The sequence below is a fragment of the Cibotium barometz genome, chromosome 25 (assembly GCF_041138505.1).
Source record: "Cibotium barometz isolate CiBa-2024 chromosome 25, ASM4113850v1, whole genome shotgun sequence".
Taxonomy (NCBI): domain Eukaryota; kingdom Viridiplantae; phylum Streptophyta; class Polypodiopsida; order Cyatheales; family Cibotiaceae; genus Cibotium; species Cibotium barometz.
In genome coordinates this window covers 43,993,110-44,065,198 of record NC_141070.1, presented here as the reverse complement: position 1 = coordinate 44,065,198, position 72,089 = coordinate 43,993,110, and the positions used below count along the sequence as shown (strand labels likewise).

Here is a 72,089-nt window from a genome sequence, read left to right as displayed (position 1 = left end):
TCCTTTATTTTAACCTTGGTTTTGATAGTTTATTGTCCCTTGTTCTTTTTTGGATTTAGAAGGTTTTTCTTTTTCTTTTGGGTTCTGCTTTAAAGCATGTTCTTCTACCCATGTTGAGGTATTATCTTTTGCATTCATTTTGACTGTTTCTTGTACCTTGGCTTGTAAGTGTGTAACAACATTCAAGCGTACCGTGGACAATTTCCCATTTTGTATACTTAAGATGTTAAGAGTTGTATTTTGTGAGACGAGTTGCATTGAAGCAACTCGTCCATTTTAGGAATTTTTTGGACCCAAAAAGAGCCTCCTAAAAAGGATTCTTATTTTAAGGGATTACACTACAAGACAATGCTGCCATACACGCGTTTCATACACATGATAAATTACGAGCGCGTGTATGGTCGCGCATGTATTTGAATAGAATCGGGCGCGTGTATTTTTGCATTTAAATTCGCATGTATATTTGCATTTATCAACGCGTGTATAAACGCGTTTATATACACACAGTAATACACGCATCTATACACGCTGCCATACACGGATTAATACACGCATGGTAAAGAAAAACTGAAGAAAAACTGAATTCCTTTACAAAATTAAGAACTATTTTCTTTAAACCATCTCATAGTACATTACAGTATACATCATTACACAATCCCACTACATGCATTTACAACAATGAAATATATTCAAAAATAAATCATGCATATGAGATGATAGAAATGTCATCAATTTAGAACGTACAGTGAGACGGATTGGTTAGGGTTCGATCTCATCTTCAATAAGATCCATCCTTGCCAAACGATCAACATCAATATCCATTTGATCAATTTGTAAGACTACGATTAAATTTATTCCACTATCGATATTATGTACTCCATTGATAATGGTATCGATGTCCTGATCATCCTCATCAACATCACCATCATCCTCAATGGTAGGGTCATTCTCATGATCATGAGAAATGGCACGCTCATCCTCATTATCATGATCATCTCTTATTTCTTGATCATCGATCACAACATCTTCATTGGCATGTTCGACATCATCTTCATTGCGGCTTGTTACATCCTCCATATGCTCCATATCAGTGAATGTATTATACATCACTTTGGAACGTGGTGCAATAGGGATGACGTACCACCATTTAATGTCATGCACCATTGGTAGATAGATAACCTACTCAAATACACATAGTACAGTAATTAATTAGCATATCAAAAGTCAAGGGGTACGCGAGCTTAGATATATATGTACATGAAACACATTAGTAAAAAAATGCATACCTGCTCACATTGTTGTGGCAATACGAGCCTATCTTTCTTTGTTTGCCAAAACTTTGTAGAGTCAATAGTTACATAGCCACTTGCATGGCGTTTTATCGTTGCATCAGGCCCTTTTTCCACCACGTTCATTTGCCATTTGACATCCAAAACATACACAAAGAAGCGACAAAAGTCAAGCCTAAATATGTCTTGGATTATGTCACAATAATCATCCATTTTTCCATTAGCTCCCTCAAAGCTACTAATGACACCACAATCTGTATTTCTCTTTTCATCAATTCTTTGTGTTCGAAAATGCTTGCCTTCACACCATATAGCATTGAACATAGTGCACTGGACCAAAATAGAAGCAATATTTGTGTAAGCAATGTGAATAAATCTTAAAAGGAAATCACTTACAACTAATGCAAAACATTAGTTCTATGTACCTTTAACATGCATCCTCGTGCATACTCCCATTCTTCCGCTGTGATATGCAGCCCCTCGTCGCTCTCTGCTCTCTCCATTTCCTCATCCAACCAATCAACATGGATATCATTCGGAAGTGTTGCTAGATGCTTAGGGTACGCCTTCCGAGAGCCATGTTGCCTCCGAAAGAGAGCTCTTTCTGCTTGCCTTTTTGTCTTTGCATCCTCATATCTTGTAACCCATCTGCTCATTCATCACATCACTATTAAGGATACAAGTGAAATTGAGATCATCAATCAATGTTCTGTCAATTACTTTACTCTGTCCTTTTCCTTGAGGCACAATAGAGTCATCCTCAAGTCCTCTTCATTGCTCCATAGTCATAGCAAAGAGCTGTCCACCTGACCAAGAAATTCTGAAATATATACAAGAGACTCTTGTATCAACCAACCCTCGGCCATGCTTCCTTCAGGCCTTGCACTTTGCCTCGGAAAGTCTTTTAAGGTCTTCATGAAGCGCTCTAGGAAGAACATCCAACGTGCATGCACAGTACCACATAAAGCAATTTCGTCCACTAAATGCACAATGAGATGTAGTTGACTTGTGAGAATGGTTCGCGGAAAAGTCTCCTCTACCAAACAAACCACCTCCACTCCGATAACACGCGCATCATCCAACGTGGCTGGATCAATTGCTTTGGAACTAACATATCTGAAAAATAAATAAATAGTATGTTATACCTCATGCACGTTCATTTTGCAAGGTATAATGAAGGGTGATCTGACATGGGTTTTACATACCTCACAAGCTCGCCCATCTTATAAATACATTTTTTCAAACTCTTATTTGCACAATGGTCGATGCTAGTAGGTAGTATGAACTGCGCACATAAGAGCACATGTATGTATGGTTTATGGCATTACAAAATTTAATTTCAACGTACAAGACTTGGAAAACACTTACTTGAAGCATCTTGTGCCAATCGTGGGACTTCAACCCGTATAGTTGCTCAACGCCTCTTTTCTTAGTGGTTGTAAAGGCTCCCTTCAATGATCTCATGCATCCAGTGGGAGTACGCAAAGTGGTGATGGCCTGCTTTACCTGCTTCTCCTCTTTCTTTGATATAATCCATGGTGCAGGCAGAAGACGAACGTGCCCACCCACCTCTCGTGGCCAAGCTTGATGCATACGTCCTGCGACCCGCAAGTCCTCATGTACGCTAACATTGTCTCGTTTACCAATAATATGTTCCCAAATACCAGATCCCACATTCTTGAAGATGTGCATGGGATCAAGAAGATGGTTGATCTTAAGATGGGTCCAATATGGCAGCCGAAAAAAATGGAGTACCTACACAAGGGATTGCTCTATGTGACCTTTAATCCAATTAGAGACTACACAAAACAAGATTGAAAAAACATTACTATACCTGTTCATGCCATCTGGAGGAAGAATAGTTGTAGACTCCCAAATACGCTTCCAATCTTTTGCACGAAGTGTTTGTGGAGGAATGTTACTCTTACTAGCAACATATTTAGGATCTGAGGGGAGAAATCGATGATGATTATCGAATATGGTCTTACACAAACCGTCAGCATACTCATGTACTAACAAAGGGCCACAAACAGGACATGCATGTTTACCCGATGTTTTCAAACCTGTTAAAATATAAATAAAAGTTAGAATAATAAAGTCAATATGTATAATTAATATATAGTATTAGAGTAGGGAGGTAATTAGAATTCTTACCAGAACAATCGCTGTATCCTGGAAAGTCATGCATTGTCCACATCAACACTGCTTTTAAGTCGAAGTGTCGAGAGGAGGGAGGCCTACTAATGTCCACCACTGCAACACCTCCCCATAGTTCCTCCAACTCATCAATCAACGGTTCAAGATAAACATCCATATGCTTGACTTTATGTTTCCCTGGAATTAGAAGAGATAACATAAGATGTCCCTTCTTGATCGCCATTGATGGTGGAAGGTTGTAATTCACCAACACAACTGGCCACACGCTGTATGCGGTGCTTTTGAAACCAAATGGATTCACTCCATCCATACCTAGGCCAAGTCTCAAGTTTCTGGGCTCTGTTTTAAAGCTGGGCCACTCATCTTCAGTATGCTTGCAGGAGTGTCTGCGGGAATTCTCCACATGCCATCATCCGATCGATGTGAGGAATGCCATGACATGAGCTCTGCTATGGATTTGCACTTGAACATGTGTTTGATGTGAGGAATTATAGGAAAGTGTCGCAAGACTTTACGAGGTACATCAAAACTCTATGAGGTACATCAAAACTCTTCATATCTGTTCTGTACCTTGCTTCACCACAAGTGGGACAATGTCGAGCCTCTTTATGCGTCCCACAAAAGAGAATGCAATCATTGACGCATGCATGTATGCGATCATAATCCAATCCTCCAAGAGATGTCACATAGCGCCTCGCTATGTCTCTTGAGGTGGGTAGTCTATTTCCCTTTGGAAGCATGTTTGATAATAGCCTGCATTCAATATCATCAATTATAATTAGTCTTAAATCCTAAACCTTAAACCACTAGTTCAAATTTGTAAGTTAGAATGCTTACTTCAATAATGCGTCAAGACTTGCATTGCTCCATCCATAAACTGTTTGTATATTGAGTAGTTTAAGTGAAGCACGTAAAACAGAGAATGTGCACCCTTCAAACACCGGTGTCGATGAAGCCTTGTAAAGATGCTCTTGTTCCATATCATCGTCGTCCATACCTTTGGGATCATCCTTAAAAAGATTCCGCACCATATCATCAAGCACTTCCTCTTCCACAACTTCGTGGGGTGCAAGGCTATTGTCATCCCTTTTCCACTCATCTCTGACAATAGATCCCGAAGCTCCAGCATCATCTCGTCGACGCTTTGCGTGCTCTCGTCGCGCGTAGGGCACCATGTTAGGGTGTGGTACTGCATCCTGCTTCAATTAGAGTTTATATATTACAACTCTATTAATTTAATTTGGATACCATGAGTCATTTGAATACCATCAATTTACATCTACTCACCTCTAAACCTGTTTGATTCCATTCTCCATACATGGAGATGTGATTCAAGGTAATTCGACGTGCTCGTACAATGCATCCTTGACATCGATTACACATACATTTGATCCGTTGTCCCAACCACACATCGCGATTATGATGACGCATTGTCTCATCTTCCCCAGAACTGCTTGAAGAGGTTGATGACATCCTATGTACAAACCAGAAAACACAAAATCATAATATGTTTTAATGAAAGTATAAAAATCGCGTGTATTGATGCGGCTATTTCTTAAAAATTGCGTGTATTAACGCGGCTATTTCCTAAAAATCGTGTGTATTAACGCGAGTAATTCCTGCAAAACGCGTGTATAAACGCAGCTAAATTCTCATACACGCGTTTATAAACGCGACGGTCTATTTAAACTAAAAATAGCCAGCCTTCCCCAAATAAAGATTTTGAACTAACATATCAACACTGCTTTCGTTTTCGCCTCTTCCAACAGAAACGAAACCTAAGTGCAAGGAGGGAGCAGAGAAGGAGCACACACGGGAGGAAACCGAGCAAGAAAGAAGACTCACTTTTTCAGAGGTGAGTCAGTTTGTCCTTTGCCTTGTCTCCTTCCTCAGATTTGTTTATGCTATTTTCTCTTTGCTTTTTGGGTTTGTCTCCGTCCTTTTGCTTCTGTGCACACGATTTTGGGTGAACGATTCTGACAAGGGCGACAGTGGTCCTTTTATAAGGACATTTTGTCGGAGGTCGGTCCCTTTCAAAAAAAAATTTGCGCAGGTCGCGTGTAGAAACGCGTGTAAAAGCGCGTGTATCCTGTCTGCAGAGTCTGTTCACACGGATATACACGCGTTTTTGGACGGGTGTATGCACGCATTTTTTGACGAGTGTATACACGCGTTTCTAGACGGGTGTATGCACAAGACTGTGTTTCCTGTTTCCATGGTTTGCAGGCTGATAGGTGACTTGAATGATGATATTTGTGTGAGTCAAGAGACAGCCCATGATGTACATGAAGATTATTTTTGCAGGTTCTTTATGGATATTCTAGGTTCTTCATCCGATCCATTTGCGTACACTGATGGAGATGCTAAATCATTTTGGGCACCATCCTGGTCCAGTTGAGCTTACAGAGTATATGTATGCCCATCCCCCTCCTTCCATGCCTGGTGTCTATACCCCTACCGCGAGTATCCAGGGCACTCTAGTGCCGTCTATGCCTACGAGTCCGACGAGACGGCATGTAGCTTCTTCTCTTCCACGTCCACCGAGGAGACATACCTCGTCCCAGACACACTCACGCACACCCTCACAGCCACCATCACGTGCTCCCTCACAGAGCCACCGTCACGTCAGGGCTCACAGCCACCGTCACGTAGACAATCCCCCAGTCGTGACTCCACCCGCAGCAGTAGGAAGAGTGGGAGTGGAGGATGCGGCGGGTGCTTTGGTGGGGGAGGTGGGGGAGGTGGGGGAGGTAGTAGGGCACGTGGTGAGAGAGGAGATAGAGGGAGAAGAGTTAGAGGAGACAGTTCGGAAGAGGAGGAGATGAGAGAGGTGGAGAGAGTGATCTGCTATGATGTGACGGATAGGGGCGGGATAGTGATGGATGCGAGGGGGAGGGAGGTAATGGAGTACATGCGTGGGGTAGTATCAAACTCGTATAGAAATTGTTTTATTAAATTTAAAGACCAAAATAGCCGATTAGTTGGGGAGGTGATAGAGGCTGTACATAGTCAGTACCCCAATCCCCCACATGCTACATTCTCGGATGTATGGAGAAGGACACGAATAAGGGAGATCTTAAGTAATAAAAGATCTCACCTTAAAAAACTCGCGTACGATGATCGACTAAATGTAGCTGCGCCGGGTGGCTATCCTGCCGAGAAACCTGCCACCACTGCGCACAAACGCGAGTGGAAGGAGGCAAAGAAACGAGCAGAGGGTGGCGTGAAGAGCAGGCAGCATGTGGAGGCACGACGGATCCAGATGGAGACCATTGGATCTTCGCATTTCAGATCTGGCGGCGTCGAGTCATGGGAGGCAGAGTTCGTAAGTATCTTGCCACTTTATTTGATTGTTTACTTAATTCATTGATTCTATGATTGTTTTAATCTTACAAATTGTGTTGATTATGATACAGCGACGGGTTACGGGGAGGAAGCCCACAACCCACGATACTGCGTATGCTCGCCGGCATAGCAGACGTGACACGTGGGCCATCTTCAGAGCCGAGGGATGTATTATGGACGCGCAGTTTGAGATGGCCATGAGACCATACGATCGACAGGTACTTGAAAATTCTAAACAAATGATTTTGGTTTATTGAATTACATATATATATACTTATATACTATATATTACTTGAACAGGCACAAGCTGCTGATGATCCACCCGTTGCCACTGCAGAGGGTGGACGTGAGCACTACTCATCGGACATTCCGACCGATGTGAGCTCATCTGAGCATGTAGGGAGCACCGAGTCATCATCTGGGTATGAGTAGTACTCAGACTTATAGTATCACAATCCATATTGAGGATGTGGTTGTATATATTTTTTTGTAAACTGAAGCCATGGGCTACTTCGAGATATGGACTCCCTTGTATATATGTGTGAAATTTTGATAGTAATATTGAATCGTGAATCGATAGTATTACATTCATGTCTGTCTTGAATCGTGTATTGACTATGTATGCATTCATGTCGTTCTTGTCTTAATCTCTCTCGTGCATATGTTCTTCGTGGATGGTCTAATGCACAAAAAAAAAATCCAGAGAGTGTTATTGGGTGCTGGAATGCTGGAACAGTATTCAGGCACCAAATAGCACTCTCTGGATTTTTTTTTTGCTCTCTGTTCGCGTGTATAAACGCGTCAGAACTGCTAAAAATCGCGTGTATATACGCGGATAATCTGCAATACACGCGTGTATAAATGCATCAAAACTGAGAAATACGCGTGTATAAGCGCATCTAAATTAACAAAACGCGTGTATAGACGCATGTATCAACGCATCTAAATGCATCTGAGCTGAACAGAACGCGTGTATACACCCGTGTACGAGCACGTCTCAGAAGTCCTATACACGCGCTTTTACACGCATGTCTCTGGCTGCGATGATACACGCGCTGATACACGGGCCTGCTACTTTTTTTCACAAGTCATTTTTAGCGACTAGGAGCGCGGGTATGAGCCCGATCCCTTGTAGTGTTAGAGCTTAAAAAGCTGGGCTTAAGGGAGACAAAGGCTATGATGACCCCTATTTCTTGCCTTGCCACATCAGCCATACCCCCCTAGTTTCACTTTTTAAAGGAAATATTCTCATACTCTCTCTCTCTCTTACTTTTTGACTTTTCTCATACTCTCTCTTACCTTTTGATTTTTTTATCTTCACTCTCTACAAATTGAATCTTTCTTGTCAGTTTGAAATCTCCTTTCTCATTAACTCCCACCATATCTCCCTTCCACATCAGCAAAACATTCTCGTATTTAGGTGGGTCCCAAAAAGTGAAAATTTTTATTTTTTTATTTTTTTACATTTTGAGGTGGAAAAAACACCACCCAACCAATATGTATGAATTTTTTATCTTCACTCTCTACAGATTGAATCTTTCTTGTCGGTTTGAAATCTCCTTTCTCATTAACTCCCACCATATCTCCCTTCCACATCAGCAAAACATTCTCGTATTTAGGTGGGTCCCAAAAAGTAAACATTTTTTAATTTTTATTTTTTTACATTTTGAGGTGGAAAAACACCACCCAACCAATATGTATGATGAAAATAAAATTTTCCCTCCAAAAAGCTTATAATTCAAGGGTCACGTCAGAAGCCTTCGCATTGTTCTGGCACTTCTCTCCTAGCCACTCAGGATCAATTGTGAATGCATCATTTCTGATGCATTTATAATGAAGTTGAGCACACTAATTGTGAATGCATTTATAATGAAGTTGAGCACACTAATTGTGAGAGAAACAGTAGTTTACAAGATAAAAACACCTTTAATCATGTGTAAAAATACAGTGTTTATCATCCAATGCATCAGAATTGCACTGCTCCCCTAGCCACTCAGGATCATTTCTGATGCATTTATAATGAAGTTGAGTACACTAATTATGAGAAACAATAGTTTATAAGATAAAAATAGCTTTAATCATGTGTAAAATTACATTGTTTGTCATCTAATGCAGAATTGCTCGTGGAGGACTGGGGAAGCTATGCCAGAATAGTGCAAATTTAGACTCTGCAACGGTGGTGTAGGCTCAAAATTTGCATTGTTCAGGCACTATCTCCCAACCACTCATGATCATTTTTGATGCATTTATAATGAAGTTGAGTACATTAATTATAAAAAATAGTAATTTACAAGATAAAAATACCTTTAATCATGTGTAAAAATACATTATTTGTCATCCAATACATCAAAATTGCTCCTGGAGGGCTGGGGAAGCTATGCCAAAATAATGCGAATTTGGGCTCTACAGCAGAGCGGTGCAAGCTCAAAATTTGCACTGTTCTGGCACTGCTCCCCCAGAACTCAGAATCATTTCTGCTGCATTTATAATGAAGTTGAGTACATTGATTATAAAAAATAGTAATTTACAAGATAAAAATACCTTTAATCATGTGTAAAAATATATTATTTGTCATCCAATAATGGATCAGAATTGCTCCTGAAGGGCTGAGGAAGTTGTGCCAAAACAGTGCAAATTTGGGCTCTATAGCAGCGGTACAGGCTCAAAATTCGCACTGTTCTGGCACTGCTCCCCCCCAAGCTCCCAGGGTCATTTCTAATGCATTCACAAAAACATTTATGGTACAAACTAGAAAAAACAATGATATACTTGTTGATGAAAATAAGTTCGCAAAAATTGTATTGTATTCATAATAAGAAGTGATACATCATCTTTACAAAAGCTTTCTTACAATATTGAGCTTCCTTCTCTTGTTATTGGGCAGAGTGTGCTCAAGGAGTGATTGGGCTGAGGATCCTCTATGCCTATGCTTTTGGCTATACCTATACGAGCAAGAAGCTTACCCCTAAATCCAGAACCAAAAACATCGAAGGCAAGGGATTTTTTAATCAGAACTATACATTTGGTGCTCTATGCCATAGAGGCTACATAGAGCACCTTAGAGAGGGCTTTCAAAAAGAAGAGAGTGAAGGCAGATTGAGGGGTGTAGTCCCTGTGGATAATGGCAATGCCATCCACAGGAAGCCGACCAAGATAGTGCGCCAACACAGCATCATGTCCATGGACCTTGGCCTGGTCTCTGCTGCCGCTGCCTCTCCCAGCAAATGTGTCAATTTCAACCACCCTCTGCAATCAAAGAAAAAATCAAAATATTTTCCTATACATAATTCCCATGGTTTTCCCCTCCTTATGCTTCCCAATCTGTAAAAATATAGAAAGTGGCACAATAACCAGAAAGTGTAAGGGTTAATTCTAGACATGTAGTGGAATCAGATATACCTTTCTTCTCATCAACTTGAAAATTGACTCTTCCACATTGTCAAAGCCCATGATGCTAAAGTGTTGACGCAGGTCTGCTAGGCTCCAATGCTTGCTTGCTGCCACTCGCTCAATCCATCCATTTTGCATCATCACAACTACCTCAATAGGCATAATTTCTTCTTCTGAGGCTTGAAGTGGGATCCATGTCCCGTGCTTTTGCATCTATCTTTGGTAGTGCAGACGCATGTACAAAATAGAGCGTGCATTCAAGAACCTAAAAGACACTGTAGAATCTACTACATTGCACTTGTACACGTCACCTTGATGTGACCCCTCATTAACCTCCCAACCCTCTCTTAGTAATCCTTGAATGAGGTTAAACCGTACCTCCTTATACAAATATACATTATTTTTGTTTGGTGCATTGGCATGGAATTGAACATGTGCACAAAAACATGTAAAGGACAAAACCAATTTAGCCCTACTGACCTAGATGCCTTTGAAAACTTGGGTGATGTCTTGATATCATGTACCATCTTAAACTTTAAGCATAAGATGGTCCAAGCATCTGGTTTGGGCCATTCGGGATTGTTAAGAGTGGGGTTGGGGATCTCTTCTAGCTTGCCAAAATAAACCTGGTTTTTCTACAAAATATGAGTGGGGATCTCTTCTAGCGTAAGATGGTCCAAGCATCTGGTTTGGGCCATTCGGGATTGTTAAGAGGGGGGTTGGGGATCTCTTCTAGCTTGCCAAAATAAACCTGGTTTTTTATCTACAAAATATGAGTGAGAAAAGAAAAAGATATTGTTCTATACAATATCACTTGGGCGTTGAGATACAAACATTGCCTCTCCAATGGATGCATGCATAGCATAGAAAACTCCAGTGAGGCTTTGGAGTGGTTGTTCCTCAACATAATTAGAGGGGAAAATATCTGCAGAGAGACATAAGAAAATGGAGGATCATAAGAAAATTTGAAACAAAAAATCCAATATTAGCATGTTGTTAAATTTGTGTTTATGTTACACCGACAATTTGAAGGAAACCTTGGTCGTTGGCCTTGAATGTACAGGTCTCCAAGGGTATACACATGTTGCACTATGGCAACCAATCCTTCTTTCTTAGTATGCTTGAAGCCTTGTAGTAGCCGCCCCTTCCAATGATGTAGCATATTCCCCACTTGACGCACTCGATGTGGTCCCTTAGACCTTGCCTGCATGTAGACCCAAGCCCCAACCTTGAATCTTGTTGGAGCCCAAACTCCATTCTCATCTCTTGTGTTATGAAGCACAAGCTCTTCCACCTTCTCCCTAGGTCTTCTCACATTACTGGAAGAGGCCATAGAGATAAGAAAAGAGAAGAAGGGAAAAGAAAAGCTTGTTTTACAACAAAGGAGTGGAGAGGAGAGAAAGTTCAGGGTTTTCAGTGCAGCAATGGAAAGCTTAAAAGAGGGTTAGAGTTTGAGAATAGGCTTCCTGAACCTAGAGTAAACCAAAGAGGGATAGAGTTTCTACAGCAATGGAGAGGGAGAGAGCTTGAGAGAGAGAGAGAGAGAGAGAGAGAGAGAGAGAGAGAGAGGGAGATTGAGAGGGAGGGAGATTGAGAGGGAGGGAGCTTTTTGAGAAGGAGGGAGAGCTTGAGAGGGATGGAGTTTCTGTAGCGATGGAGAGCTTAGAAAAGGAAGAAAGATGGGGAGGGAGCTTGAGACTGAGGGAGAGGGAGCTTGAGACTGAGGGAGCTTGACAAGGAGGGAGAGCTTGAGAGTTATGGAGTTTCTACAGCAATGGAGAGCTTAGAAGAGGAAGAAAGAGGTTCAAAATGAGCTTTCCAAACTAGAGTATGTTGGGGGGAAGTTTGAGAGGAAAAACACACTTTTGGAAAAAAAAATTAAAAATTTTTGATTTTTAGGGTTTTTAATCTGCGCGATTCTAGGTGGGGGGACCTCGAAGTTTGGGCCCAGGAGGTAGGGGGACAAGAGTAGTAATTATGCCCCATTAGCAAACCAAAGCCTAGGCCCCCTAGGGTCAAAGAAGTCAAAAATGTGCACCCAGCCCTCTTCCTATTGGTCCATTCCTAATCAAAAGTTAATCCAAGAGACCCTCTTTGGGTCCAAAAAATTCCTAATGCTTGGGCAATCTTGGAACATGTGATCAATGCCACATCATTCACACATGGGTCGCAAAGTGTCAGTGACTATGGGCATGGAAGTATTCCAAACTGTGTAGTCTGCCACCTTGTGAGGTCCATATGATAATAGAAACACTGAAGTGTTTGATTAACTACTTCTTGAGTAGTTTCTACCCTTTGGACTGTTTCTGTTTGGTGCACGGGAGATGGAGGTTTTAAGTCAATTGTGGATGAAGTGGGACACTTTTTGGTATCATGATCAAAGGTTTTACAATATATGCAGTATAGAAAAATAGGTGCCTTGTATGCACAATCGGGATTGGGATGGTCGTAGTGATTGCACAACACAAGACATTTCGTTCCTCACTTGTAGAGGTATTAAGGATGTTTGGTTTTGAAGGATCTCATCCTCTCTTAGAGATGACCATTGAAAGCTTTCAATCGTCATCCTCTCTTAGAGATGACAATTGAAAGCTTTTAAGCAAGGTTGCATAGAATTCTAGGAATGACAATTCTGAGATCAATCTTTCTTTTTCCATTGCTTCACTTCATTTAGATGAGAAACATCTCGTGATCATCTTCTAGCATGTTGTCATGTAAACGTACTGCTTCTTTACAACATTGATCGAATGTTTTTGGGTTGGATATAATGATCAAGTTGTGTAAGCTGTTTTTCTTTAAGCCCATCATGAAACATCTCTTCAATTAAGAATCAATTAATTTTTTCCATGACCCACATCGTGAGTCCAAGAGTTTTATCCAAAGAATAAAGTCTCTAATGGTTTCATTTGGGCTGTTACGCTTAATTGAATAGAGTTCTTTTGTTGCACCCCACCAATCACCTTATCTTGAAAAGCCATGGATAAAAGCCAACTTTAAGGTTCTAAAGTTGGTCTTGATTGCCAGCATCAATGTGATGAACCATCGACTAGCCTTTCCCTCTAAGCATAGGTTCAACGCATGTACCTTGGTGGGACAGTTGGGAGTTCCAAAGGCTTCACATCTCTGTTCAAACATTTGAATGAATTAAACAGGGTCTGTTGTTTCTCGTAATTGCCCATGGTTTTAGAAATTTGTACGGCCATATTTTTGTATGAGTTGCTAAGGCCGTATGTGAGTGCTCTTGTTGGGAGAGACTCACTCGGTCCTTGCGCCACCCCCCTTCCTAGACTAGTCAGTATATCCAAGGTGTGGGCATCCAGGAAAGGGTTAGTACCTATAGGATTTGTAGAGATGTTAGGTAAAGAACCAAAGCCCGGTGGGAGTGAAGTGATAGGGGGTGTAAAACCCGATAACACACTTGTTATAGGCATGGCCAATGGTATTGGGAGGTGCATTTGCGGCATAGATCTCAATGGCTCGAAGATGTCAACCATTGGGTGCAGTCTTTGTGTGATCCTTGTTGGCAATCCCTTTATCGTTCTCATGTTTGATTGCGTAATTTCTTCTTAATGAGCAAGCACACGTGCTTTTTTTTTTTGCTTTTTATATTTTCTCACAGCCAGAGACCTGGCGTTCTCTTCGTTGGGTCAAACGAGTGTCCTTCGCCCTAATTAGCTTAGGTACTATACACACGTGAACGACCTCTTAGAGATATTTTTCGGAAAAAGTGCATGCTAGTAACTTCCCAGATGGAAGAGGAGATCCTAAAAACTACTTTTTATCAGTATCTCAAGATGAAAAATTTTCTTGGGAATTTTTTCCTAGTTTCACCACATTTTTAAGGATGTTCCAAAAGAAAATTTGAAAAACTATTTTTTTTTTTGCCAACGGACCCCCTTTCATGTCGTGAACTAGCAGGGTGCAGCTCACCGCATAAAGCGGACTTCATGAATTTTATCAATTTTTATTTTATTTATTTATTTATTTTTATCCGTGTGAATGAAGGGTTTCATGCCATGAAACCTTCGCGTTTCACGCCATGAAGTTAACATCACGAAAAAATTAAATTTATTTTTTTTTGTGGGGGCGTGAACGAAATGCCGTGAAACCTTAGCGTTTCACGCCGTGAAGCAGACTTCATGGAAAAGTTAAATTCTTTTTTTTTAAACGACGGCGGCGACGGCATAAACGAAGTGTTTCACGCCGTGAAGTACGGTCGGAGAAGTTAAATTTAATTTTTTTTTTGCAAGGGCATGAACAAAGTGTTTCACGCCGTGAAGCGGATTTCATGAAGAAATTAAATTCATTTTTTTACGAGGGTATGAACGAAGTGTTTTACGTCATGAAACCTTAGGGTTTCACGTCGTAAAGTGAACAAAGTGTTTCACAGGAAAATTAAATTCTTTTTTTTTGTGGGGACGTGAATAAAGTGTTTTATGCCGTGAAACCTTAGGGTTTCACGCCGTGAAGCGAACTTCACGAAAAAATTAAATTTGATTTTTTTTCGGGAGTCTAGTGGAAAATATGAATTTACTTTTTTGGGGGGGGGATATTTTTTGAATTTAAAATTAAGGAGATATGGGCATTTTCCAAAAAAGGTAAGTGAGAATCAAAAAAGTGAACTTTTTTATAATACCCCTTACACTCTCATAAATGACCCCCAAAATGGACAATTTGACAACTCATGAGCATCTACTCATTGAATGCTCATTAGACTTAATGAGTTATATAAAAAAAGTGATTAAGAATTAATTAAAGATTAATTCTTTCACTAATCTCTCTCTTTTACACTAATCAAGGACTCTAATTAACCACTAATCTTTAATTAATTCACACAATTGAGCACTTTATTGGATAGAGCAAGGCAATGCTAATCTATATGCATCAACAAATGTATAAATTAATCTAAAATAGGATATTAATTAGACTCTTAATTTTGGTCTCCTCTTTTAAGGCAAAATTAAGCAAAGAGAGTCAATTTCCTCCAATTAATGAAGAAATTGATGTAATTAGGTGTTTTGATGCGTCTAGATGCTCTCAAAACACTAAAAACACTAATTTCGACTACTCATAAGATCAATTTAGACCCCAATTAACACATTTTCTAAAAAAAATTACCTCTTGAATAAGATTAATCACCCTTAATGACAAAAACTAGTCCATTAAGAGAAATTAGTCAAATTTAACGATTTTTTGATGGTTTTAAGAAATTTTTTGAAACATTAAGCTCCTCTTAATGCTTGCTAACACTCTAATGCAAACAATTTCAACAAAAAACACACAATTAAACTAAAATTAATGATCTTAGTTCTATGTTTAACACTAAAGAGAGCTAACATTCACTAAAAATGCATTCTATTGCATTGTTTGATGCAATGGATGCAAACTAAGCCTAATAAAAACTATGTACAAGCCCTAAGAACATGAAAAACCACAATAACAACTACAAAAACAATAAATTAAGCAAAAAGTATTCTTTACAAAAACAAGAAAGAGAGCTATTCTACACCAAATCACACACAAATCACCATGAAATCCATATCTTTTTCATGGAAAACCATTAGTCAAGACAATGGGCAATGGGTAATGTGTAGATTAGAGGAAAAATGATGGAAAAAGCCAAGGGATGGCTCCCTAGCACCAGCGCCAAAAATGTTGTGGCTCATCCTAACCCTCCTTAAAACACATCCAAAAAGAGATTACCTGGTGAACTGCAACTGTCATGAGGATCTTTCCAATGGTGGCCGAGCTCGTAACCCTTGAGGTCTCCAAGCTCTACAACTCCTTGAGAAGTAATTCCACCGTGCCTACTGCGAGCATTGTCACACCGCCACATTGCACTATGGGTACTCGTCCCTCCTCTCATCTCACTTCACTCACACACACTCACTAGCATGCATTAGGGGGGAGAGATATTAGCAAGAGGATTATCAAGAGCAAGACTCAATTGTATAATGGGAGAGTATATTGTATTATGAGAGATATTCACTTATATACATGGCCATAAGTGTCCACACTCACTTAAACTGTGGCCGACCGGGCACTTTAGGCTCATAAGAGGCCTAATGCTATTACAATGACTACTCTCATAATATGTCCATGAAGTACATCACTTAGGACTTCATCCTAACTTGCTACCATATGCTCTTGAAGTGAGAATCGCCATAAATACTATGTCACACCATTACGGGCATCCATCCAAGCTGTAGCTTTGGACACTATTGCTGCATATCTTGAATGTATGACCCTTTGGTGTATCTATCATGACTCCTTGATGTAAGATAATGGTGGTGATCTTGTTAACCCTAGAAATGGGTTAATAATAAGAGACTATTTGTTGGGATATGGTTGGGTGGAGAATCAAGGTTCTAGTCTTACAAGTCATCAAGCTTATGATGCAACGAGCATTACACCCTCATTGTTAACCTCCCTGAAAATATATTAAGGGATACAGTGTTGGACTACCAGAGCAGGGCAGTCACATAGGACAGGTGTTTGGCCCTAGACCCCCCTGTAGAGTTCTTAAAGCCTGGTTTCCTAGAGAACGGACCCCAAGAGGTCTTGAGCTGGCCACCACTTCTAACAATTTCTTCATCTCCTCTTTAACGATGCAAAGATGGCTTTAGAATCCCTTAGCGTAGGACATTGGATGATTAGAAACTCACCCCTCATTCTTTTCAAGTGGTTTCCTAAAATTTCCCCCATGGACTCAAAACCTAGAAAGATGCATGTGTGGGTGGAACTCCCTAATCTTCCCTTCCACCCTTTACCCCCTCATGCAAAGATTGGTCGCCCCTCCTGGCAAAGTTTTAGGGTAAAGGCCCTCCCTGGAGCTCAACTCCTTGTGGCATCCTCAAATTCTAGTCAAAATTGACCTAAATATGGAGCTCCCTAAAACCCTAAGCATAAAGGTAGGTGACAGGGTATACATCACCCAAATGGTTTTATACAAAACCTTCCCAATGCTTGCTTTCACTGTGGCACCAAGGGCCACTACTGCCCCATCCCATTTTCCCCCATGCCTGACTCCTTGCCTAAAGAGGATGATGGTTTTACTATAGCAAGAAAGAGAGGTAAACCCCAACCTAAGACAAAGCCTAAGACACTAATGCAATCCCTTAACAAATTTGTAGCCCTGCTTTTAAATGCCACAGACCCTCTCCAAGATGTTACCCTTAGCTCATTAGAGGGAGACTCAAGTAACTCAAAGGATGATGAAGCAGTGCATGAATCTCAAGACAAGCCTTCTCTTGAAGATGAAGTAGCCCAAATTAATGATATGGAAGACCTCCAAAAGAAAAACTCTCCCCCTCCTAATGGAATCCTCTCTTCCTCTGTTAACCCGAGCTTTAACCCTCCTTTAACCCTTCCCCCTCTCGCCCTCCGGAGGGAAGCCATTCTAAAGAACAACAAAGAGTAAGTTTGAAAAAAATGGCGAGAGCTCAAGGCTCTCCCATGACTCCTGGTAACTAGGGGAAAAAGAAAATCAAAGGTTTTATATGAAGCTCTTGACCTTGAATGTCAAAGAGGGCTTATTGACCCCTCTAGGTCAGACATCGTCAAAAGTTATATGTATGAATCTCAAGCATCTCCAGATTTGATCTTCTTGCAAAAATTCAAAGTGGTTGGGAATGAGCTCTCTACTAGGCTCTCCAAAAATTCAAAGTGGTTGGGAATGAGCTCTCTACTAGGCTCTCCAAAATTTCAAACAAGTACAAGTGGCACTTCACTATTTATCAGGCTGCTGGAAGTGGGGGATGCTCCCTAGGCATACATGAAAAATGGTCTTGCTGCATGGTTCAAGATCTGCAAGTAAGCACATTCCATAGATGGGTGGCTATCACAATTGGAGGGGACTCCCCTATGATAGTGGTGTCTTTGTATTCTTCTAGCCCTGCATCCCCAGACCAGCTCTATGGGAATCACTTACAAGGTTACAAGGCCCCCTCCTAATTGTAGGTGATTTCAATATGGTGGAAAACATTTCAAACAGGTTTAAAGGCCTAGGGCACTGCCTTCAAGGTAGGGAAAGAAGATGTTTGGAGGATTTAATAATGGCTTAAGACCTATTTAACCCAGATATAAATAAAGAGTACACATGGTCTAATGGTAGAACAGGTAAAGACCTCAAGAAAGCAAGGACAAAGTGTATGTATCTAATCACATTTGTAATACCTTCCTCAACATCAAAAGTAAAGTCATCGGGTCCCTAGCTCTCTTAGACCACTACCTGGTTGTCATTAACTTTGACAAAGGGAGTCCAAAGGTAAAGGCCTCCCGGTTTCATACTGACCCTCAACTCTTTGATCTGCCTTCAAGAGGGTATCACTTGGATTTGGGAATCCAACTTTAGAGAGGCTGGATTTCTAGCAAAACAATGGTCAAGAAACAAGTCACAAAAATTAGATAGAATAGGAGAGAATGTGCCATGTCTCAGCTAGAGAAGGATGTTGATGCAGGGAATACTGAATCTGACTTCTTTCTCTCAAAGAGAGTCTAAGGAGGGAAGAACAAATCAGCTGCTCCCATCTCAAACTCTTTATGAGGGACTAGTGGGCTAGCAAGATAGATAGCCCACAAAAGAGATGTGCCAAATCCTTAAAACGAAAGTTGCAAAAGGAATTCATCCCCATGCTAAAGAACCCTCAAGGTACCCAAGCCCAATCTCAAAAAGAAAATCTCCAAATTACTAAAGAGCATTTTGTTCAAATCTTCTCTCCAATATCAAGTTCGTCTTAGTACAGAAGGGAATGTATGCAACAGGTTGCAGATGCTAGAGAAAAGGTGCCCCCCCCCCACACTCCATCTATATGCAACTAGAAAAAGAGCTTGCTGAACATGAGCTTAAGGATGCTATAGACGATCTCAAGCCCAGGAAGAGCCCAGGTCTTGATGGTCTCCCCTTTGATTTTTTTCAGAAATTTAAAGATCTTCTCCTAGTCCCACTGATGAAAGTTTGGAATGAGGCCATCCTTTATAAATCCCTCCCAAATTCTATTAATGAAGGAGTGAGAACAAAGCCACCAAGATTTCCTTTTCTTCAAGATAGACTTTGATAAAGCCTATGAGACAGGTTGGAGTGGGATTTTACCTTAGACTCTTTGAAGAGTATGGGTTTAGGTCCCAATTTTCTTCATGTTGTTTAAACTCTTTTTGGGAATTCCAGAGAAAGGGTTAGCATTAATGGGGATCTCTCTCCTTCATTTACACTGAATAGGTCTATTAAACAAGGGTCCTCTTTGGCCCCCTTTCTCTTTTCTTCATGTTGTTTAAACTCTTTTTGGGAATTCCAGAGAAAGGGTTAGCATTAATGAGGATCTCTCTCCTTCATTTACACTGAATAGGTCTATTAAACAAGGGTCCTCTTTGGCCCCCTTGCTCTTTTCTATTGCAGTAGATGAGTTAGGTTGGTTGGTGCAATAGAGGATGGACAAGGGTGAACTGCAAGTAATTTCCATCCCCAATGGAAGGAGTCAAAGGTGTTTACAACAATTTTTTGATGACACTAATGACGTAATAAATAATGAAGAAGGATCCATAAAGGCCTTCTGGGAATGTCTCAGTATTTTCTGCACTGCTTCAGGCTCTTTGATTAACCATACCAAGATAGGGATTAGAACTCTTCTAGCTCCCCTCCCAATTGGCTCATTCAAGAAGGATGTCAAGAGATTCCCAATGGGAGAGTGTTCAGGTTACTGGGCATCCCAATGGGCTTTGGAGTCTCCATCCATCAGAGGTGGCACTAGGTTAAAGAAATACTAGAGAGAAAATTTAACAAATGGAGAAACTGTTAGTTATCTCTGGCAGGAAGGGTTATGGTGCTCCAACACATTTCTAATTCCAACCACACTGTGTACTTTCTCTCTTGTTGGAGACCTTCACAAAAAGGCATAAATGAAATAAACTCCTTGTGTATGAACTTTCTGTGGGCAAGAGATCCTAGGCAGTATATGATTCCTAAGGTCAAGTGGGACATCTGTATACTGCCTAAAAGTAAGGAAGGGCTTGGAATCATCAACTTGAATGACATAGCTAACAGACTTGCTTCCAAATGGATAATAAGAAGCTTGTCCTGTCTTGATGGGGACTGGTCTTAGTTACTACTTAGAAATTTGAAGGACTTTGCCTTGCAAAGTCTCCCTAGATGGAAAAGACTCCCAGCCCACAACCCTCTTCTTCAACAAGAACCAAATCAAGCCTTCTGGCTCCCCCTTGGCCAAAAGCTTGTGGGAAGCATGGAATGCAATTAAAGGCAAGCTCTCTCCAAACCCTAACCTCAGAGACTCAGTAGGTATCAATAGAGCAGACTTAATTTGGTGGCCTTTACTTCATCTTGAAATAGAACCAACACAGTACAGGATGGATTTAGCCCTGCCCAAGAAAGGTATCAACACCTGGGATGATATATGGAACTCTCAAATGAATAGATGGTATGACCCCAGGAACTTTAGACCCACTGCTCATTCAACAAAGAGGCCATCACACTTCTCCACCTCAGAAATTCTCTATGGGATCCTGGACTTTCCATTCTCCTCCAGCATGGATCTCCCAGCAGCGGCGGCGACTGGGTGGAAAAAAAAGCTTCCCCTATTCCCCATTTAGAAATAGAGCCCCCCCCCTCTTCATGTTAAGTTAAATCAAAGGTGGGGCATCCAATTGGATAGGAAACAATGATACTTTAAATTTAAAAATCTGTGGGCTCCAAACATTGAACCAAAAAAAACCTTTTTTAATGTGGTTGATCCTTCATAAAGCTGTTTGGTCTCATCAAAAGGTTGTTTCTCTGGGTGTTGGTTCAGCAATATGATCAAGGTGCCATAGGGAGGAGGAAACAATTCCTCACATTTTCGCCTCATGCTTTGCTAATAAGGAAGCATTTTACTTGGTGTGCTCTGTAATCTTCCCAGTTGTTAAAAAAAAACCCATCATTCTTGGTGAGTCCAGGATGCTCCACTCCCAGATGGAATAAGCTCAGGGCTGAGTACCTATGGGTTGTTTGGCTGCAGAGGAACAAGAAGGTGTTCAATAACCTACTCCAATCTGCCTACCCTTCTTTGAGATTTTGCCTGATTGTGCAGGTAAGGAACATGATCAAGTCCAAGAAAGAGGAAGCAAAAAAACCATGGGATACAGAACATCAGAAAAAGCATCCAATAAACTACTCCAATTTGCCTACCCTTCTCTGAGATTTTGCCTCACTGTGCAGCTAAGGAACATGATCAGGTTCAAGAAAGAGGAAGCACAAAAATGATGGGATACAGAACACATTAGAAAAAGCATCCAATGGAAAGTGCTACCAATATTCTAATGAAGAAGATTAAGGCTACAGAAAAGAAATATCTCAAAGAAACCTCTAAAGCTACTTTCAAATATGAAGAAGTAGCATGGGCCACCCACCAATCTCTCACAGAGATCAAGAAAGTTGATGAAGCTATGCATGACCACTTAATGGACATCTTTATTCTCTAGTTCTCAATGTAATGTTCTATGGTTGTAAGGTATGTAAAGTGAAGAGTCTCCACTATCCCAAGTATCTAGTATTCCCATTTTGTGATTGCTCCTTCTATCTCATTTGCTAATATAAAATTCTCTGCCTTTGTTTCAAAAAGAGAATTTGATCGTTAAGAGATTTGTCACGTGTAGGGTTGACGTAAGATACATAAAGTTCACCATGACCCCCTCTTTTTTAGAAATGGGATGATATGGCTCTTCTTAGAGGGCCCTTTTTTTAGTCCAAATTTTCATTATTTATTGTGGTGTTGCACAAGGGTGATTCGTATGACCCATTTGTTTTCGCTATGACTATGGGCATGGTGCCTACACCAGACAAGTTGATCTTCTTACCAATGCAAGCGTGTGAATAGTGTATAGGTATAAGACACATCTCTTGCTCGTTAGAATCTTACATGTGGTTTAGTCCCCTTTGGTCCAGATCTTCACCACATGTCTCTTGCCCACCACATGTCTCTTGCCCACAGTCATTTATGTGTTCTCCTTAATAGGGATTAGGAATAGATATGATGTGAATTTGGCAGAAGAATTTTTGTAAATGACTGTTGTAGTTTTGTAAATATAAATGTACAATGCTTTGTGGTTAAATTATGTTTGTTGCATAGTTCGCCAGCCCCATTTGTGTGTTCTTTAGCGAGAATGTAGGTATCTTTAGTTCTTAGTTGAGAGCAAGAAGATGGATCCCATGCTGACTATTCTTAGTTCCATTACTCTTACGAATTGGGAAAGGAAACACTGCCCTTAGGAGAAATAAATATATGAGAGACATCTTAAGAGTGAGTGCAGGTCCAAATCTGAATCCTCTGCCGACTTTGATGAGGAGTAGTGTAAGAAGATGGAAGAGGAGAAACGGTAGGTCATCGCTGAGCGTCATGGCTGAGGTATTGAATCTAGTTTTCCTATGACTGATGCGTAAGCTTGCTGTTAGTTGTCTCTAATTTCATGTAAACTTGAGTGTCTGATTATAAACGCCCTCCCTTAAGCATCAATGCTTTCTATTCTTGCTTAGGGACCAGTTGCTTTGCTTTTCCTACACCTGATTTCTCTTAGGCAATGAATCTCTACCATAGCCAAGCTTCAATTGTTGTTTACAAGGTGAAGAAGCAAACATCAAATTAAAATTAAATGATCAGGAAAATATGTACAAACTTGTAGATTGCTGAGAATTAAAGCACTCTTAAAACAATAAGGTGACCAAGTGCACTCAAGGCCCTGCCACTCCACGTGTTTCTCCCTTTGAATAGATCCATACGCAAACAAGACATTATTTATCATGCAGCACTCTAATAAGACTTGCCGACTAGGCGAGGGCAATATGCTGCCCGCTGCTGCTTCCTTGCAACGAGAAATCCAAGCTTCTATGTAGAAGCTGACCCTCCGCTAGATAGCGTCGTGGAGCTGCTCCTGCTTCTCCTGGGCGTCGGAGAGGAGGAGCTTGCTCCAAAGCCAGTGCTGCCTCCACACCTTGCCCATGTCTTCAATGGGAACGCCCATCGTCTCCGGCAGCAAGAAGTAGGTGGCCACGCCCATGATAGCCACCCAGCTGGCAAAGAAGAGGAAGATGCCGAACTTGAAGGTGCAGAGCATGGAGAGGAAGGCCTGCGCCACCACAAACGTGAAGGCCATGTTGCTGAACACGGCCACGCTCTGTCCGAGTGACCTTGTCTCCAGCGGGAAGATCTCACTCGGGATGAGCCAGCCCAGCGGGCCCCACGACCATGCGAAGGCGGCCACGAAGATGCACACGAGTGCGATGATGACGCCGGCCTCCGCCTGCGACGGTTGGTGCAACCCGTCGGCTTTCAGAGATACGCCCAGAAGGATCCCGACGGCCACCTGGGCCACCAGCATGAGCAGACTGCCCACCAGCAGCAGCGGCCGGCGCCCCTTCCTGTCCACCGCCCAGATGGCCACCAGCGTGGCGGCCACGTTGATCCCGCCGGTGATGCCGGCGGACAACAGCGCGCCTTCGCTCTTGAAGCCCATGGTTTGGAAGAGCACGGGAGCGTAGAACATGATGGCGTTGATACCCGTGAACTGTTGGAACAACTGAAGGGCCAAGGTCACAGCCAACTGCGGCCTGTTCCGGCGTAACATGGCGAGCAGAGGGTTCCGCACGGTGCGGGCAACGCGGCTGGCCTCCTGGATGTCCTCCAGCTCTTCCTGCACGTCCTCGGTGCCGCGGATCTTGCACAGAATGCGCTTGGCCTCGTCGGGCTGGCCCCTCTCTAGAAGGCTGTTAGGGGTGTCGGAGAGGCAGAGACCAGCGGCCGTGATGATGATGGCCGGCACACCAGCGAGCGCCAGTGAAAGGCGCCAGCCCCACGGATGGAGTTTCTGGGTGACGAAGTTGACCATGTTGGCCGCCACGATGCCCAAGGTGATGAACAGCTGGAAGCTGTTGTTGATGGCGCCTCGCCACCTCGCGGGCGCCACTTCAGACAGGTAGAGCGGCACGGCCTGGTTGGCGAAGCCCACCCCGAAGCCCAGCAGCAGTCGACCGGCAATAAGCATGCCCAAGTTGATCGCGGTAGCGTTGAGAAGCACGCCCGCGTCGAAGAAGACGCCCGCGAACAAGAGCGTGACTCGCCGCCCCAACCGTTGGGTGCTAAGGGCGGCAGGGTACGACGCCAGCATCGCCGCCAGGTAGAGAGAGGACGTGAACAGCTGTAGCGAAAAGTCGTTGTACTTGCAGTAGGGGCCCTGGGCCACATGGCCGTTCATCATATTCAGCTTCCGCCGCGCGACGCCAGGAAAGAATGCGCCCAAAAAATCGTCCATGGAGGTCACGCCGCCGCTGATGCCGATGTCGTAGCCGAACATCAGACCGCCGAACGCCGCCAGGGCGCACGTCACCGCCACGTACCAAGTCAGGCGGCCCTTCTGATCCTGCTGGGAAGTGGTGGTCGTCGCCGCCGCCACTGAGAACGTCATATCGATCAGCTAATAGTTAGTAGTAGTAGAAGTGCTTGGTCTCTGCAGATCGTTTTGAAGTCTCACGAGCTGTTGTACTGGTTCGTGCTCCCTTTTATACACAACGACGAGCTTTTCTTGCTTTTCGCCGCGTGGCCAAAAGCGCAAAGCGCTTTCCGCGAAAGCACAGGAAACTTGCGCATGTGGCAATTCAACGCGCGCGCAAAATTCTATATATACGATCTAGAATTTATGAAAAGGAAAACAAAATAACTTATACACTACTTTGGTATTTGATTTTTTTTTCCTTCTTCCCCCAATAATATCTTATGCAAGAGAGTATTTCTCGGGAAAGGATTTCTTTGAAAAAGAAAAATGGATTCTTTACAAAAAAAAGTCTCTTAAAGCCACAAAAGTAAATGAGTTCTCATAAACAAGACCAATGGATGACAAGGCTTCGAGGTGCAATTCTTAGTGCAAAATGCTCTTATAGTCAAAAGAGAGATGGATTCTTTACAAAAAGTCTCTTAAAGCCGTAAAATTAAATGAACATATTTCCATGGTACACATGAACTTATATGCATCCAAAAGATCTCACTCGTCTAATGTTATTCAACTCATACTTTAACCTAAATGTTTAGTAAAGTTTCTTCCAATATTGAATTATATACTAACTTAGAATAGTATATGCATTTGTTTGTATTTGAAGTGTGTGTGTGTGTGTGTGTGTGTGTGTGTGTGTGTGTGTGTGTGTGAGAGAGAGAGAGAGAGAGAGAGAGAGAGAAAGAGATGATAGCTACATGCGCCACACGCACATATTCATATGCATATATGTAAATGCTATTTTCCTTATATAGTTCTAAAGATAAGCTAAACATATAGCAAAGCAGATGCTAATATTTAAAGAATTGATCTAGAATAGTATATTTGTTTATTTGTATATGAGCACACACACACATACAAACAAAACTATTGTAACCATGTAGTCTAGTAAAATATTTTGGTATACATGTGTGTGGGAGGGGATATGGGTGTTTGTGTGTGTGTGTGTGTGAGTGAGAGAGAGAGAGAGAGAGATCCACATACACACACTCACTCATGTGTGTGGGAGGGGATATGGGTGTTTGTGTGTGTGTGTGTGTGTGTGTGTGTGTGTGTGTGTGAGAGAGAGAGAGAGAGAGAGAGAGAGAGAGATCCACATACACACACTGGTAGCCTCTCAAGGTAACAAAGCCTAGTTTAAAGCCATGTAAGTTATTTTTCCTTTTTTCTTTGTCAGATGCTCTAGGCAGATTCTCCGAGCAAGCTCTAAGCAAGTGGTTTGGATGCACTAGGAGGCTAGTAAAATTTTAGGTTCAAAATAAATCATTTTAATATTTACATGTGATATACAAAAAAATTATAAAGTATGAAAGATTCTAAATATCTTATTATATCCCCAAAGGGTAACTTTGAATCAAGCAAGACATAAAATACATATCACGCCAATTGAGTGCTCAAAATATTTCTTTTGTTGTCACTCAGTTTATCAATTGTTCATGAAAGCTCCATCTATTTCTACTTGTCAATTGAGTTCCTTCATAAAAATGTATCGTGATTACAACAAGATGAACACCTTGAATATATTGGTGAAAGATGAGCGGTTACAATGATCTCTCTCTTCTCTCTCCATCTGCCTTGGGCTCATGCCCTTCAATTGGTGGATGAGCTCCTTATCAAAAAATTTCAGGGATGAAATTTGTATATTTTAGCTATAAATCCCGGTATTTGTATGATTTCTAGTGATTTTCAAGGCTAAATCTCGATTAAGCCTAAGCATTGCCTTTACATTTAAGGGTTGAAAAAATTTTGAGCATTGTTATCTCCAATGATCTCACATCTTTCGTTCCCTTTATAATTGTTTGCTCCACTTTATAATTGTTTGCTCCACTTTGTAATTGTTCACAGCCTTCTTTGTAAGCTTTAGATACTAGGGTAGGTCAACTACTCTTGATCTTGCCTTTTCCCTCGATTGCTCAAGCTCTCATCCGCCTCAAAGTACCCTCAACATTGCTCAATACCTTGATAGACCTATTATTCCTATTCCTTTATTGAAATACTTCAATAAAATGCAAGATAAGCAAATAAGTAGAAACTTTGTGAGCAATAATAATAATATTACCTTTCCACTTATTTGGTAACTCTTCTTCTTCCATCTCCTCTGTCCTAGAAGTACTATTTTTGTCACTTCCTCTCCATATTACATTTCTACTTATTGGTAACTCTTCTTCTTCCATCTCCTCTTAATATTACCTTTCCACTTATTGGTAACTCTTCTTCTTCCATCTCCTCTATCCTAGAAGTACTATTTTTGTCACTTCCTCTCTCCGTATTTTTGTCCCTACAACCATTTCTCTTGGTAGATATGTTTGTGCAGCCTTCTTTCTTGTGGTAGCTCGTCCCTTGCTAACTTCTCTCAATCCTTAGTAGCTTCATTTTTTTCACTCTTGGTAGCTTTGTTTTCTTGCTACCTCTATTGGAATCTCTAATCTTAATACCATATTCTCGGGAAGTCGCTACCTCTCTTGGAAGCTCTGATCTTACTACCATTTTCTTGGAAAGTTCTACTATTTTCTCAAGAAAAGCTTGTTGAGAATTTGTTGAGAATCTAAGGTGCTAGGATTAGGCTTGGTAGATTGGGAGTCTCCAAATAATCAAGATAATCCATGATTCAAAGATGTGGACACACCAATGAGCACACCCCAACCAAATGTATTGAAATATGTTATCAACCATACAATAAGAGGCTTCTAATATAGATAGGCTCCAAATAATCAAGATAATCCATGATTCAAAGATGTGGATACACCAAAGAGCACACCCCAACCAAATGTATTGAAATATGTTATCAAGCATACAATAAGAGGCTTCTAATATAGATAGGCTCCAAATAATCAAGATAATCCATGATTCAAAGATGTGGATACACCAAAGAGCACACTCCAACCAAACATATTGCAATATGTTATCAACCATACAATAAGAGGCTTCTAATTTAGAATCGTTTAATTTTTCCCATGACTCACATCGTGTGTCCAAGAGTTTTATCCAAAGGATAAAGTCTCTAATGGTTTCATTTGGGTTACGCTTAATTGAATAGAGTTCTTTTGCTGCACTCCATCGATCACCTTATCTATGGATAAAGGTTGACTTTTAAGGTTCTAAAGTTGGTCTTAATCGCTCGCCAGCATAAATGTGATGAACCATGGACTAGCCTTTTCCTCTAGGCATAGGTTCAATGCATGTACCTTGGTGGGACAGTTGGGATTTCCAAAGGCTTCACATCTCTGTTCAAACATTTGAATGAATTGAACAGGGTCTGTTGTTCCATCATATTTGCCCATGGTTTTGAAAATGTGTACGGCCGTATTTATGTATGAGTCACTAAGGCCGTATGTGAGTGCTCTTGTTGGGAGAGACTCACTTAGTCCTTTGACTAGTCAGTATGTCCAAGGTGTGGGCATCCAGGAAAGGGTTAGTACCTATAGGATTTGTGGAGGTGTTAGGTAAAGAACCAAAGCCTGGTGGTGAGAGTGAAGTGATAGGAGGGGGTGTAAAACCCAATGACACGCTTGTTATAGGCATGGCCAATGGTATTGGGAGATACATTTGTGGCATAGATCTCAATGGCTCGAAGATGTCAGCCATTGGGTGCAGTCCTTGTGTGATCCCTAGCAATCCCTCTATCGTTGTCATGTTTGATTCTGTAATTTCTCCTTAATGAGCAAGCCATTGGGTGCAGTCCTTGTTTGATCCCTAGCAATCCCTCTATCGTTGTCATGTTTGATTCTGTAATTTCTCCTTAATGAGCAAGTACACGTGTGTTTTTTTTTTTGCTTTTTATATTCTCACAACCCGTTATAGCCTTAAAAGGCCTGGCATTCTGTTCGTTGGGTTAAACGGGTGTCCGTTCGCCCTAATTACCTTAGGTGCTATGCGCAGGTGAACGAGAATTTGTTGAGAATCTAAGGTTCTAGGAATAGGCTTGGTAGAGTGTTGCACATAATGAGAGAGACTAGATTGGGAGGCTCCAAATAATCAAGATAATCCATGATTCAAAGATGTGGACACACCAATGAGCACACTCCAACCAAATGTATTGAAATATATTATCAACCATACAAGAAGAGGCTTCTAATACAGATAAGCTCCAAATAATCAAGATAATCCATGATTCAAAGATGTGGATACACCAATGAGCACACTCCAACCAAACGTATTGCAATATGTTATCAACCATACAATAAGAGGCTTCTAATATAGATAGCATCTAGCCAAGACTCTTTGGGCATTCTTATCCATGAGTTTGCATCTTTCCAAGATAGCACCTACCCATGTGCTTATCTTTTACATAGTTGATACTACCCAAATTATGCTTCCAACACTCCCTCTCAATTACGTAAATATGTGATAACACTCCCCCCTAATTACATAAATATATGACATATGATTGAGTCTAAATGCCACTAAACCTCTTACTCGTATAGTAGAGTGATAGAGATGGACAATGGTTGTACACATATGCATAGATGCATCTCCTAGCCATAGCCAAGAAGAGGATCCATGTGAAACTCATACTACAAGAATTCACCGCACTTGTTTATTGTCAAGATTAGCCACCATCACAAGAGATGATATTAGCAATTCTAATGGGTAAGAGACTTCTAGTGCAAACACTGATGGCAGTGGATATATATGTGTTGCTTTTGTGAACAGGGTCTTATAAAGCATTAAACCAAGCTCAACTAGTGTTGTAAACATTGATGACGTCTAGATGACAGCATCCACACTTACAGCATTAGCTAGATTGGTGAGATTATGGGTGATATGTCATCATCACAGTGGTTTATAGGTTATGTGACAACAACCTATAAACCACATTGGTGTACTAGTTATGGTATAGTTCTAGCACCAATCATGTAGTTAGGTTCACACCTGCCGTAGCCCTGTAAGAGAAGGCTATTTTGCCATAGACCTTAGAAAGAGAGAAGAGTCACAGTACAAGTAAGAGGAGATAAAGCTTAGGGATGATTGGATGATTTCAATCGTAAGACAAGGTATTAGACGACTCTATTCTCATATGTCAAGTTCTAAAGCTCTTGTTAACGAGCAAAGGCAACGATAAACGACAAATTTCTATAAGGTATATACATATTTTGTTTTTCAATTATATATCATTCTTAGGGGTTGAGGTATGGCCCCGGCTTCTCTATTAATTGTTAATAGTTATCTATTTGATTGATTGACTATTTAAAGTTTGTATTCTTTTAAACAACAGCATATGCCTTAATAAAGAATGTCTTATCATAGCAATCTCAAGTTGAAATGCTAAAATCTTTGTGAGAAAGATTGTTTTCTTAAGAAGGTAACATGGATTCTAGTCCTATGATTTAGTGAGTAAATGGAATGTTATCTTGAGAGGGCATGAGGTAATCTACTCATAAAAAACTTGATGTGCCTACTTGAGGTGCATTACTATGGCCATAAGCTGGGACTAGTCGCCTAAGCGCTATTTATGGATCTAGCAAGAAAGACAAAAACTATAGTGTTGGATATTCTAGCAATGACTTGGGAGACAACCCCTAGCATCCAAATTGGCACTCTCCTTGCTCATGATTTTTGTCATTTGATGAGGTGTCCTAAGATCCTAGCCCCTAAGGTACAAGGTACTAATTTAAGTTTTGTTTGAAGGACAAGATTCTATGTTTGGTTACTATGCAACTCTCAAGTCGTTTGATGTGCCACAATCGCACTTAGCATGTGAATTTGTCCAATTACATCCATAAATAGGTGAACATTCTTGCCATATAATGTGAATGGTTGAACTCTTTGAGTAGTAATACTCTTTGAGTAGTAGTACTTTGTGAGTGTCATGAGTAATCATGACTCAAATCCATGAATGGTTTCAATAGCGAGAACTCATGAATGAATAGTTGGATTAGTGAATCATAGTTTATTGCCAATTGTGATCACATGAGAAAAAATAAACGAATCCGTGAATGGTTTGAAAATATTCACATTAGTGAATGCTGAACTTAGTTTGTGAATAAGGATACAGCACTAGCATATGTGAATGAATGTTTGCTTATATCCATAGGCAATCAGATCGTGATTGAAAGTACAAGCGTGAATTTTCAAGAGTCATGCATGTGAGCATGGTCACTTTGAAGAGTCAAAACACATCCGTGAAGAAAGGGATAGTCAAGGCCATGAATGAAAGAAGTCATGTCTTTAAACAATCATGTTTGTGAGTAAAAGAACAATTACATCTAGGAAGAATGAATTAGATTAATGTCTTTGGGATGGTCACAAGTGTGAATGAAAGATCAATCACGACGTGAATGAAATTGCTCACGTCTTCTTTTTAATTCACGTTCTCGTTCTCACAAATTTCGATTCACATTTCTCAATTTTGTCTCTTGTCCGTGAATCAAATGATCATGTTTGGATATTTGCGCGTCTGTGAATGGTGATCACTCACGTTCGTGAGTCAACGTGAATTTTAAGAAGACGTGTGAGCATGTAATTTGGTCGTTTTTGGTGCATATAGCTCATCTATTTCTTTACTCTGGACGCTCGGCATATGAATTCACAAACAGAATAATCATACATAGGCTTGCAACAATAGATGAGGAACCTGAAATCCTTCACAAACAAGGACCAAAATCATCATTCTTTCAAGCCTGTGGCAAAATGTCTAGCGCCACCTCTTTTAAGGATGGCATTGTTTCTCGTTCAAGTATACAAATGTACCCATTCTTACTCTTTCGTAGTACTTGCCAAGGACCAGGATAAGCTCTGCACATGACAACACAACAAGAAAAGGACTTCAGGCACTATGAATGAACACTGAACGTGCTCATCTTAAATGTGTGTGTGTGTGTGTGTGTGTGTGAGACAGAGAGTGAGAGTGAGAGAGAGAGAGAGAGAGAGGGGAGTGTTGGGAAGTTTAGGTGACAAAATGACCCACGAGACTTATGATGATACAAATATGAGAATACTGTTGGAAGAAGATGGATAGGGTATCTCCTAACCCTTTAAATAAATATAAATTAAAGGATAAACTAATAAGTCTACCAAGTAAGCAGTGATGCTCATTGTAGGGGTGTGTGTCGAAGCCAGATGGGACCACACAGCCATCTCACTTTGTTGCATGCGTGTGGGTGGGCCGGACCACACGCATGCATGTCTCTGGAGAGAGAGAGAGAGTGAGAGTGAGAGAGAGAGAGAGAGATTCAATCAGCAAAGATGCTGTTTGAGAAACCATGTGCTACCTGAATAGTGTGCCGCCACGGCTTCCTTTGAAGTTGTGGATGTAGTACACAGTCTCAAATTTTGGAAGAAAACTCTTGGAAAGTGCAGCAAGCTTTGGGTAAAAAAATGAGGGATAATCTAAAAGCAGGTCAAAGGAGAACACTCCCTTATCAAACTGGCTGGGGCAATCTCACATCTTTAATAATGATTCCCTACTATATGATGATGATTTTTGTTAGAAGCATATGAATGAACAAACAAGGTTTATGTGATAAACTTGGGCATGAGAAATTTGTCCCACACACACATGGTAATCATATGGCAGCATTCTATGGTGTGCATCCAAGTGCAAAGAGCTAGTAAGAAACCTTTTATATATGAAGAGAAGGCAAAGAGTCCTAAGGGTCATTACTGACACAGCGCCAGCCAATAGAAAATCAGCCCACTGTTCCTCGTGGATAGGCACCTCCCCTGTCCAGCCCATCTAATGGGCAGGGGATCTGTGTATAAAGACCTTCAAGACTACCCAAGGGTTATTTCGTGTACAAGCACATTGGTATTCAAAGGATACATCCGCTTCTTATCCTATCAAGCTCTCCATTGAAGACGAGTAATGGTATTTTGGATTGTGCTGTGGCAGTTGTGTAAAGCTCTTCCACAGCTAGCATTTCTGCAACCAAACAGACAAGGTAGACATTTATAGAGTCCAGCACTTGCACACAAGAGGAGGAGAGATTAAACCATTGAGCTTGCCTTTGATTTAAGGCTTACCATTGACATTGAAATAAGGGTATGCAACTACAATCATCTCATCAGTTGGCTTTACACGGTCCGCCATTCTCACTTTCTTGCTGACACCAATATCTTCTAGCCCAGACGGATTTGTCAAGTAGTCCAGCTTAAAATAGGTTCCCTCAAAAACACCTGCCTTAGCTGCCCCTACCTCACTGATATCCGGGAAAAACTGCAAGACGTAACATTACAAAGCTGCCCCTCTTGCCAAGGGTAAAACACAAAAGTGAAAAAAATTGAATACATAAAAAGAAGCCTTAAAAGCTTATTTCACTCTGTGAGTGAACTTTGAAATATATACTATCTTTACATGAAGAGCAGTAAGTGTGTTCGTATAGCTTAGTTGCAACCACTCACAATTCTAGTGCGGGCATACTGCTCACTTGTTAAAAAGTTGGTACAGAAATCCCGGACCAAAACCATACTGCTAGTCATCTCGATTCCTCCTTCAGCATCGCCTGTAACATAGCAAAAATGGTTATACTAATTTGCACCTCTCAATGGAAGCCATAAACTAAATCGAAGTCAGTCCTTATAATTTGCACTCTAATTAGAGCTTTGTAAAATCATGGAAAATAATCATTATCAAGTTAGCATGAAAGATCATTAATGGGCAAAAGGCTAGGATGACCTACAAGACAAAACAGGTAGAATATGGTCTACGGTACACCTGAAACCCCCCATCCTCTCTCTCTCTCTCTCTCTCTCTCTCTCTCTCATAAACATAGCTATCTCATTGGGGTGATACAAAACTGTCCATGGACATCATTGTATCACTTTGGTCTCGTAGGCCCATTGGGTCTTTAGTAGACGCTTAATATCTCTCTCTCTCTCTCTCTCTCTCTCTCTCTCTCTCTATATATATATATATATATATATATATATATCTATCTATCTATCTATCTATCTATATATATATATATCTATATCTATATAGATATAGATATATATATATATATATATCTAGATATATATAGATATATATATATCTATCTATATATATATAGATATATATATATATATCTATATATATCTATAGATATATATATATATATCTATATATATCTATAGATATATATATATATATCTATATATATCTATATATATCTATATATATATAGATATATATATATATATATCTATCTATATATATATCTATCTATATATATATATATCTGCACAGGCACGGACACGGACACACACATAGACACATGCCTACACATCAATTGCAACATGAACTTTGGGCCTGAAAAAACAATCCCCCAAGTATGTGTGTACTGGTAGAATCTCCATCAATGTTCCATCAAAGATAGAGAAGTTCATACCAGTATCCTTGGCTATGTGAACAATTATCACCTTGGTTTCCCCAAAGTTATTATAAGATGATGTGTCTAGGCAAAAGCATGAAATGCATCTAATTGGTCTTGCAATACCTTCTTGCAGAAACTCCGTTTCTCTGGAGGAACCATTTCCATCTCCATTTCTTGTTTTTTGATCTCATCTAAGGATTTTTCCCACACTTTTCCCTTGCTAAGTTTTGATTTTTCCCAATTTTCCTTCTCTCTTAAATTATGATCTATCCCAACTTCTCTCCTTTTTTCCTTAGCTTTTTCATCATTTCTATGTTAAAGATCTAGCTGTTTTCGTTTCCTAGTTTTAGACCATTTCCGATGTGGAAACATCATTCGTTTCTATTGCATGCAACTCTGATATAAGACCACCATCTCTCCTAGTGCAGATTTGGCCCCTTCAAAGGAGTTAGCAAAACCAGCCAGCTCATCTATGTGAAGCCAAAAAAGGATTGGGGACAATCATGCATCTCCTCTGAGACTCCCTCAATCATGTGAACACTGCATGCCCACCTCCTCCACCTCAAGCCATAGTTACGGGAAAAGCCCCAAAACAAAGGTCTCCAGGCTGAAACACCCACCGAAACACGTTTTCGCTGTTTCAACCATTTCCGTTTTCATGGATCTATACGTCTACAACTTTGTAAATGGGGAAAATCGTGTTGCTGGTCCATAATTTAGCAAAGCCATTGTAGGCACCTTACCTGTATGGCTTATCTGAGATGATTGTTGGAGTTTCAGAGTCATGTGGAAGAGACTTTCTTCATGGTCTTTGGCTCAACCAATTCGGGTATGGTTAAGTATGTGAAAGAGGGCCTCATTGTAGTAAGTCGTGGTTGAAGTAGCAGTGATAGTAGGTAAACGTTCACTAGGGTTGGAGGTGATGAAGTATGATGACAGCAGCATATGTGAATTAATAGATACCCCTGTCATGGGTGCTACACATCAAATTACAGTAGTACAGACTTCACAGGTTCCCCGACAAAATGGAATTTTTCTATGCCTGTGGAGAATTTGCATGTTAAGGTAATCTTGGTTGTTGCCATGCTCTTTTTGCAGAACGGAGGTCACTCAAGAGGAAAGTAACGTAGTGCATTGTATAGGGCAGGAGAAATCTCTCATTAATATGGACACCCAAAAATGATCATTTCACTTGATAACACTAACCATGCTTCCAAGCTCTGTTCTCTCAAATCAACGATGTCAGTGAAGCTGTATGGGGCTTACCAAACTGTTCATCGCAATTTGATAAACACAACCTTGTGGTGCACCTCAACTTAAGCTGCTTGAATTGCAGTCATATATACTACAAAGTAGCTCCTCTAGTTGAAAATTCTATTTCAACACAATACAAAATATCTATTACATAGTTCTTGGTGCTGATAAAAAGTGAACTCTACCTTGCAACCATCAATCATTAATTTACTGAAGCATCCTCCCCACCATCTAAAAATATTTAAGGCAGCATAGACCATGAGAGACATGCCGAAATGTCACATGATTGAATCTACCTGAGACAGACTCGAGGCCTGCTGTTGGAAACTCCACTTCCTGGTCAAGCCAAGACAGTTATAGCATTTAAAGAAGCCATAACATGAAGAAATGCTTTCATATTCCAGTCGGGCAGAGAAAGACTTGCCAGCAATTTTTTTCCATCATTAAGAGCTGCTTCTGTTGCATCTTTTGCCTGAATCACAACATGGATCAGTGTGTGACAGAAATATATGTGCAATATAGTTGCGAAAGTTGCACCCGTTAAGGATGTAAATAAAACAATCCATTATCTTCCCTTGTCTATTATGTTCACTCTCATGCTTCACAAAGACATGTCATATACACAACGGGATGCATGGATGTATTCAAGTTTGTAATTTGCACTATCTAAATGTCTATGGACGAAAGACAAGTGCATGCATGAATGCATGTTCACCAGAGATATATGGACGTGTTTGTGTCACAGAGACGAGAAACAGCTGTTTCCTTTCTATATTCAAGATATCCCCCACTTTTTATTTCCACACTGATTTTTTATCCTCACCATCTCATCCAAGATAATCAACCCTAAATTCACCTATACTTTTCTCAACTTTTTATCTCATTTCCATTGTTTCTTTCCAATTCGACTTTTTATTATAAAATATAATGACCACACAAGAAAGCTTCAATAGCAAACCAAAGTTGTATCTAAACAGTCTTCCTTTATTACTACATCTTTAAATGGCAGGATTTTACATCTTTTTACACTATCTTGAGCCATGCATGTTAGGTACACGACAGTGTGCTGCATTGGATTCAAGTTGTATCATTTCCTCCTTTCATTGGCATAATGGTGATCGACCTTTAAACCCTTCTAACCAGAAAATCATAAGCTGAGCTCCATTGACTTTGAATAAATCTTAATTTTTGTAGAGACAAAGCTCCACATTCATGGCTCCAATCCTCCTCAATTTCTATGTTGTCAGGTGCACGCACCCATGTGCTCGATGGAAGCTCACAAACGGGATGACCAGCCACTATGTGGCAGCCATGTTTGACCACTTTGTATGCCACTTATGCGGGTTGGTTTGCTGCAGCCGAGCTGCCCACTAGCTGCCCTTAAACACCTTGTTGCACAAGCTGCCCGCTTACAATGGCGCTGATGTATTTACACATGTATCACTGCTTACCTCAGCACCGATGTATACACGCTTACATCACTGCTTACCTCAGTGCAGATGTATACACATTTACATCATGGCTTATGTCAGTGCACCTCCTCACCTCTACCACCCTTGGACCTGCTCTTAACCTCCCTACACTGCATATAAAAAAGCACCTCACTCCCTTTACTAAAGGCAAGAGCCTCCCATGCAAAGTGGAGGAGAGAGCCCAACTGCCTAATGGAGTATGCACAAGCGGAAGCATAGACAAGGAAAGAGAAAGAGAGCAAAGAAGAGAGAGAGCTTGTTGACAAGATCACCTTTTATTATAGCAAGAAGCGTTTACAATGGCAACAGCCAACAAGGGAGCAATACAATTGTGCTAGGATTGGATGATCAAAGTGAATAGAGGAGTGATAGAATGTATAGCGGAAGAAGGGAAAGCGGAAACACGGGACAGACAGCGAGAGAGAAAGATGGAGAGGAAACACTGGTATAAACCTGCTCTCAATATCATCAACCAAGAATACATGTCCCGAGTAAGAGGGGAGAAGACCTCGTATGTGAGGGACAGCAGCAAACAATGCTAAGCAATCAGTGAAGAATGAGGGAGGCAAGCCAGCTATATATATGCAAACATGAAGGCAGCCAACTAGGGAAAAGATCCTCCACGACTAGGGAAAAGTGCCCTAAGACTCCATAAAATGGGGATAATTCATAAAATATGGGTAAAATAAGTGAGGGGTGACCAGTCCCTCGAGCTAACATGGTCAGCCCTAGAGGCTAAAATAGGACACCGAACATGAAGCCAACAACAAGGAGATGATGTCTAACACCCCCTCTCAGCACTGGATGCTGAGTGAACTCCAAGAAGCCAGAGACACCGTCCTCAAAGATGAAAGACTGCAGAAACACGTACTAAGAAAGCTCCACAAGCAATCTCCTCAGCAACTCAGCTACAAAAGCAACACAAGTTGTTGCCAGGTACACCGCTCCTCTGGAAGAAAACAACCATGTAGCCTACCACGTGCTGCTCCAAATAATAGTTGAAATGCAAGCAAAGTGATGAGCTATGGTGGATCAAATGCAAGGATCAACATCATTAGCATGTAATTAAGATGATTAAGATGAGATTAGTGAGCAATAAAGCTAATAGAATAATGTAGGCATGGATACTCAAAAACCAACAATTTCTCATTAGGCCAATGCCTCAATTTATAGGTTGTACATCCACAAGATGCCAAGCATCTAATCCCATTGATTTCTCCTTGATTTGTGTCACCTCCCCTACATCTAGAGGCACCTTTTCCTAGAATCTTTCCACACCCCTATATTCACTCATGCTACCCTTGATTCTCTCATCAGTAGATACCTCTCACCTTTTCACTGCTACCCACTCAATTACAGGCTCCCTTTTACAGTCTCTTGCTAAGGACTTGTTCCCACACACACCCATTCACTTATATTTCAACACCTCCCCTCAAGTGAATAACTCTAGCACACCTGGACCCTATACCAAGTTTCCCTCTTACTTGGTAGCCTACGACCAGTGCCTCAAGTCCCTAACTCATAGTCCTTGGCACTCTCTCTCTATGTGTCCAAGGCTACTGCAAGTGCCCGTGACCTTGACTAAAGTGCTCACACATACATCTACCACATGGCCTACATCATCAGTGGCTCAAAGGTGGTTTTACTCTGTTGGGGCAGGTTACATCGAGTTGGGAGGTTTCTCTCTCTTTCTCTCTCAGAAAAGATGTCCTGACTCCTCTTCCTTAGGAGTCTCCATGAAGTTAGCCGATGTCGATCCTTCTTCATTGGGTTTGCTGTAGCAATCTCTAGCCATATGTCCTGGCTTCCCACAGTTGTGATAAGTGAAGGTCCTTCCTCCTCCCTTGCCTCTTCCTCGTCCTCGTCCTCGTGAGAGTCCTCCTCAATTGTAGAATGCTTTCTCCTCTCTCTTCTTCCACTCATTCTCCCCATTCTCCACTGGACATTCATCTCTTCCCTCAACTAGTCTCCACAGATTCTTCCTCACGAGCAGATACATGGTCTTTGTTTGCCATGTATGGAACTGTTTCCCATTAAATTTAGCTATTTCTTGTGCATTGCTCATGATGATGTGAAGGGGGTCTTACCTCTTGATCCGATTCAAGATTCAAGGGCAGTGTCTACCCTTTGACAACTCCAATCTGATGTTTAGTTTATCAGCATGAATTCACCAAAAATTACATAAAGCCAAGGGTAACTGATCTGTACTAAATGGTTGGGATATCAAACCATCTCCGAATTGCAATCTGAAGTGATAGAGATCTGTATCAAATACCCAATGGTAAATTTGAACCATCAATTGCACCAAAATGCAGTGATTAGTGCTGATTAATCGCTGATTAGTGAAAATAATCTCCTATTTTGTGTGCAAAAAAATACTTTGATTTGGAGGGATTAATCGGGATAGTGATTGTGACGAAAAATTCAATTTGACCACATAGACTTGTGTAGCACCTTCCCAATGTTGGATTAGATCCACCAATGCCTAATCAACACCTTGATTAGGTGAATTAATTAAGCAATTTGCCAAGATAATTCACTGTTCATGTGCAGAAGACTGTCCCCACTTGGAGTCTTCAATTGATTCACTTGCACAAATCTAATCTCAAAATGCTTCAATATAGTAGTAGATAAATGTGTCTAGATATGTTTTGAGCCCACAAACATCAAGATTAAAGCTTTAATGAAGAATTAATCAAGTGATTAACAGAGCACTTCCCTGACTGTGCACAGTGCTGGATCTCATTGTAGACTTTATGAAATCAAAAACTGTCTTCACTAGCTTGTAGAGCATGCTTGAATACCCCCAGGTCTAGTTGGAATCAGACGGATTCGAAGCGGGCATGTCACATGGAGCTTTTTCCCAAATTCTGCTGGTGTTTGATAATCGCGCTGCCGCCGTCGATCTGCATTGAAATTAGCCGATTCCTTGGAGCTGCGTGGAGAGCCTTGATTCTAGTTGTTGTCTCTAAAAGGGCTTGGGCAATGGATGTGTGTGAAGGGAGAGGGAGCTCCTCCACCAGCTGGGGGTACAACTTGGCTATGGAGAAGAGAGAAGATTAGTGCTTATAATTATGATTATGGCTAATGAGGTGAATAAGGCACTTGATGATGGGCTAAGACATGTTGGGCATGGATCTTGGGATCTCATATCAAGTTGAAATGCAAGCAAAGTGATGAGCTATGGTGGATCAAATGCAAGGATCAACATCATTAGCATGTAATTAAGATGATGATTAAGACGAGATTAGTGAGCAATTAAGCTAATACGATAATGTAGGCATGGATACTTAAAAACCAACAATTTCTCATTACGCCAATGCCTCAATTTATAGGTTGTACATCCACAAGATGCCAAGCATCTTGTCATGGCCCTGTGAAAATGGAACAGCACAAGTGTGGGCATGGTGGTTGTTGAGTCAAAATATTAAATGATTCACATTTGGGGTGCCCGGACAGAGAGAATGATGTATGGACATCCCTAGGTGTGAAGGGGGTAATTAGAACATTAATATTTTAATGTTATGTGTGGTTGCCCCTAGGCCTTAGTGGCCCCTAGGGAACTTTAATAATTATTAAAGTTGGGACCCTAGGACAAGTTTGGGGAGGGGGCAACTCCACTTTTTGGAGTGCATGCCTCTCTCTCTTCACTCTCTCTCTAGCTTTTGGGGAATCGTGCAAGCCTAAGCGTGGAGAAGAGGAGAAGCAACGTGGGATTGCTGTTTTTGCTGGTTTTTGCTGCTGTTTTTCTGTTCACATCTGCTCGTACAGTCCACGTGTGCAGGCCGTACAGAGTTGTACGACTGCAGGTACAGTACGACTGTCTTCTCTGCTGCAAGCTTTCCTGGTACAGGCGGCGTTAGCAGGTACAGGTGGCGCTGTGGGTGCTGCTACAGGTTCTGCTGTGCAGGTACAGTGTACGGACAGCTGTACGGACATGGCGGCGCTAGACAGAACTGGTACAGGCGGCGCTGACTGGCTGAGCAGGTACAGTCAGGTACAGAGACTGGTTGCAGGCAACGCATGCAAGTACAGTGACACGTGGCCTGTATGGACTGGTACAATGCAGATTTTATGGTTTGTATAGTCAGGTACAGCACTGAAGTGGATGCAGAGAGGAAGGTACAGACAGGTACACCCACATGTGTGAAGCAAAGTTGTTGAAACAAGTGTGCAAGTACAGACTGGTACAATCACTTCCTCCGGTGCAGATCCATGAGCTGATTTTGGTAAGCTCTGAATTTGTTTATCTATCTCTCTTTCCATTGGCTTATGTCTGTTGCAGATTTGAGCTATCTGGCCCCTTGTGAGAGGAGGGGTATGGCAGATTGAAAAGGGTGGAAATAGAGATTGGGACAGTGAATGTATGTTTGTGAAAACACAAAGTGTTGCTTTGAGACACAGATCTGTGTGTGTGAATCATCTGTGCTAAGAGGTATTGTGGGCTGCCAGATTGGCCATACAGGTGTATTCTCTTCGCTGGTTTTGTTGTACTCAGCCTTTCATATTTTTGGAATTGAATAAAGAAATACCGCAAGGGGCGCCAAGCTTTGGGACCAACAGGTGTCGTTCTATTTTCAGATTTGGGGCACTCTAGCTCCAATCTTTTTTGTTTTCATATCTAGACTACAAGTGGACGGGTGACTGCTAGTCTACCGCACTTTGGTTTCAACCAGAGGCCGGTTTCAAGGTTCCGTCCCCCGGACCAATTGTCAAATCCCCACGGATCTTCCCTCGTGATCGATCTTGGTTCGAAACTCGAATCCTACAACAAACGAACAACAAACATCAAAGGGGGTGCAGGCCTGACTCACCTCCCAACCATGACAGCCGTGGGCGAGCCCACAGTCTTGGCTGTCCCCACCGAGCCACGAGCTGAGCTAACTAGGTTGACGTACCGACCAATCTCCTCCTCGCGACGTCCCATACCGCCACGAAGCTGCCCTCGCGGGCCTCGAGATCACTGCCGGCCTTGGCTGCATAAAGCAGGTGCACGTCTGCACTAGATCCAGGCCCCAAGACCATAGAGCTCTCACAAACTTGCGAGACTCTCTATATCATATAACTAACCTTGGCCACCCTTTTTATAGGCTCTTGGCCGGTCATCAAGCGTCCACACTTGGCCGCCCGCCCGTCCATACTTGGGTGTCCGCCCGTTAGTATATCCCTAACTCAGCTCGTCAATCAGCCTGCCTAGTTCCAAGCTTCCCCAAGCCTCGAAACTAGTCTTGCATGCGTATAGCACACGGTAGATACCCACTGTGCACATGACATACTCCCCTTCCTCTAAGAGCTCACTCCTGAGCTCACTAAAAAGCCAGGGTAATCTCTCTGAAGAGAAGTCAATGTCTCCCATGTAGCGTCCTCCTCAACACGATCCTTCCACTTGATCTTGTATTCCGTGATAAGCGTATGACGCAATCTTCGTTCACGAAATCCAAGAATCTTTTCAGGTTCGTGCGGAATAAATGTCATGTCCTGGACATCTATAATTTCTTGAGGAGTAACTAACTGATCTGCTCCACCCAGTACTTCCTTAAGTCTACTGACATGAAATACAGGATGAACTTTCACATGAGAAGGCAAATCCAATTCATATGCAACTGAACCAATCCGTCGTGTAACACGAAATGGTCCACAGTATCTAGGGGATAATTTCGGAGATCTACCTGTCCATAAAGTCTCGGAATCTTTCGGAACTTGCAAATACACCATCGTTCCTTCAGAGAACTCTCTGGGTGAACGATGTCTATTAGAATAAAACCTGTCTCGGTCTTGAGCACTTCTAATAGATTCCTTCGCAACTTGTAACATTTCTTGCATATCTTGCAAAAAATTACGTGCTGCATCATGCTGAAGTCCTGAGAATCCTACTGTAACAGGTGATCTTGGTTGAAAACCGTACATAAGCATGAAAGGACTAAACCCTGTACTCGTATGCTTAGTACTATTATATGCAAATTCTAACATAGGAAGATAATCCTCCCATGAACTTTGTCTTTTGGATACATATGCTCGAAGCATATCCTCCAAAATCTGATTCACTCTTTCAGTCTGGCCATCAGATTGAGGATGATCTGAGGAACTCAAATTCAAAGTTGTTTCCAACTTCTCGAAAACAAGTTTCTAAAAGTCACTCGTAAACTTAGAGTCCCTGTCACTGACTATGTCCTGCGGTAACCCGTACAGTCTAAACAATTGCTCGATAAACTGTCGAGCTAATTGCGTAGCTGTAATAGTCTTCCTGGTCCGTAAAAATCTAGCCATCTTTGTCAAGCGATCTACCACAACCCAAATAGAATCGTGGCCTTGATGTGTTCTTGGCAATCCGGTAATAAAATCCATGGAAATACTTTCCCATTTATTACCTGGGATTTGCAAAGGATGCAACAACCCAGCCTGTCTAAAGCGTTCAGCTTTATTTGCCTGACAAATCTGACACTTGAGAACATAATCTTCTACATACCCTTTCATCTTCGGCCAATAAAAAGTGTGTTTCACTAAAGATAGTGTCCTGTGTACCCCAGGGTGTCCAGCAGAAGGAGCGTCGTGACACTCCCTCAGAATCTTGGACCTAATGTCCGGGATCTGTGGTACACAAATTTTGTCATTACGGAATAGTAAACCATTCCGAATCATCCACTGACCTCCTGCAGCCTGAATAGAAGACTGCTCAATCACCGAGTCTTGGTCAATCAATGAGCTCCCGTCCTGGATCTTCTGCCAAAATGGACCAAAATAACTATCAGTCCTGCAAAGCCCTCTCAATGACTGAAATAAGTCAGTAGAAATCTCGGTGAATGACAAAGAATTCACCTCTCTAATTCGACTAAGCGCATCTGCAATATTATTCATGGACCCTTTCCGATAACGGATCTCAAAATCAAAATCTTGCATTAACTCTGCCCAACGAACTTTCCTACCTCTCAAATCGTCCGCATCACACACATACTTGATTGACTGATGATCAGTCAATACCACAAACTTGGAGCCATATAAATAATGTCTCCAAACCTTGAGAGCATGAATCACAGCATAAAGCTCCTTCTCAAGGGTTGGCCAACGAGATTGAGTGTCGTCTAGCTTTTTACTTTCAAAAGCAACCGGTCTACCATCTTGAAATAAAGCAGCCCCGATAGCATAGTCACTGGCATCAGTTTCAAGAACATAAGGCCGACTAGGATCAGGCAATGCTAAGATAGGTGCTTCCTTGACTTTATCTTTCAAAAGTCTGAAGGCCATATCCAAATCATTATTCCAAGTGATAGGCTGATTGGACTTACGTCCACGACCTTTCAATAAGTCGGTCATCGGTAGTGTGAGCTGAGAGTACTCCCGTACAGATTTCCTAAGAAAAACAACAAAACCGAAAAAAGAACGAAGTTGTTTCACTGTTCGCGGTATAGGCCAGTCCAAAACCTTCTGAACTCGGTCATAGTCAATGCTCAATCCATCTCTAGTGATCTTGTGTCCCAAGTAAATGATGTCGGTCATAAAGAACTCACATTTACTGAATTTAGCATATAGTCGATTCTGTCTTAAAATAGATAAGACAATCGTGAGGTGTCTGACATGATCCTCAAGAGTACGACTATATATCAAAATATCATCCAGGTACACCACCACAAATTTCCCCAAATGTTCACGAAAAAGATCGTTCATCATTTGTTGGAAAGTGGCTGGAGCATTGGTTAACCCAAAAGGTAATACGAGAAACTCGTAATGGCCATACCTAGTCCGAAAGGTGGTTCTTTCGACATGCCTTTCATGAATACGTATCTGGTGATAGCCAGTACGTAAATCTATCTTCGTGAAATATTTCGCTCCTGCTAACCAGTCAATTAGGTCATCTGATCTAGGGAGAGGATAACGGTTCTTAATAGTCAACTTGTTCAATCTTTTGTAATCTATACACATTCTCCAAGTATTGTCCTTCTTTCTCCTAAGCAACACAGGTGCACCCCAAGGTGATTTACTTGGACGGATCTGGCCCATCCTCAGATAATCTTCGAGTTGTTTAGCCAACTCATCTTCCTCAGCTTGGCTCATCCTATAAGGTGGAATACTCACAGGATGAGCACCAGGGATCAAGTCAATACGATGATCTACTGCCCGTTCAGGTGGTAAACCCGATGGCAGTTCCTTAGGAAATACATCTTGAAACGAATCAAGTATCTTCTGTAATTCTTTGCTTTCAAACACACTTAATTCATTCACATCCAATGAAGGGATGAGAAAAGAAGAAAGTGGAATCAATACACAATGGAAAGCGGTGTACAAAGAAGAATTCATTATATTTCCAAAATCAATTGTATTTACAAGAGGTCCCTGAGAGGGATGGATACAATCACCTAAAATACTATACTTGGTGTCCCTATGCTGAAAAGAAAAAATATGACTAGACCAATCTATCTGGACATCAAGAGTCTTAAACCACTCAATCCCTAATAACAAGTCTACATTTTCCAGATGCATGACATAGCATTCCAGAGTATCTTTGTAGTCCTGAATCTGGATTGGAAGCATCTCGACCTTGCGATCCCAAACTTGTCTGCCCGCAGGTAGACGTACCTCATAGGTATGGTCACTGAGTGTCGTGTCAAGACTCAATTTCTGCACAAGTTTGTAGTTAACAAAATTATGCGAACTGCCAGGGTCTAAAAGAATGTGAATTTTATGGCCATTCACTTCTCCATAAACTCGGAGAAGATCATGTATGCCAAATACCTTAGAATTGAACAGACAATCAGAACAAGTACTAGGGCGAGAAAGTACAATAATTGACGTACCTGTCAAAGACAACTGGTTAGCTACCTTTGGCTTGGGTCCTGCGTTTGACTTGGTACCCTTTTGCTTTGGGCACTCATTACGCATGTGTCCTTTTTCTTCGCAGATAAAACAACGTCCTTCCTTCTTGAGCTTCAAAGCCCTAAGGAGTCGTTTCTTCTTCGCTGGTGTCGAACTTGTATTCTTCGAAGGTTGGTCCGAAGACTTGCCTTCAGTCGTGTTAGCCATAGGTGCGGAGAACTTTCTTTTATGCTTGTTCCCCTGCTCGGTAACGGGTTTTGACTTGGAAGAGACCATCGTATCATCATAGATACGAGCTGAATGAATGGCCTCGTCCAAAGTTTTACATTTGTTATTTTTAACCTGTAAACGGTACGAGTCGGGTAAACCAGCTACGAAAAATCCCAAAAGAGTAGTGGGATCCATCTTTGTAGCCTTCATCTGCAAGTCACGAAACTTCTGGAGGTAGACCTCATAAGTGAGGTGCTGCGAGGTCATGGTCAAAGCTAAAAACCGGGCAACAACATCGTAATCATCCTCTTTCTTGAGGAATTCTTTCTTGAAAATGTCTTCGAATTGTGCCCAAGTCGTTGGCTTTGGGTTCAGTTCCTTCCACCAAAGCAAAGCTTTGCCGGACAGGAAACCTGCTGCTAACTGTATCTTCTTTCCATCATCATATGGATGAAACTGAAAGTGAACTTGCCACTTATGTAGCCAAGTGTCCACGATCTCCTTGGTTCTCTGCTTTTGCTCGCCCCCGAACGGTTCAGGAGTAATATTGGGGCCTAAAGCTGAAGCCAAGGTATCCATTCCCGAGAAAGTAGAGAGGGTAGTGGTCAAGAGAGCGATGGAGTTCTGCAAAGCCTGCATCTGGGCTGCGATTTGTGCCTGACGTTCCGCCGAAGAAGCTTCAAGAGTTACTTTGAACTCTTGGAAATCTGATTTTGACACAAACTCGTCAAAAAGATCGGCATCAGTGCCTTCCGTAGCCGGCAAGCCTTCGCGTTCCACGAGGGGCTCCAACTCTGATTCTTGGGTCGACATCGTGAAGAGGGTACGCGGAGAGAAAATTCGATCTTTGCACAATGAAAGTGCGAGCGAACTCGAGAGCTTGAGAGCTTGAAAACTTGAGAACTCGAGAAGTCAAGAGATGTGTGGCAAGAAGCCCACTAGAGGGGTTTATAAAGGTTTCCCAAAAGCCAAAAAATCTCGAAAAGCTATGCTTAGCTTTTACTTTAGCTTTTGTGTTTTTTTTTCTTTTTTTTTTCTTGAATAAATAAATATATATATATATATATATATATATATATATATATATATATATATATATATATATATATATATATATATATATATGGATATATATATTCGCTGTTTCTGAAAAAAATTAAACACCTTTGGAAACCTTGGAGAGGGGAGGACTGTTAAACCTTTTTTTTAAAAATATTTAAACTCCCCCTTTAAAAAAAACAAAACGAAAGCACTAAAGAATGCTTTCCTTACGTGTTTTTTTTTTTTTCGCTTCTCTCCTAATCTGATGGCGCCTAGATTAGCCCGTCGGCGCATGCTGTCGTCACCCACTGCCGGCGCATGGTTTCCTGCCGGCCCTGCGCTTCTCGCCAGCGTGCCTTCGCCAACCATCGCCTGCAACAACCCTGCGTAGGTGTGGTCACCCGTCCACGTACGCCTGGGCACTACCTGGGTTGGATGCGCAGGCCCGGCCTGGGCGCTGCCTGGCTGGCTGCGCTGGCGCTTGCGTAGGCCTGGGCTGGCCTGGGTGCCTGCCCGCCTGGCCTAGGCGCTTACATGGGTTGGCTGACTGGCCACGTAGGCCCATGCGCCCGCCTGCAGGACCGCCAACAGTATACTAGTGTCTCCCGCCAGCGTACTAACCTGGCCGCCTGCAAGCAATCCAGCCAAACAAACGAACAGCACATCTCTTGCTCTCTCTCTCTCGTTCATTCAACGAAAAGAAACGAAAAGCATCATGCTTTTTTTTTTCTTTTTTCTGTTTTCTCTCCCTGCAAGTTATGCGACTGCACACAAGGCCTCTTCTTTGCAAAAGCAATCAACCCAATCAAAACTACCATCCCCCATCATCAACATGGGTTTCTTTGATGAAGAAAAAGCACATACCAAACTGAAATCTGCAGTAAGCACAGAAAAAACAGCAAGCTTTTTTAACACATACCATACTTCGACCTCTTCTTCTCTACCTACCAACTTGCTCGTTCATGAGGTATGCTCTGATACCACTGTCAAATCCCCACGGATCTTCCCTCGTGATCGATCTTGGTTCGAAACTCGAATCCTGCAACAAACGAACAACAAACAGCAAAGGGGGTGCAGGCCTGACTCACCTCCCAACCATGACAGCCGTGGGCGAGCCCACAGTCTTGGCTGTCCCCACCGAGCCACGAGCTGAGCTAACTAGGTTGACGTACCGACCAATCTCCTCCTCGCGACGTCCCATACCGCCACGAAGCTGCCCTCGCGGGCCTCGAGATCACTGCCGGCCTTGGCTGCATAAAGCAGGTGCACGTCTGCACTAGATCCAGGCCCCAAGACCATAGAGCTCTCACAAACTTGCGAGACTCTCTATATCATATAACTAACCTTGGCCACCCTTTTTATAGGCTCTTGGCCGGTCATCAGGCGTCCACACTTGGCCGCCCGCCCGTCCATACTTGGGTGTCCGCCCGTTAGTATATCCCTAACTCAGCTCGTCAATCAGCCTGCCTAGTTCCAAGCTTCCCCAAGCCTTGAAACTAGTCTTGCATGCGTATAGCACACGGTAGATACCCTGACACCAATCATCAACTTTCTTAAGGGGGTGAGCTCGTGGTTGTCTCGAGGAAAGCCATTGCTGAAAAATTCAGCAACATGTCTGATACAGAAGATGAGTACTTTTATCATGAAGAGGAAGAGCAAGAGACCTCTCCTGAGAGAAATGTATCTGAGGATATTTTTGCAGGAGAACAGGCTGCAGATGATGAGCATTATGAGGATGTAACACAGCCAGTAGATTTGCTTGGTAAAGAGGATGATGATGCTCGGTTTCAAGATCGTTTGGCTAGTGTTATGGATGTATTTATGCAGCTCACACAAAGTGAGAAGTTTGCTGAATTTATGAGATCCCGCACAGAGCCTGAAAAGAAGAAGAAGAAGGTGCGTTCTAAGAACCTTCCTCAGGGTCATAGTGGTGCCATCCCACAGGATCCATCTTTTGGCCAGTTTCCGAACATGCAGCATGCTTATGGTGCTAACTCTCAGAGTTCCTTCTTTGGACAGCCATCTATTCCTCAGCAGACTATGCATCCAGGTTATTTTGGTGGTGGCTCAGTGTTCCAATCTATGACTGGGGGTTATCCTCAAGGAGGCATGGGTATGCTAGGGCCTTTTGGAGCAAATTTTCAGCCTGGTATGCAGGGGAATATGTATGGTGGTATGCAGTCCGGAATACAAGGAAATATGTTTGGGGGCATGCAACCTGGAATGCAAGTAAACATGTATGGTGGCATGCAGCCACGTATGCATAATGGTATGTTTGGAAACATGGCTGGAATGTATGGCATGCCAGGTGTGGGAATGGGAAATGTTGACCCTATGATGGGCATGAATGTTGGGGGCAGCAATCTTGCGAAGCCACTTCCTTACGATAATCTAACGCCTATGGGTAAGGCGAAGGATTATAAGGAAGGGGGAGCTGCTGTGAAGTTTGATACATTCAGTGGAGCCAAAGAAAAATTAAAAGCACTTACCTTTTTACAGCAGTTTGATGCTGCTTTTTCTGGTGGGATTACACATAGTCCTCTAAGGTGAGGAAAGCTACCACTTTTCTCAAGGGCAATGCTTTGCAGTGGTGGTCTACTCTTCTTTTGCAGGGCATAGCACCCACTACTTGGGTACAATTTAAACAGGTTTTCTCTTCCGTATGGCTCACATCTACTTTTGAGGTGGATGTTATGACTGCATGGCACAAGTTGGATGCTTCAAAGTGTGAGAATTTGGAAGATTATAACAAGAAGTTTTGGGAAGCTTTACTTCCAGTGACTTCTTACCGTGCAGTGCCATTGTCTGAGCAGGTAGAGAAGTATTGTTGTGGGCTGCCCAAAGAGGTGCGAGATTATTGTATCAAGACTCGAGTAACGAACATGTCACAGATGATAGAGAATGCTATGATAGCTAATGTGTTACTCACTGGAGGATCATCTGGGTTTAAAGGAAGTAAAAACTCGAGCAAGAAAGCTGAAAAATCTAGGCATGCTTCGCGTGATGCTAAAGGGTCTTCAGAGACAAGGTATAAGAAGTTGCCAATGCCCAAGAGAACATCTGAGGAAAGACAGGCTTTGAGAGATGCTCGGAAATGTTTTTACTGTACTGAAGAGGGACATATGTCATTTAATTGTCCCAAGAGAAAGTCCCAAAAGGACTCTGACAATAAAGGAGAGCCCAAGTCAAAGAAACCAAAACCTTCTGCAAGGTTAGTTCTTGATCTTGTTGGGGAACAGCCAGGTGGTGAAGAGACAGAGTTGTGCAGGGCATGGGGCAAAGTGAGAGATCAGAATGCCTTGATATTCTTTGACACAGGTGCTAGAGCCAACTTCATTTCACCAGATTTGGCTGGCCGATTGGGGATTCGTGCAGAGGAGATGGGGCCGTTATATGAGGCTAACATGGCTTGTCCAGGGTATGCAGAACCCATTACTCCTATCATTGGGAAGCTCAGGCTTCATTTGCAGGGTTATGTGGACAGCGAAGAATTTTTCATCATGCCACTTGATAGCTGTGATGTTTTGGATTACTCTGACTCATAGAGGGAAAGAACATGTTTTGGATGTAAAACTCAAAGGGGAATCTCTTCCTATTGTATCCGCTTCGGCAATTTCATCAGTAATGAAAAAGCATCTTTCCGCGTACTTGATTTATGTAAAGGATGCAAAAGATGATGAGTCTAAGTCTAATTTGTCTATGTTAGATAAGGACAGGACTGATTTCTTATGTGGGTTCCAAGATTGTTTTTCCGAGTCATTGTTGCCAGGGGAACTTCCTCCTGAGAGGCCAGAAGATCATGCCATTGATCTAATTCTTGGTAACCTTTCAAAGAAGCATATGCGTTGGGCAAACTTTTTGTCTATGTTTCACTTCCAGATTGTGCATGTGGAAGGCAAAAAGAATGTAGTGGCAGATGCTTTGTCACGCAAGCCACAGGTCTCTGCAGTTTCACTTGCTTATCATCATGAGCTTGATGAAATGAAAGAGCAGTATGCCCATGATAAGGACTTTGAAAAGTTGTATGATCAGATGTCTGAGGGTCAGCGGCATGAGCACTATACTCTCAGAGATGGGTAGCAGACTGTGTGTTACCAGGCCATTGCGCCTCAAGGTTATGATTGAAAGTCATGCTCCACCGTATGCAGGTCATAGAGGTATTGACGCCACGGTAAAAGCAGTGGAGACTTTCTTTTATTGGCCAACCTTGAGAAGAGATGTTGATGCCTTTGTGAGGCAATGCATCGTATGTCAGAAGGTAAAGTTTGACCGTCAAAAGACACCAGGGTTATTACAGCCTTTACCTATTCCAGATAAACCTTGGGAGAGCATTGCCATGGATTTTATATTTGATCTTCCACGAACACAAATGGGCAATGATGGCATTTGGACTATCATATGCAGGTTCAGTAAGCAGGCCCATTTCATTTCCGTGCGTAAGACGATCAAAGTGGATCATATGGTGAAGTTGTTCATGGCAAACATCTTCAAGTATCATGGCTTGCCTACGTCTATCATTAGTGACCGTGATCCACGGATGACGAGTTTGTTCTGGAGAGGATTGTTTGACAACATGGGTACAACTCTCAAGTTTTCATCGTCATTTCATCCACAAACAGATGGTCAGTCGGAAGAGGCTAACTCTACAGTGTTAGATCTTCTCAAGTGTTATGTGTCAGAGCACAAGCAACAATGGAAAAAGTATCTTCCTCTGGTGGAGTTTGCATATAACAACACTGTACATACCTCGACAGGCAAGGCGCCTTTTGAGCTTGTGGAAGGAGGGAAGAAGGTACCACCCATTTTGCATACAAAGGATAAGATCTTTGAGGCTGATTAGTATGTGGAGAGTATGGATGAGGCTTATCGGAGAGTTAAGTTGGCACTGCAAAAAACGCAACAGAATCAGCAGACCGTCACAAACGTGCTTTAGAGTTTGCATTGGGTGATTGGGTTTTTTTGCGCTTTGAAAAAGCTAGACTCAAGAAGATGAAGGGTAAAGAGCGCTTATTCCCTAAGTTGAGCATGCGTTATTATGGACCTTTTCAGGTATTGGAAAAGATTGGTGAGGTAGCCTATCGTTTGAAGCTACCAGATCACTGGAGGATTCACAATGCTTTTCACGTGAGTCTCCTTGGACCTTTCCGTGGGGATGTGCCTGAGGATGTATCAAATGAGGCTCAGCCGGAAGTTGAGGAACTTGATGAGGTTCTTATTCCAGAGCAGATACTGGCACATAAGGAAAGAAAGGTACGACATAACGTTACCCGTCGCTATCTTGTGAAGTTCAAGAAACTATTCACCGATGGATGCGAAGTGGATGGAGGAAGGTGACTTAACAGATTCACCTCAGGTTTTGCAGCTTTATCTCGATGCCTTTGAGTTAGAGCCGACTCTTGTTGTGGCTCATTCAGGTTCAGCACAGCATGGGTCTGGAGCATTGCCTGATGCTCAAGAGGGGGGTAGCACCTCCACTCCCTTGATACAGACAGGCTCAGATAACATCTAGAGGTCGCTTGGTGCAGTTTTTATCGCACCCGAAGGTACTGATGGCTGACTGATTCTGTAGATAATCAATCGTGGGAGAAGCAAATTGCTCCTCACTAGAGCCCTCAGAAGAAAGAGTCAATCTGCTCCAACTCTGTACCAAGAGTAGCCAAATGCTGTACAAAAGCATCCTCTAAAAAGGTCGGCATCGCAATATGTAAAGACTCTGTAGAAAAGATGGGGTCCATTTGCTCAAACTCCGTACCATGAGTTGCCCAAAGCTGTACATAAGCACACTCCACTTAGGTGGGCATCACCAGATGAAAGGACTCCACATCCCTCTCTGAAAAAAGATGTTCTCAGACTAGCCCAACCTGATTCTGATCCAAATCCAAAAACTCTGGAAGTACCACTGTGCCCCAAGCACGGTTAGCAACCACAAATCCAAAGCATTCCACCGGGTCCAAAAGTCCATCCTCCAAAACAACAAACCTACACACCGTATCAAACCCAATGCAGAAACTGATCCTCAAGTGAAGTAGCTGGAGATGGGTCCCCTCTGAGTGTAGAAAATTCCTTTGGGAAGCAAAACACATCAAAAAACACTGCTGTCCAACAAAAAACAGCATTCCACTGCCAATGGAAGACAAGAAACATGAAGAAACTAGTTAGCTGTGTAGGCCAGGAACAAAACACAAGTATAGATGCTCCAAAATCAGCAAAACGCTGACTGAAATCAGAAATTCAGTATCCTCCTCAAGTACCAAACTGCCTCCAAAGCCACAATCCAAACAAGAAACCCCCTCTGCAAGTGATTGTGTCCATTGGAGAAGAAAACGCAACCAAACAAGGGGCTACAAACCTAAAAATTCAGGTCGACCAGTGTCCACACCTCCTATGAGGAAGAAACACTAATGAGAAGGTACCTTCGGGTCCAACGGAAGGAGCCTAGGTGAAGGTAGAGCTACCAGCAAGATCTGCTCAGAAAAACGCAGCAACCATGGCCGTGAATCTGAAAACGCAGAGGTATTCAGGGCAGTAGATAGGGCTGAATCTGTGAAAAGCAGAAGATATATGGTACACCCAAGCCTCATAGTAGCAAACAGAACCAGCAAACTTGCAGGGAAAAAAAACGCAGCAAAGATGTTGCTGTTGTCCTGCACAAAACAGGCGGCTCACACTACAAGGGGGAAGATGCTGAAAAATGCTGCAATCCACTGATGACAACCACCTGTAGAAAAACGCAGCACTCTAGGTGCTGCAACCCTGAAAACAGAGCAGAAAACAGGTGTGAAAGGGCAGGGGAGATCTGTTTATCTTACTGCCCTACACACGATAATGTTGCAGATCTATTCACAAAGGCTTTACCTCGAGAAAAGTTTGAAGCTTTCCGCAAAGCTTTGGGCTTACTCTCATACAGAGAGTGATCTGCTGTTCTCAGAGGTCAAGCCCGTGAAGGAAGACCATGGGGCTGCAATGGAGAAGCACCTGGAAGAGGCAGGTGACCAGCAGAAACCTGAGAAAAAAAACACATATCTGTCCACCTGCTGAAAAGCGTAGATCTGACCACTTGAGGAGGGCGAGGAGGGAGCATCCAACATTGATCTTCACCGGCGCTCTGATACCATGATAGAATGTACAGTGGAAGAAGGGAAAGCGGAAACACAGGAGAGAGAGTGAGAGAGAAAGATGGGAAGGAAACACTGGTTAAACCTGCTCTCAATATCATCAACCAAGAATACATGTCCCGAGCAAGAGGGGAGAAGACCTCGTATGTGAGGGACTGCAGCAAACAATGCTAAGCAATCAGGAAACTTCATGTATACTAGAGAAGAACACCATCTTGGTCCTCTCGGGCCGGAAGCCGTGGAAGCCCTAGATGAGTCACTGGAAGTATCTCTATCACTGTCTTGTGTTGTGTCTTTGCCTTCTTCTGAGATGAAGACTTGCCCTTGGTCTTGTCCTTCTTCTTGGACAAACAATCCTTAGACCAGGGTTGTTTCTTGTGCCAGTACGAACCTATTCGTACCGTACGGTTCGCACCGTATGGTTCCATACGATATCGTACGATTTTGTACGGTGCGAGTTCCAACACCCCCCCCCCTCCCCCCACCTTGAGAAAAAAATTCAAAATGCTCAAAAAAAATAGAAATCCTGCTCAATGAAGATCCCAAATGCCCGCAATACTTCGCAACTTTCGTGTCCACTCAGTATTCCATATGGGGTTGCTGAGAGACCTAAAAAATCCGTCAAGGTAGACTGGTAGTGTACACTTGATTGGTAGGATGAGAGAATCTTGCTACGTCACTTTGAGATCCCTGGTATAGGTAGGCTAGACAGTCAGATCCTCAAGTTATGTAAGAGGAAGAAGATTTGGACAAGGCCATTTTGATCTACAAAGAAGTCCCTAAACCTATCACCCTAGATGCACTACCCGTATCTGTGCAAGGATAGTCCCTTAGTCATAAACACTACACTGTATCGCATTACCCATGCACGCTCGTTTTTGGAGACAATTGGGAGATCCAACTGGGAGAGACACATCACCATGTTCTGGTTCCTCAAGCATTGTGGACTCCTCCTCCCCCCCCAACCTTCCCTCACATTCAAGCTTGAAGCTCCATAGTTTGTAAGTGTTTTTAAAAAAACGTATTTTATCGTACGGTATCCCAAAATTTCATATCGTACCAAAAATTCCCGTACGGTATCGTATTTTCGTACCGTGACAACTATGCCTTAGACAGATGTCCTCTCTTCCCACATGAGATGCAACGACTCCAACCTTTCTTTTGTACTAAAGTATGTCATGTACATCCCGCACTTGGATGCCACGTGCAAGCCTGCACCCCCTTCACGTTGCTTGGTTTGTTTTGCAGGTTTCGAGTCTTGTACCAGGAGCGTTCTACGAGGTGATCCCTTGGGGTTTTGACAGAGATTGTCAATTGGGAAGTACCATAGACTGCGTTTGATATCAGATCCTTGTGGATATATGCCAAGCACACATCGACAAATTTTATGACCTCTCGGCGGATCTCACCGATCTGCTAAAGGGTGTCAAGACTAGAAGATAGCAGATTCGAATGACTCCACGAGCATTGGAGGCATTCAAGAACCTCAAGGTGGCTTTGTCAAAAGCACCTTGTCTAGCGCTTGTCTCATGGGACGAGCCGTTCTAAGTGATCACCGATGCGAGTAACATCGCAATTGGAGGTGTTTTACAACAGAATGGCCATCTAGTAGCTTACATGTCTCGTAAGTTACTGCCCGCTGAAAAGAATTACTCGATCTACGACCAGGAACTCCTAGCAGTCATTCAGGCCTTGAAACATTGGAAGCATTTCCTTTATGGCCGTGAATTTGAGGTTCGCATTGACCATCAGGCATTACGCTAGATTCAGACAATGCCAAGTGCACAGTGGAGTGACCAAAAACAACCCCGCTAGAGCCAGATCTTCTAGCAATTTGGTGGTATGATCGAGTACCTTCCAGAAAAGGCCAACCCAATGACCGATGCTTTGAGCAGCAAGGGACAAGTGACTATGATTCAGACCACGAGACTTGACCTCGCTAGTACGGGACTAGATAAAATGAAGCACATGTACGCGGATTTCAAGGAATTCGGTACATAGTGGGAACAGGCATTGGATGCCACAAGACCATGCCACTTTTTGATACGTGATGGTTGGCTTTTCTACAAAGGCCGATTGTGTGTCATGAAGTCGTTCTCTACATCATCTGCTGGCTGATATTGCCATTGTAAAGCCTCTTGCTACATAATAAAGATGTTCATTGTCTGATGTCTCTCTCTCTCTCTCTATGCCACTCTCCCTCTCTCCTATGTTTTGCTTCCGCATTGTGCAACTTTATCAATCAATACATATGCACAATGGCATAAAACGTGAAAACAATAAACCATTGGCAAAAAGAAAGCAAAATTCAAGCTTGTATCATGTGTCCTCTAATCATGAGCTTTAGCTATGAGTATCTCCTCAGTAAGAATATAAATGTGAGTGAGGGTGTGTAAGTGTGCTGCGTGTGGAGAGAGACAGAGAGAGAGAGAGAGAGAGGGAGATCCTTTCTTAACATGTAGCAAAGAGTCTAAAGGACCAATATCAAACATCTTGAAAATAGATGCAACAAACTAGTTTGCTCTAGCATTATAACAATAGAGATGAATATTTTGCTATGAACCTGGTCCAACACTTCATCATAGTCACTTGGAAAGTTGGCAATTGGTGCAGTACTGGTAGATGATTGCACTTGTTTCGAACTTGAAATTCTCCACTTTAATAGGTCAATACTTTTAGTCTTGTTTACACCTCCAGCCCTAGAATTCTTGTGGTTTATGAATGGGTTCCTGTGATGAAGCTTCTTTTCAAAAAACTGAAAATGAAAAAGAACAGAGTAGTCAATTTATGCTCCAACAGGTTCACTCTTAACTCCTCAAACTCTTACTGTACATACCATGCTGTTTGTTAAAAATGTTCTTGTACTAAACATCTTATTGCAGTATATGAAGCTGAAAATTTTATGTAAACCTTTTTACCAACAAGAACACTTATGATGTTAAGAATTCGATAACATTCCGATTAAATGGCCTAAGGGTTTTAGTCCTCCCTAAATCATGTAACACTACTATCAAGAGGACTCCAACCATGCCTCTGTTGGTCAAGGCCGTTCGTAAACCCGAGCAAGCCATTCCATTTCCAGATGCTATGCATCTTTACCCCCTACGCTTGGGAGGAGCAACATGCTTGGTTTGGCAGGAAGCCACAAAGGCTATAAATGGAGATTATCTTCACACGGTCCAGTGGAGGTGTGTGCCACAATTTTGAGAGAAACTCGTTCTGACAGCATAGATGCATTTCATTGGCATCATATGCTTGAGCAGGTGGGTAGTGTGAGGGAAGAGAGGGCTGCTGCACTAGCTCATGTGTAGCCACTAAATGTTCCTGAAAAGCAAAACAAAAAAAAAATGAGGGGGCACAGGGGGGGCAGATAAGCACACTGCCCGCATTAAAGTTTGGAAAAAATCCAGCATAGACTGTCCAGCCCTTTGAGGCCCGTCTGCTCAGATGACATGGTCACCAGATGTAAAGCCATCCGTACCCAAGTGAAGAAATACATAACAAAGGACCACCTGACCAGATGGTAGGCCCGGTCAGGATTGCTGGTTCGACTTCTATTAAGTAACATAAAATCATACAAAGGGAGATCTCAACCAATCAGGGGCCCTGTAGGAGTGGAGAAGGAAATACCATGGTTATGGGTTGCTGGTTCCGAAACCACCGGAGGGAGCGGATCTGATCAGATGGCAGGTGCAGACGGGGTTGCCAGTTCTGAAGCCACCCTTACCTAAGTCGTGATATGCATCTGGAAACATGGTGATGCAGATACTGAAGTACAGACACAGCCTAGACAGCAGGATGGTAAAAATTTTGCCTTCGTGGAGACTTATAGCATAGTAATGTACAGGCCCATTGCTAGTGGACACCTCATAGTTACAGCAGCATAGTAGAAATCCTAAACATGGGTAAAAGCTGAGCTAATGTGGAGATGTGAAGATTAGTGCAAACCTTACCTCAAAAGAGTGCTAATTTAAGATCTGAAGGACGCTGTTACAGGAGCATAACAGAAATGGTAAAAGCTCAACAATGTGGAGATGTCAAACCCTAATTCAAAATTCAAGCTCTGAAACAGTGATGAAATCTAATTAGGGCAATTGATGTGATTCTGTTGTACCTTTACTAAGATGGAGGTAAGAGAGCTTTACCTTTAGGGAGGAGGCTGGGCTGTACATGAAGCAGATGGCCATGGCTGAGCAGAGCTGCGCAGCGATGGCGAAGAAAGGGGACGGGCAAAATCTTATTTGGTTTGAATGGTTGGTTATTATTCTTTTTACTATACACCTTTCGGATACCTTTTATCAAAAATCCTTAAAACACGAGGGTGTCCCAGAGCCTTCTTTTGTTCTCTCTCCGAACTAGGGTTTCTGAGTGTCAAATCTCTCTGGTTTTTTGTTGAATTAGGGTTTCTCCTCTCTAGTTCTACAAGGGTGTGCCCCATAACCTTTGGTGTTAACCCTGTCTCATTTTCAGTGACCTCTCTGTTTTTATTAGGGTTCTTCCTTTTCTGTTCGAATATGGGTCCTTAGAATGCAGAAGGATTAAGGTTTTTTAGGGTTTTTCTAATCTTGTGTTCGTTTTTCCAATATTATGAGGACTTTTTCTGATTAAAGCCTATTTATGACGATAAAACTTAATCACTACAAGGATTTTTCGATAATTGTTTCGAGGCTCTGAAAGAGATTCATTTCGAAGGAGTGAGAACCCTTTAGCAAGCTGGCGCTTCCATTGCCAACCTTCCTCCATAGTCCTTTCGCCTTGATTCAACACAGTCGACTCGCTTCCGTGGCTCCTTTTTTCAGCACAACATGAGCTCTTCCTCGTCATTTTATCTGCAGCTCGACACATCAGAGGTCTTGCAACATGATGCCTGGTCTAATCAACAACATCCGCTTCTTCTCCTCCACATCTTCCACCGCCGGAGAAAGAGGGGGCTGCCCGAAGCTCTTCATTGACTGGCTTGCAGAAGAATCTGTCATCCGGTGTCCTGCAAGTTAACATAAGCTTGACTCAATGTTTTTAGAGGGTATTCTTTGATTTTAGTGGGGTTTCTACTCACAATTGATGACCTGTTACATTGTGAACTTCATTGCTTGCTTCAACACAAGGAGGAGGTAGTTGTAAGGTACATGTAAAGTCTTAATAGGCATGGACTTTGCATAAGTGCAATCTTGAAGTATACTTGGGGTCTTAAACATGTGTTGCCATTGTAGTCCACCTTGCAACCCTGTACTTCCAAGAGCGATGCATTCGACTCACTAGGTTGACATCCGAATATGGTCCAATAGACATCTTGAAGACATAGCAATGCTCGTGGTCCTTTGTCCCTTGTCCAAGGAACCTACTCTCATGAAATAATTCATATGCACGTTGTTTCTTTAGCTCTAGTATGCTGGACTTTACTAAACTAGAGTGTCCAACATGCTTCGAAGCCTTAGCCATTCTCTTGAACCTAAGTAGTACAAATTAAATATGGCATTAATTTAAAAAAAAACTTTTCAATTGAACTTTGATTGAAAAATATACATTATAGAATCTTGCACTTGTGTGCTTAAATGAGAGGTTACATTTCCTCTAAAAAACTCCCAAGCTCCATTGGGCCAATCTAATTATCAATTGCACTTTGGGGCCTCACCATTGTATCCATGACAAGGCACTTCGCGATTGTCATTTGAATCTTATGTGGTCTGGAGGACAATAATTCAGATACTGCCTCCTTCACTAGGTCCTTAGTCCTATTGATGGTGGCAGCATGACAAGTCCCTTTTTGGACTCCATGTTGATGCACACCTTAGTGTATCATTGGCATCGTTGAATGAGCAAGGTCAGGCATGTAGTAGTATACAGAGGCCCCACACTTTGCAATGCAAATAGGCATGCTTTTGTAGTAAAAACAAGATAATGATCTAATACCATGGGTTGAAATCCCCACTTGGGGTATTTTCTCTGATACCTACAATTCAAGATATTAGTTCGTTGCATCATATTATGTGAGTACTAAATTAAATATATACAAAAACTCACCACACCATGACATCTTGTTTGTTTGGCCAATTCATTCTGAAGCTCCCACATAAACTATTAGTGCATTCAAAAACCCTCCATAATAGCTCTTCCTCACAATGCTCGGGAACTTCACGGTAGTCTTTGTTGGTTTGGTTCAGCAATGGCCATCATATATTTGTTACATTCTATGCATGGGAGAAAGAGAAGAATCACCTATGCATGGGAGCACAAAAGCAATGTTGGCATTATACATTTCGGGAACTTCATGGACTTTCTGTATACACGAACATGCCATCAACATTTTCTTCAAAATACCACCATGAGACTAGAAGTTCATTATGAGGTTGATAATGTTGTTCATCTCATCACACCACATCCACGCTCGTTATCGAAGGTTCATCAGTTATTGTGAGATCAACCACCTCCAGAGACCCCGCTGAACCCCTTTGAGATCCACGAAAGTACTTTCATCAATTAGAGTAGATTTCTCAAACTCACTTGACGGAATCACTAGGTATCTATTTGACAACTCCCTATCAAAAACATACACGATACAGAGGGAGGTGGTCTTGCTTGGATACAATTGGATTAAGTGATTTGGGTTGCCTTCTAACTCACATATGGCGAACACACTAATAAAAGCATTAGGATTATGAAAGAGAGGAGATTGTAACTCCCAATCTTTTAGTACCAAATATTGACCTACACATGGCAAGGAGACCATGTGGTCATTGTTGCAGGCACTAAAGAATACTGATATAGTAGAGCAATCCATTCCAAACACAAGCTCTAAATGTACACTCAGAGAATCTAGAAGCATGATTAGCTCAAAAACGTTAGAGAGATAGACTTAGAATCTCCAAATCCAAGAAGAAGAATCTTAAAATGAAGAATAGAATGTAAAAAATGAAAGAAATAATCTAATATTAATACACTTAATTTAAAAAAAAACTTTATACCATTGACAATGATCTAATAGATTAAAATTTCATATGTATCAATTAAAAATAGAAATATTTAAAATATTTAAAAATTAATAAACAATATTCAACATTAAATGAAAGATATTATGTATTTAATGAAGAATTTTGAACATTTCATGAAGAATATTATGCATTTAATATAGAACAAGGGAGAGAGACAACAGGATAGAAGGAAAGAGGGAAGGTTAGAGGGAGGGAGTAAGGTGAAGATAGGGAGGGAGGGAGTTCTAGGGGAGAAGGAAGGGAGGAGAGAATAAGGGAGGGAAGGGAAGAGGGTATGGGCAAACAGCGCCCAAAGGTAGGGGGTAAGGGAGGGGCAAGGGGGGGTGTTTTGGCACCAGTGCCTATATGCCCTCCCACCTCCTTTTTTGCCTTTGGGAAGAGGGGGAAGGGGAGGTTTGGGCATCGTGCTCATATGTCCCCCCCCCCCTTTTTGCCTTCGTCGTGGGGGAGGGGGGGCGTTTGGGCGCCGACGGCCATATGCGCCCCCCTCCCCAACCCCCTTTTTTGTCTTTTGGAAGGGGGGGGAAGAGGGGAGGTTTGGGTGTTAGCGCCCATATGTGTCCCCCTCCTTTTTTACCTTCATTGTGGGGGGGGAGGGAGGGTTTAGGCACCGGCGACCATATGTCCCCCCGCCCTCCTTTTTTGCCTTCGTTGTGGGTGGGAGGATGTGCTGGGGCCATATGCGCCCCTCTCCCCCCACCCCCTTTTTTGCCCATATTCTTTCTCCTCCCCCTCTTCTCTTTTTTAAATTATTTTTTCAAATTTAAATTTTTCCATCCTATGTAAAGAAACATTCTTTTTTTATTCTTATTGTTTTGCTTTTTTCTTCTTGATATATAAAGCCCTTACTCTTTTTCTTGTTGTCCTTCTTTACTCTAAAATCTAATCGTCTCCAAATCTTTGACATCTTGAATTTCAACATGCTCTCCAGGTTTGTTTTCTATTTGTTTCTATGAATTCTACTTTTTTATATTTCTTTTTTTCTACACTACTCTCTCTCTCTCTCTCTCTCTCTCTCTCTCTCTCTCTCTCTCTCTCTCTCTCTCTCTCTCTCTCTCTCTCTCTCTCTCTCTCTCTCTCTCTCTCTCTCTCTCTCTCTCTCTCTCTCTATACGAGGTGACAAGGCATTGCCTCACCTATGGAGGGTGACACCCCCATCTATGGAGGGCGATACAGTGATGAGGAGGGTGATGCCCTCCCACGATGTCCTCTCTCTCTCTCTCTCTCTCTCTCTCTCTCTCTCTCTCTCTCTCTCTCTCTCTCTCTCTCTCTCTCTCTCTCTCTCTACGAGGTGACACCCCCATCTATGGAGGGCGATACAGTGATGAGGAGGGTGATGCCCTCCCACGATGTCCTCCTCCTATGCTTGCCCTCCTTTGGAGGGGCAAGGGGCGATGCCCTCCTCCTATGCTTGCCCTCCTATGGAGAGCAACGATATTGAGCCTCTAACAATGGCTGTTGCCTTGCCCTCCAAAGGGGGGCAAGGGGAGGGCCCGCCCTTGCCCTCCTATAAGTCATTAATTTTCCATAGATTTCATTAATGATGAAAAAAAATCAAATTTTAAATTTTGGTGTTTTTTTAATGTTTAGCAAACAGTATGGTTTTTTCAAGAGGAGATCACATGAATCTTGTCCACAACAGTGTACATGTACATGTTTTTGGTTTCACATTGCAAACGGAATATGGACGACATAGAGTTCATGGTGTTCTTTTGCCTAAAAAGCACGTAGGCATTTTTGTCGATGCTTGTGAAGAGAAAAACATATCTCTACCATTCCCAATAGAGAATGGTGAAATTGCATATCTTCATGAGGCAATTAAATCCATCATAATTTGGCCTACAAAACATTTGGCAAGAGAAGTATTTTCTTCTTATGGTTTTTTTTTTGTCTATCTTACTTTGTCAATCTATAACATTCTGTAGTACATTGTTATGTAGGTACAAATGGAGAAAGAGGATGCTCAACAAGAGGTCTAGGGTTGGAAAAAAGACTCAACCATTGAGAAAGTCATAAGGGCTTCCAAATGGAAGCAAGTTGCTTCAAGAAGTACTGATTCTCACAAATGCCAGGAGAAGAAGTGTTTGGTGCCTCATGATGAGGAAGATTGGATCCCATCAAGTACAAGATAACAAAAAAAAGAAGTTGAAGAGGCAAAGGGAAAATGACCATGGAAAATCCGCACCTAGCTAGAGGACAAAAAGCACAGGAGGAGACCACCCAAAACACATTCGAGTAGGACAAAGAGGAAGAAGTGGAGGTGATTGTAGAAAGTGAAGAGGAGGACAAGGCGGAGGCATATGAAGGAGTAAGGGAAGATATGTTCAAAGTATTATATTCTACCAAGCTTCGTTTGAATCTATTACAGAACATAATAGAGAGACTTATGGTAAGCCTTTTACATCATTCATTGTTGAGATTGTACTTTGTTCATGAAATATAACGTAATAGCAATTGCACATTTCTTATCCTCATACATGTTAGAAAGTCCACTTTCATGCCTCCTATGCCTCTTTGTCGTTTAGTGGAGCAACCCTTCCATAAGAAGGATGCGTTCTAGATATAAAAAACTCGGTTGTGAGTTTTTTAATTATGGATATGTGCAGGACAAGGCGAAGTTTATATGATCATTTCGAAGTCATCGAAGTTGCCTATGAGAGACATAAAGGAAGCTAACAAGGCATCATCATGGGATGAAATATGGCACAAGAAAAATGAGGACTTTGTGAACTTGATCAAAGATACAGAGTGGTTGTTCCTCTCAAAAGATGTTCTATGTTTGGGATGGAAACCATCAGTTGGTTGTGTGGATGGAGAGCTGCATTGCAAGTAAGACCATTCCACACTCGCAAAGGAATGGTGTGACACTAAGCATAAGAATACCATGTACTCACAAGCACAAAGGTGAGATGTGTGGTCATCTCCAATACATAGAAGCTATCTCTTAACTTCCGTAAAGATTAGTTTTTGAAAGAGGAAAAGAAGTTATACGCTCATGCATTGAGGACAAGAAGGATGAAATAGGTAAAAAATATAATGTAGTCTTCTCACATAAGTTTTCTTCATACACAAGGCTTGTCGACCACTAATACAACACGACATTGATGTTTAGGCAGCAAGTCTTCGAGCGAGAAGGAAAAAGGTAAGAAAAGGTAAGGAAATACCTGTTTAAGCTAAAGTGGAGTAAGAGGGAGAATCAAGCAATGAAAGTTGATAAAGACAAAGAGGAGGATCTTGAGGGTGACTCTCCAACGAAGATAAATACAAGGATGATGATGATGAGGAGGGCGAAGATAGTGGGAATGAGGATGATGAAGAGACCTCACTGCAATCTCCAGCAGCAACAACTCAAATACCTACACAGGTAGGTCAAGAAATTGTTTTCTAAATTTTGTTGTACAATACTCCATCACTAACATATGGGTTCTTTGTGAACATAGAAGCAAGAGGGAAGGAATAAAAAGAGGGAGCGAAAATTACGCTAGCATGTAAATACACTAAGATGAAAATACAAAGGAATGGGGTTCTATTTATAGGAGAGGGAGGCTACCAACCAAGTCTAATTGGGATCTAGAGGCTTCCAGCTTCAGTTTGATCCAATTTGGACAAGTTTTGGACCAGTTAGGCCCACTTTTCTGATCTAGCTTAAAAAAGGAGAGAGAAGAGAGGAGAGAGGAGAGATGAAATATCTCATTTTTTTGAATTAAAAATTGGGGACAATGATGAGATTCTAGGTGCCTCCTTCATAAGCTCCACTCACCCTCTTGAGGTGTCAAATTTCCATTTTTTTACTAATAAATCCCAGTACTAGTCAACTCTTCATCTTATGTGAGAATTTACTCCTTTTTGGTGGATTTTCTTTTATTCTTGCATTTTTCTTATTCAAACACTTGGATTAACCCCATTGGCCCTTTAGAATACTCTTTGGACCTTAATCCATGTAATTTTTTAAAAATGGGTACCCTTAAGTTAAGGTGTCCAATGCACATATTCAATTAAGTTCTAATGCATATTGAGAAACTCTTTTTAAACTTCTATTTCAGGTAAAGGATAACTTTATATCCAAAAATATCTCAAAACTGTATTATCTCTCTCTAGAATATTTTCTCTCTCTAGGCCAAAAACAAAGGAAAACAATGTTTTCTTACATTCTGAATTAGGGGATGATTACAGGGGATTGAGAGGAGAACTTATACATCTTTTTTGGGCTGAGGAGGAACCTTACAAGTGTGAACACTTATGGCCATGTATATAAGTGAATTTCTCTCATAATATAGCATACTCTCCCGTTGTGCAATTGAGTCTTGCTTTTGCTAATCTCTCATCCTAATGCATGCTAGTGAGTGTGTGTGAGTGAAGTGAGGTGAGAGGAGGGACGAGTACCCGTAGTGCAACGCAGTGGTGTGACAACGCTCGCGGGAGGCGCAGTGGAATTTCTTATCAAGGAGTTGTAGAGGTTGGAGACCTTAAGGGTTACAAGCTCGGCCATTAGAAAGATCCTCACGACAGTTGCGGTTCACTAGGTAATCTCTTTTTGAGAGGGTTAGGGTGAGCCTTAACATTTTTGGCACCGTGTCAGAGGAGCCATCCCTTGGCTTTTTCCATCTTTTTTCCTCTAATCTACGCATTATCCATTGCCCATGATCTTGATTAATGGTTTTCCATGAAAAAGATGTGGATTTGATGGTGATTTGTGTGTGATTTGTTATAGAATAGCTCTCTTTTTTATTTTTGAAAAGAATACCTTTTGCTTAATTTGTTGTTTTTGTTATTGTTATTTGGGTTTTTCATGTTCTTAGGACTTGCACATAGTTTGTATTAGGCTTAGTTTGCATCCATTGCATCAAATAATGCAATAGAATGTAATTTTTAGTGAATGTCTTTAGTGTTAAACATAGAACTAAAATTATTAATTTTAGTTTAATTGTATGTTTGTTGTTGAAATTGTTTACATTAGAGTATTAGCAAGCATTAGGAGTAAATCTTTTAAAAAATTTCTTAAAACGATAAAAAATTCTTGAATTTGACTAATTTCTCTTAATGGACCGATTTTTGTCATTAAGGGTGATTAATCTTGTTTAAGAGGTAAAAAATTAGAAAATGTGTTAATCGAGGTCTAGAGTAGTCAAAATTGGTGTTTTGGAGTGTCTTGTGAGAGCATCTAGATGCATCAAAACACCTAATTACATCAATTTTTTCATTGATTAGAGAAATTTGACTCTTTTTGCTTAATTTTACCTTAAAAGAGGAGACCATAATTAAGAGTCTAATTAATCTCTTATTTTAGATTAATTTACATATTTGTTGATACACAAAGATTAGCATTCCCTTGCTCTATCCATAATTAAGAGTCTAATTAATCTCTTATTTTAGATTAATTTACATATTTGTTGATACACAAAGATTAGCATTCCCTTGCTCTATCCAATGATGTTGCTCAATTGTGTGAATTAATTAGGGATTAGTGGTTAATTAGAGTCTTTGATTAGTGTAAAAGAGGAAAAGATTAGTGAAAGAATTAATTTTAGATTAATTCTTAATCACTTTTTTTACATAACTCATTAAGGCTAATAATTCAATGAGTAGATGCTCATGAGTTGTCAAATTGTCCATTTTGGGGGTCATTTATGAGAAGGGTGTAAGAGGTGTCATAAAAAGATTGACTTTTTTATTCCCACTTACCTTTTTGGAAAAATGCTCATATCTCCTTAATTTTAAATTCAAAAAATATCCCCCCAAAAAGGAAAATTCGTATTTTTCACTAGACTCCAAAAAAATAAAAATTTAAAATTTAAAAAATGGTTCTTGTGTGAACCATTTCTGTAACTTCATGGCCTAAGGGTTCATGCCTTAGGAGCCCACGCTGCAAAAAAAAGAAGACTATGAAAAACGCCCCTGTTTGGAGGCCCGTATCTCCTAAACCGTATATCCGATGTGAAGGCGCTCTAGAGCTCATCGGAAAGCTGACATAATCGAGCTCTTCAACTTTGGACTTGGTCGTCGAAGTCAAAATCGATCATTTTGGCCTCCGACCAGTAGCCTCAAAATTTGACCCGAAAATCGAGGCAAAAAATTCTGCTTCACGTCTAGTTCACGACATGAAAAGGCACACTTACAAGCCAAGGTACGAAAGACAGTAAAAAAGAATGCAAAAGATAATACCTCAACATGGGTAGAAGAACATGCTTTAAAATAGGACCCAAAATAGAAAACAAAACCTTCTAAACCCAAGAAAGACAAGGGACAATAAACTATCGAAACCAAGGTTGAATTAAAAGACAGGGGAAAGGAGCCTGTGGAGAACATAAACCTTCTAAACCCAAGAAAGACAAGGAACAACAAACTATCGAAACCAAGGTTGAATTAAAAGACAAGGGAAAGAAGCCTGTGGAGAACATAAACCCAAAGGAGCCAAAAGCTATACATGATGTAGAAGCATCCACCTCAAAGACCACCACACAAACCACAAAACCCATATGTGCGACACATGGTACAAAAGCCTAAAAGAAAATTCGATCTTGTTGCATGGGTAAACATAATGAAAAACTGACAATCCGAAGAAAGTCAGAAAATGAAACAAGTTCTAGTATGTCACTTAGTGAGGATGAAACAAGTTGTGATTCGTCACTCAGTGCCCTTCACAGACCAATCAAGAAACTAGAACCCACCCAACCACCCCAAATTGATAATAATAATCACGATATATGCGGAATGCAAAAAGCAAGCTCAGGAGAGCATGCTTAGCTTGGTTGAATGTTTTACAGGATCACCGGTTGTGATTGAGTCTCATAATGCTAATCCCAAAAAAGTGACCAAAATACAAAGCCCATAGGGGTAATGCTTCCCCTTTCAAGAGGAAGACATACTCTCTATAGAAGAGTCATTTGAGACAGATTGCACGAACTATACGCTTGACAAAGCACATGAGGAATTCAATAATTCCCTTACAAGATTAAAATAGTCTCTCAAAACCTAATTGGGAGGAATGCTCTTCTCTCATGGTGAAGCCAGCATAATATCAGCACTTGCACCTTTGAGGGCTCAACATGAGTTATACCAAGACATAAAGAACTCCATAGAACAAGACTATGAGGACTTGCAAGCTTCTAAACAGACCTCATTAAGAATTGTTAAAGGGCCAAACAGACCTCATTAAGAATTGTTAAAGGGCCATAGAACAGGACTAAAGCTTCTAAACAGACCTCAGTAAGAATTGTTAAAGGGCCATAGAACAGGACTATGACGATTTGCAAGCTTCTAAACAGACCTCATTAAGAATTGTTAAAGGGCCAAGTGTACCAGTGTACACACTGGGTACTCTTGAAAAAGATGAGAGCCAAAAAACGAGAAAAACAGTGAATGGGAATATGAAGCAGAAACAGGATCTGAAGCTGAAACAAAAACTGAAACATCCATGGTTCTTCTAGAAGATTCTATCATGATATGGTTGGACTTCCTTACAGGCAATGATGTTAAGCGCAAACGTGCTTTGATTAGCCCTCGCTAGTCATAACATCATGACAAATGACTCTTGGGTGTCATTGGGACAACCTAAACTAATCTCTACAGACAATAGTCTTGCAAGAGGAGCCAATGGACAAAACATTGACGTTCCAAGTTACTTTAGCTATGATACTCAAATAATCAATAGAGATGTGGAATTTACATTCCATGTTACCCTAGATTCCCTCGAGTATGATGTCATCCTTGGTGGAACTAGGATACATGACTCGTTGTATTCTATAGATGAATTCATGCAAACAATCATCTTTCACAGGTAATGTACAATTGTTATTATGGGAGGAAGAGACCTTGGAGGAGCTGGAACTTCCAACATATCAAACTGAAAAGATCCCTAGGATTCTGGTTGGATTGAAAATTTCAAATAAAATCACCACAGCTCAAGCACAACTTTATCTATAACACGAGAACACAATCTCATGACCCTTCAGTTATGGGATTTGTTAGGTCAACCAACACTTATGGCACATCCTGAAAGAATTCCCTTTACACAAGACTTGAACATGCCATGTTTGGGGTACTTTGAACATACAATGTGTACTGAAACTCACCCCCTTACTTGCAAGTTTTTTGTGGTTGAGTATGTGTTGGAAACAGATTTGATCTTCACGCATAAATGGGCTATTGCTACCCAAGCACCACTATGTTTTACTAGCGACGATAGATTCATCATGGTGGTCAACGACAAAAAGTTGACAATACCATACTACAAGGAAGAGAATCTAACTTTACTGGATCTATGATGCTAAACGACTCAAAAGGTTACAAGCCTCTTCCATAGAATCCTCTCTACACAATGACCTACCATCTGCATCAACAACTGACTCCATTAGAGCATCTATTCCTTCAAACCCATCCTCACCTATGAAGTTCAATGCCAAAACCTCAAATCAATAGCTATTCCTAAAGAACTTCCCATAACCCAACTATCTATCTCTAACAAGGAACTCAAAGGAAAAGCCTTGAAGCCTATGCATCTTCATCGACAAACCTCACCAAAGGAGACAGCCACATGCTCGAAGGCCTCGTCATTCGATAGCCACTTCACAAGAGACTCTAGCCTCATCATCATTAAAAATGCCCATGAGTCTCAAACCTGTAGCCTCCGCGCCAACCAAAGTCAAGAAGGGCCCAAAACCTTCCGCATCAACCCAACAAAAAACTCCACCAAGATAACCACAATCAAGGTATTTTAATAGTATCAAGATGTGGGTGGCAAAGAAGCTACTTGTAGCTCAAGGCTACTATGAAGGTGCCATTCAAACTTGGGTGCCTTGACAATCAAAACCTCTTCCTCAGCGTAGCACTCAAAGGCCAAGGAAAAAGAAAAGTACTCCACAACACCATCCACAAAAGCCTATGCGAGTTCCTCAAAGAACTCCATCAAGTCAACAAGTGTGGGTACCAAAAATATTACTCTGCAAGCACAAGGGTACTACCAAAATACCAAAGCTTGGATTCCCAAGTGCATCACAAAGTCCCCTAAGCTTGCACAAAGAAGGAAGCCTCAACACCAAGCACATCATCCACCAGTTTATAATGTTCATCAAAGATGGATGCATGTGCATGTGCTTCAACAACAAGGATACTATGATGGTGATCCCATCATATGGTTATCGAAATCGAACAACCTGAAGAAAACCTCACCACACGGACTTCAATCCCAATAGCTTAACCTAAAGGTCAACAAGCGTGGAGTTGTCTAAGCTGTGGATGACTCCGCCGGTCCTTGCTGGGGAACTCGAAGACAACCGACACAAACACTATGGTTGGGGGAGAAGGGAGCGTGGATCCTCTTAGGGAAGTATACCCACCAAGGATGGGTCAACTTCACTGGCTAGACATGCAAGACCTATGCTCTACACTGTCTACCGTGCTCTTCAACCACCACCTAGCACCGCAGTACCCCTACAAGCCTCTCACTCACACCACACACACCACTTGCACCTCGCTCACACAAAGAGGTAGACCAAACACCAACAGAGCGCAACAATACAATCACAATACCCCAAAGAATGATACCAAGGAGACTCCCCTCCAATAGAAGGACTGTGCTAGAACTCAAGGTGATACACGAGAGTGTCCTCCTCTGTGAGAGTGTCTCGGACTGTCTGTATGCTGCCGAGAGAGTGCTCCCCTTAACTCCTCCTTGGGTGTCCTCCTCCTCGGGTGGTGCTCAAGAGGATCTCTCCTTTCGGGAAAGGGAGAGGGGAAAGGAAGATGGTGCTCAAGATCTCGAAGAGGATCTCTCCTTGCCTTGGGAAAGGGAGAGGGGTGTTGCCTCTATGAGTGCCATCGGAGTTGGCCATGCACGTATGAGATGTCGAAGGGGACTAGCGGTTAGAGGGGTCGAAGAGCACTGCACTCTGAGGGCATCGGCGGTGACGGCGATCGGAGCGGTCGGAGGGCACTAGCGGTGGTGGTTGGAGTCATAAGAGGGCACCAGGGGTCGGAGTGGTCGGAGCACAGCGGGGGCCGGAGTGGTTGGAGCACACCGGCAGTCGGAGTAGTCGGAGAGCAGTCGGAGGGCACTAGCAGTCGGAGCACACCAGCGGTGACCGTGGTGGTCGGAGTAGTCGACGGAGGGCACCAGCGCAGTCAGAGTGGTCGGAGATGTTGGAGGTGATGGTGGCAACTCTTGGTGGAGTGTGGAGGATCTGGCTCCCCGTCCATAGGTCGAGCGATCAGAGCGGTCGGAGGGCACTGGTAGTTGGAGTGGTCGGAGAACACCGGTGGTGACGACAGTCAAAGTCATCGGAGGGCACCGGTGGTGACAGCGGTCGGTGGAGTGTGGAGGAACTAGCTTCCTGTCCACACGTTGCCCACTACTACTCAATTCACCATCCCGATAAATGCCAAGAAAACACAGGTGAGCCTTCGGAAAAATCATCCGACAAGCAAGCAAGGCTGCTAGGCATACCTCAGACAATGATCCTTCACTCAAGGCAAACCTTCTGGAGAGATACAAAATAAATAAAAATGAATCAACTAGGCTCTTGGTCCAGCTAGCTGTAGAAAAAACAAATGATTGAACCGGGAGCTCCTGGGCACTTCATCCAGCAAGCCATTTCTGAGAGCTCCTAGGCACTTCATCCGGCAAGCTATCACTAACTATATTACCGCTGGCATCCCCCCGGCAAAGCATCCGGTAGAAGGTTACCTCAACAAAAGCACAAAAACCAATCTAAACAATAATCATCATCACTGGCCACTTCCTTCCAGGAAGCCATTTCTGAGAGCTCCTGGGCTCTTCATCCAGCAAGCCATTTCTGAGAGCTCCTGGGCACTTCATCTAGCAAGCTATCACTAAATGTATTACCGCTGGCATCCCCCGGGCAAAGCATCCGGTAGAAGGTTACCTCAACAAAAGCACAAAAACCAATCTAAACAATAATCATCATCACTAGCCACTTCGTCCAGGACGAACTTTCGACACGAATGGCCATGGCCAGTATATAAGATATCCACTTTTCATTAACAAAAAAGACCAGATGCTCCCAAGCATCACTAGCATGTGCCACGGTAGCCTCCAAGAGAACTTATGCTTCAGGGTCAAGACTGCTCTCATAAACTACCATGAAGATGGCCATACCAAGGGCTCTTTAGCCAAAACGGGAAAGCTGCACATGTACATGCTGTGTTATGGTATTGCAGAAGGGGTGTGACCTTGAGAGTTTCT

At 42.0% G+C, this 72,089-nt stretch overlaps 1 protein-coding gene and 1 pseudogene across 6 annotated transcripts; both read right to left on the bottom strand.

Moving 5' to 3' along the window:
- Positions 1–23,025: 23,025 nt before the first annotated feature.
- Positions 23,026–24,674, bottom strand: LOC147624601 (sugar transport protein MST4 pseudogene; annotated as a pseudogene).
- A 6,285-nt stretch (positions 24,675–30,959) lies between these two features.
- Positions 30,960–58,909, bottom strand: LOC147624600 (LOW PSII ACCUMULATION protein (DUF1995)). 6 transcript variants are annotated; one of them, XM_086819613.1, is made up of 8 exons: positions 58,634–58,909; positions 56,464–56,655; positions 35,551–35,726; positions 33,048–33,148; positions 32,670–32,862; positions 32,470–32,568; positions 31,919–32,036; positions 30,960–31,442 (listed from the first exon to the last, which is right to left on the bottom strand). In XM_086819613.1, exons 4-8 carry the CDS (start codon positions 33,123–33,125, stop codon positions 31,322–31,324), a joined length of 609 nt encoding a protein of 202 aa, XP_086675739.1. In that variant the 5' UTR covers positions 33,126–33,148; positions 35,551–35,726; positions 56,464–56,655; positions 58,634–58,909; the 3' UTR covers positions 30,960–31,321. The 6 variants fall into 6 exon arrangements, with proteins under 6 accessions (XP_086675739.1, XP_086675738.1, XP_086675737.1 ...); XM_086819612.1 differs by having other exon boundaries at positions 57,531–58,904; XM_086819611.1 differs by having other exon boundaries at positions 58,046–58,891.
- Positions 58,910–72,089: the final 13,180 nt, after the last annotated feature.

What these genes read in the sequence shown, in the direction of transcription:
- LOC147624600 (XM_086819613.1), bottom strand. Translation starts at nt 33,125, where the DNA reads ATGACTAGCAGTATGGTTTTGGTCCGGGATTTCTGTACCAACTTTTTA. An exon ending in TGATAGGATAAGAAGCGGAT is followed by an intron (nt 32,037 to 32,469) that starts GTATCCTTTGAA and finishes ACCTGCTTTTAG; the next exon opens with ATTATCCCTCATTTTTTTAC. An exon ending in CGTGGCGGCACACTATTCAG is followed by an intron (nt 31,443 to 31,918) that starts GTAGCACATGGT and finishes TGTCATGTGCAG; the next exon opens with AGCTTATCCTGGTCCTTGGC.